Below are 66294 nucleotides of genomic sequence, written 5' to 3'. Positions count from 1 at the left end.
ATGCCTCGGAGAGCCCCTTCCTTCTTATAGAGGCAGTGAGGTGGGTCTCTGTGGAACGGTACATCTGTGTAGGATCCAGGCTGTGTTCTCACGCTAACAATGGGAAGTGGAAGAGACGCATCACTTCTTACGGGGCAGCCCGCGCTGGGGCTATCTGGCCATCTGACTGTCCATCACTCGGGTTGAGATTAATTCTGTCAAGTGTCCGGGCTCTGTAAATCCATCGGTTCCTCCAAAACCCTTCTCTGCATGGGAGCAAATCCAGATCAGGGGGACGAGTGTTTGTGTCTGTCACTCACACGCCCCCCCCTCACCCCACCCCACCCCCCTGCCCCTCTCCTAGCCAGCTCCTGGCTGAGTCCGGGAGGTTTCTTCCAACTCGTTTTCCCCAGAGGCCCCCAAAGCGACCATGACCTTAGAAGCAGGAGAGCTTGGAGTAAGGGGTTGACACTATCCCAAGGGAAATCCAAGTCCAGAGGTGAGGGGTGCCAGGGAGGGGGGCCAGAGCTAAGATCCCCCAGCAGGAGAAGGGGTCTCCAAGCTGGGTCCAGGTCCCCCTGCTGAGACTGGCTGGGGATCAGCCGTGCCATGGCCTGCTGATGGGCTCCTGCTGCTTCATGCTGCCCGTCTCTCCGGGACTGCTGCGCTCAGAGCAACGCTTGGGGCTCCAGTGGCCACATTTGGCTTCCGAATGCTCCTGAGGCTTCTGCGGCAGCTTCGTTCCCACTCTGATTTCGCTCCCCTCTTGGCTGCTCTTTGCCAGACGTCATCCTGCGTGTGTGCTTGGCTTGGCAGCATTTACTGTGTCCTTTCACCACATGGGGCTGGCGGTCGAGGCAGAAGCTCGGGGAGATAAAAACTGAGCAAGTCCCATCCCCGGCAACCAGATGTAGCAAATTAACGACACAGCAGCTAATGGGCTGGAGCTGGGGTTTTCCATCCCATCTTCCGAGACCTCCCCGAACGGGAGTTCCGGGCTGGAGAGAGAAGCATTGGGGGGTTTGCCTAAGGGGAAAAGAAATAAATCAAACTTTGGCATTGGGGACAATCCCTGTGGCCGGGCGTGGCCCTGCCTCAAACAGGAGGCCAGAGGGCACATGGGAACGGTGCCCACCGCTGGTAGCTAATGGAGAGCGGGGCCTGGAAGGGCCAGATAAAGCCAGGTGCAGCCAAAGGTTTTGTTCTTGGCCTGCACCCCTCTCCTGGAGAGCCGTCTCTCTCTGGCTGGCACTGTGCACCACCCGAACGCTCGCTCTCGCCCTGTGGCTCCACGTCACCCGCCGAGGATCAGACCCCGGCTGGAATAGTCTGGACCCTCCTCCATGTCTGGCGGTGCCCGTAGACGCAGGTCTCCGCCTGAAGGGCCATGGTCTCCCCTGTGTAAGTTGTAGGTGATACCTGTGCCGTGTGTGGACGCGCGCTCACCCTGGGACTGACGCCCAGCCGGGGCCACGCTCCTCCCAAGTGACTCTCTTGTCGTCCGCGGTGTTGAACCAGGGATGTGTTTGGTCTCAAATGAAGCTGGCCCCAGGGGGGTGAAGAGGAGGGGAGAGCAGAACCCCCACCCCTTAGACACCCCGGAGGGGCCGGCTGGGAGCAGGGCTACGATGAGCACACACACAGATGGGCACCCTATAGCACTGCCCCCCTGCCCCGAACCCAGAGCAAGCGGGACGTGTGCAAGCAGCCGGAGTCCCGTCAGCAATAGGGTTTGTACGTCATGAGCCTCACCCCTGCAGGGCAGGACACCTCCACCCCAGTGGGTTCCCCCAGAGGGCTAAGGGGTGTGGTGAGCGGGAGGGGCAGGCGCTGAGGAGAGGAGAGAAAACAGGGTGAGCCTGGGTGCCATTAGCCTTGTCCTGTGGTCGGGCTCCAGCTCGCAACCCCTGGCTCCTCTGCCCAGGTTTGTGGGTCTCAGCTAATCCAGTGTGGGCATTTGTCCCTGCTTCAGAATCAAGGTGCCTCACCACCCTCCCGCCCCTTCCTTGGCCTCAAGAGCAGCCGGATCGGGCCCTTTATGAGCGTAGTGACTGGTCTCCTCGGCACAGCTAGATTGGGGGGTCTCACGCACGGCTTTAAGGTTCAAAGAGAGGCTGGGGGTTTTGCAGACCTGGGGGGGCTACGTTCACGTTATTTGCCCTAACTGGGTGCCCCCCGCTGTCGGCGGGGAGCCGCTGGGCGCAGCGTGTAGGAGGCAATATTTCCAGCCTGCGGGCCGCCCACGAGGCCTCAGGCTGTCAGCGATCAGGGCCCCATGCGGGGCCTAACGCGGCTGCTGTCCTGGGCGCACAATCCCTGCCCCGTCTCACACGGGCACATGCCCAGCCCCACCCTGCCTCTGAGGCCCCCACAGAGTCCTGCGCGTTCCCAGTCCTGGTTGGACCCCCTTTCGGCCTCCCCGTGGGCCGGACACAGGCGAACCGCCGGGGGAACTGACCAGGCCGCCACGGGCAGCGCTGCCAGACAGAGAGAGAGAGAGACACACACACACACCCCTTTACACACACACACACCCCTTTACACACACACACACACCCCTTTTCGGGATCCCCTTGCCCCAGCCCGTGCCCTGGGCTAGCAGGGTGGTGTTCCAGGTCTGGCCAGCAGGGGCCGCTGCTGGCTTGGCTATAGCCATGGGGCGGGCAGGTGCCAGGCCGGCCGGCCCCAGCCAGCGATGGGGGGCTGTGGGGGGGAGGGGGCTGTCGGGGTGTGGATTCTCCACTGGGAAAAAGAAAGAGTCCCCCAGGTCCCGCCCCCCCATCCTCCCCCACGTGGTGAGCGCATGGGGGGCTGGGGAGCTGCTGGGCGAACCCCCAGCCACAGAGGGCAGGGGACGGGGCTGGGGATTTGTCAGAAGAGATGGGCCCTATGGGGAAGGGGAGAGCGAGAGAGATGATGGATGGATGAGGTGGGGAGGAGGGGGTGGGGAGGGGAGGGATGAGGGCAGTAGAGGTGTAGGGAGGAGGTAGGGGGATGGATGGATGAGGTAGGAAGTGGGTGGGGGGATGGATGAGTTTGGGAGGGAGTGGGGGAGGGGGGAGATAGAGGAGGTGGGGGATGGATGAGGTGGGTAGAGCGTGGGGATGCATGAGGTGGATGGGGGGTGGGGAGGAGGGAGGAGGTGGGGTGGGGGGATGGATGAGGTGGGTAGGGGGGTGGGAGGAGGTGGGTAGCGGGTGGGGGGGATTGGGGAGGGGGGAGATAGAGGACGTGGCGAGGGAGGTGAGGGGGATGGATGTGGAGGAGGGGGGAAATAGAGGGTGGGGGGGATTGGGGAGGGCGAGATAGAGGAGGAGGGGAGGGAGGTAGCGAGGATGGATGGGGAGGGGGGAGATAGAGGCGGGATGGATGAGGTGGGGGGAGGGGAGGGGAGGGAGGAGGTGAGTAGCGGGTGGGGGGGATTGGGGAGGGGGGAGATAGAGGAGGGTGGGGGGATAGATGAGATGGGGAGGGGGTAGGACAGTGGCTGACGGGTCTCTATGGCAGTGGATTGCTGGGTGGCGGAGTTTGTCCATGGCTGTTCCCCGCCCCCAGTGGACCAGGGGGGCACGGACACCCTTGTTAGCCCCCCCACAGGCCTGCAGCACATGCGGCTGCCCCCTGGCTGGGCTGGGCCCCGTCCCGTGCCCACGCTTGGCTCCAGGCAGTGCTGGGAGCTCCGGGCTGGGCGCTGAACCTGGGTTTAGTGGGCTGTGAAATGAGCCATGCTCAGGCCCCGCTGCTCGGCCACCTCCAGCCCCCCAGGCCTAATCCCCAGCCCCTGCGTTTCCCCGGGTCAGCCATGCGCGCGGGATGGATTAGCCCGGCTCAGTCCCTTTACTGCCTGGAAATGGCCCTTTCTTCTCACGCGCCCGGAGAGGGGCATTGATCCCTTCAGTTCAATGGCAGACAAAGCCCAGGGACCGAGCCTGCTGCTGCTGTGGGGGGAGCCCCCCACCCCTCCTACAGTGACCCTCACTTCCTCCCCATACAGGGAACTCTGCTGCCCAGGTCCTTCAGAGACATCCGCCCCCCGAGGGGCCCACTCTCTCCAGCCTCATGGACCCCCAGCCTCCTCCCACAGCGGCTGTCACCGCCTGCCCTGCTCCCCCCAGAGCACAGGGAGCCTCACTTGAGGTCCCCTTGCCCCAGGCAGGGATCAGGGCCCCAGCACATGACAGTCCGTCCCCCCTCGCTCCTGAGCCCCAACTCTGGGGGGCTCTGGGCTGAACCCTTCCAGCCATAACTTCCCTTTGGCAGCAGCAGCAGCCCCTCCCCCGGGTCCCTTTGTGCTGTGGCTCGTTATGGGAGTCGAGGGAGATGGTTTAACGGTGGGGCCAGATTCCTTCTACCGCAGTTTGCTGCATCTCCGCTAGGGGGAAGAAAGGCTGGCATGCAGACCCCCACCCCCAGGGTTACAGCAGCATACGGTCAGGTGGGACTTTACTCCCCTCGGGACACGGCCGGGGAGGACGCCCCAGGAGGGTGCTCCTATCCCAGCAGGAGGGGCCCTTTTGCTGGTTTAAGCGCACGTGGCTTTGGGAGAAGATTACAGGTATAACTTCCAGTGTAGCCTGACCCAGGTACTATGGAAGAACCAGGACTTGAACGCGGGTCTCCCACATGCCAGGTTAGCGTCTTACCCACTGGACTGTCCTGCCGCCCTACCTCAGTACCCCCCACCCCCTTCAAAAAAATATCCCCACAGCCTCCATGCTAGTCTCTGCTCCTTTTCCTCAGTGGCTGGACTGGCGGGTCTCTCTCCACGGGGAGGGAGAACCCAGCAGTGCTGGACAGGCAGGGCGGTGGGGCATGGAGAGACACCGCAGGGGCAGGGAAGGGACTTTCCGTGGCTGGGGTAACTGTTGCTAGGAGCTGGAGGCAGCGGGAGGGAAGACATGGGGGGTGTGGTGTGAGATTTAATGTTTTAAAAACTAAGGAAATTAAATGCTCAAAAATTTTGTCAATGCAGAGTTAAGGTTGCCCAATGTCGTCACCTGGGCACCTTCCAGAACGTGGAGCATGGCTAACTGCGAACCTCTGAAACCCAGGAGAGTTAAGGGCCACACTCCTCCTGCAACACCACCTTAACTCTGCCCTCTGAGTGCGGCAACTAGCCTGTTACTGGGCAGAGTTCCTCTGGACAGCGTCCGCTGGCTCCTTGGACAGCTCTGAGGAGCAATGGGCGCTGTCCGGGGTTCTCTGCTCAGTGTCCCCCTCTGGATGAACCTGTGACCTTCACTCCTGACCCTGTTGTTCATTAGTTGTCCCCCGCATTCATTTGGCTCCAGGATCTAGTGGTCCCTTCTGCAAGGCTGTGGGAGAGCCTCTAGATGGGCCCGCCCACCTCCCAGGATTTCCAATAAGGCCCCCTTGATGGGGAAATGGGGCCAGCTGCATCTGTGTGAAAATTACCTGCCTCCCAGCTGGAGAGGCAGAACTAATGGGGCCAGGTATTACCCTGAGGAGCACCTGGGCCTTATAAAAAGGGCTGGAGCCATTGAGTAGGGTAGGAACTAACTCCAGGAGGTAGGTTGGACTATGCTGTTGAGGGGGGGGCGGAAGCTGGGCCCAGCAACCTGAGCAAAGCAGAGCTCAGAGGGAGCCCTGAAGGAGGCCAGTGACCTTTGGGTGGTTTGGCTTTTTGTTGGACTCTTGGGCCCCTGGAAAGATAAGCTGGCTGAGGGCTTGGACACTGGTGCACCTTGGTCTCCTGTTCTTGGCCTGTGACACACAAGAGTCCAGCCTGCCTGGGCTGTGAGGCTTTGCTCTTGTTTTGGTTGTTAGGCAGTGGTTCCCCACCTATTTACCATTGTGGGCTGCAGTGTGTTATGTGGGCTGCATCCCATAATACCTCTCTGGCCCTGAGGATGTCACATGGGCCGCAGCTCTGGGCGGATCGGGCTGCACGTGGGCTGCAGGGTGAGAACCACTGGATTAGGGTGTGGGTGCTGGGAGGTCAGACTCTGTGGTCTGCTGAGACCTTCTGGCCTTCAGCTCTGACTGGGGATCCTCCGCTCCCAGAGGTCCCCACTATGCCGCATGGCAAGACCCCTTGCGCCTGTGGCCCTCAGCCCTGGAAAGGGGCGTCCATGCCCCCGCATGGCACTTGTGCACCTCTCCTCGTGTCACCGTCGCGGGTCCAATTAATTCTGCCCCACGTGACGGCTCCCGCAACGCAGGGCGGGTGGAGTGTGGGTGGCGAGAGGCTGCCACTCAGTGCTGTGAAACACCACGCTCCCTGCCACACTTAGTCCCTCCTCGCTGTGACTTGTTGCCAATTTAGACACTTTAGGGCCATAGGATTGTGGGGTCTGACCTCCTGTACATTGCAGGCCAGAGAGTTTCAGCTGCTTTCCCCTGTAGTGAGCTTAACTTGGGTTTGCCTAAAGTAGCTTCCCTTCCAGCCAAGCAGCGGGGCTGGACCGGACGACACCCAGAGCCAGGCCTGCAGAAAGGTATTTCACTCACTTTTTCCCCCCCTTGGATGCTGATCTCTGCCTGCCTGAAGGTTCTGGGGGAGCCCCCTCCTATGCCTATCGAGCACTACTAAAGCTTTGCCTGCGTGACACATACAGGAGCTGAGAGGATGTTGTGCCAGGCAGCGACACACAGCTGCTGGCCAGATTTGCTCTGGGCCAGTGCTGCTGTTTGCATTTATCCTTTTGTGTCTCGGGTATTGTGCTTTAGCTATTGAGTTGTCTGTTACGCGCATGTATGTCCCCTCTCCTGGGAACACCCCCTGTGCTGACCCAGTCCTGGGGCTCTGGCCAGCCCGAGGGGGCAGAGGGGTGGTGCTGCAGGGGTAGCATGTACCTTAACTCTTCGCCCAGAGGTTTAGGGTTAGCTGCTCTGTGGTCAGGGAAGGCACAGGACAACGCTGGGCAACCTTAACTCTGCTGTTAATAGATTGTAAGCCTGGTTTCCTTCTCTTGTACCCGGTGAGATGATCAAAACTGTAAAGAATCTTTAAACCCCCTCTGCTGCTGTCTGTGTCTCTTTGGCGTCTCACAAGTCCAGGGCTGCAATAGCCGAATGGCGGAAGCACCCCGTGCAGGGACACCAGTGCCAGGTGCCCCAAGCTCGGCAGGGCTGCACTTCGCACCCACTCTGCTCTTCTGTAAATCTCCGTGAGGCGAGATGGGAGGTAGGGCCAGGCTGCCCCCCTCCCAGCTGGGATAGCAACTTATCCGTTCCCCTGCTTTGCTCCCTCTCATTATCCTGCTCCCTGCAGCACCTCCTACAGGCTGGAGCAGGGCAATGACCTAGCCCCCAGCAGGATTCATTCCAGGGCCCCTGCCTGCTCTGGGTCATGGGCTCCGCCCCCCCCAGCAGATCTCTCCAGAGCTTCCCTCTTTCTGAACCGGTTAAACATTAACGGCTCCCACAGAGCCTAGGGGAATTTCACACTGTCCTAGCGAGTTCAGACAGATTCGCTCCAGTGCGGAGATGCCTGGAATTCAAGAGAACCGGAGGCTCGCGCCTGCCCGGGCATCTGTCCATGGAAGAGTTTGCACATGCGCTCGCACTTGTTGCTGTGTGTCGGGCCCGGGGTGGGGGAGACCCTCGGTGGGCGGGCAGAGCTGGGCTGCCAGGGGCATTTCTGGAGTGAGCCACGGATCAACAAGGCTTGACCTAGTGCCAGAGGCCGCATGGGAAAAGACACTCCAAGGCCGCAATCAGCCAAGGGCACCCCGGGTATAGCGCAGAGCCAGGGAGCCACCGCTCCCAACTCACCCAGGACACAGCCTGCCCTGAACCCAGGGCCCTCCATCCCCTGCCCAGCACACCACCCCTGGAACTGCAGCACAAGCTGGAAGCCTGTCAAACACTTAGTGGGGCCAATGGAGGTGCTAAGGGAGCACTCACGGAAGACAAGGCTGTTGTGGAGAATCTAAAAGCATTCTTTGCATCGGTCTTCACCGCAGAGGACGTGCGGGAGATTCCCACACCTGAGCCATTCTTATTTGGTGACAAACCCGAGGAACTGTCCCAGATTGAGGTGTCAGTAGAGGAGGTTTGGAACAAATTGTTACATTAAACAGTAATAAGTCACCTGGACCAGGTGGGATTCACCCAAGAGTTCTGATCGAACTCGGGTATGAAATTGCAGAACTACTAACTGTGGGATGCAACCTATCGCTTAAATCAGCCTCTGGCCTGGGGGGGGATAGCTAATGGGATGCAGATTATTAAAAAGGGCTCCAGAGGCAATGCTGGCGATTGCAAGCTGGGAAGCCTGACTTCAGTACCAGGTAAATGAGTAGAAACTACAGTAAAGAACAGAAGGATCAGACACTCGGATGAACACAGTATGTTGGGGAAGAGTCCGCACGGCTATTGTAAAGGGAAATCCTGCCTCATCAATCTATTCGAATTCTCTGAGGCTGTCAACAAACATGGACAAAGGGGATCCAGCTGCCTCCCTCCTTCTGGGGTTGGTCATTTGGCTCAAGTGTCTGAGGTCTGGGTGTGGATGAAACCTGCTGAGAACCCGTGGGCAAGATGGCATGTAGAGCATATGCAGGTTTAGGGGGGAGGGCTGCATGCAAGGGTACCGATGACTGGTACAGGTGCCTGTGTATTTGTTTGTATTCATGTCTTTCAGTTGCAGCAGCGGGTGCTAGCAGCTGGGACCTGCCGGGTCCCCATCAGTGTGTGCAGTGCAGCTTGCTCAGTGCATGTCCCTGAGCATAGCAGATGGGGGCTCGGCTCAGTTCAGCATCCTCAGGGGAGAGGGGGATGCAAGTGGTTCCCTCTGACATTCAGGGCAGGGGGCCTCCCATGGTCACATAGAACCTGACTCACACCAGCAGTGTGGGTATCCTGTCGTTCTCTAGAGGCTGGCCACATACAGGATAACAGCCTACTACTGCTGCCTGCTATTGGGGTTGCTCCTTTCAGAACATAAGAATGGCCAGACTGGGTCAGATCAATGGTCCATCCAGCCCAGTGTCCTGTCTTCCAACAGAGGCCAGTGCTAGGTGCCCCAGAGGGAATGAACAGAACAGGACAATTAGCAAGTGATCCCATTCCCTGTGTCTGGCAGTCAGAGGCTTAGGGACACCCAGGGCATGGGGCTGACCATCTTGGCTTATAGTCATTGACCTGTCCTCCAGAAACTGATCTAATTTTTTGAACCCAGTGATACTTCTGGCCTTCACAACATCCCCTGGCAAGGAGTTCCACAGGCTGACTGTGCCTTGCATGAAGAAACACTTCCTTCTGCTTGTGTTAAACCTACTGCCTGGTAATTTCATCAGGTGGCCCCTGGTTTTTGTTCTATGAAGGGGTAAATAACACCTGCTTAGTCCCTTTCTCCACATCATTCAAGATTGTATAGGCCTCTGTCATATCCTCCGCAGCCCTCTCCTTTCCGATCTGAACAGCCCCGGTCTCTTTCATCTCTCCTCAGACAGAAGCGGTTCCAGACCCTCTGAGCAGTTCTGCTCTATCTCCTCTGCCATGAGGTGACCAGGCCTGCAGGTGGTACTGCCAGTGTGGGCATCCCACGGGCTGACATCCAGGTATTTTTCCAGTGCATTGCCTATCCCTGTCCTCGTGGTTCCTAACAGTCTCTTTGCTCTTTTGCCTCTGGCTGCATGCTGAGCAGCTGTTTTCAGAGAACTCTCCATGTGCTGGGAAATGGGAGACCTGGGTTCTAATTCCATCTCTGCCACTGACCCACTGCATGACCCCGGGTGAGTCCCGTCTGCTCTTTGTGCCTTGATTTCCCCACCCACCTTGGGCCTGCTCCTTGGTGCCAGGGGTAGGAAAGAAGCCAGCTGCTGGGGCTGTGACCCATGGTGCAAAGCTGCGGGCATGGGGGAACATGAGCACGCACCCTGTCTCCCATGCATTGCTCTTCCCTCAGTCTTTCCCTTGCTATCCCCCTCCCCACGTCAGCTGCAGATTCCTACCTGCCACAGAGGCCTGTCCCATCCCCTGCTCTCTCCACACAGCCTGGGGTGAGTCCTGAGGTGCTGGGGCTGAGGGGGCTCCTAATGCAGCAGGCAGGTCTTGCCACGCATCACCCCGTGTCTGAGCAAGGACACTCCCATACGCATTCCAGCGCACCAGCCCCACGCCCTCTCCAGCCCTGGGGCGCAGCCTTATTAGGAAGCCAGGTGTTGGCTTGGGATGGGGGGGGGCAGGCTGGCCCCCCCCAGGGAGATGGAGCTGGGACCTGATGGCATGGGGCTGCATCTCAGCGGGCACTAGTGAGGGCAGGGGGGTTCACCCACCCGGGCACCTGTCCTTTGGGGACTCCAGTCCTGTGGCATTGCCAGCAGCAATGGGGGAGATGGGCTTAGATCTCCCTAGGCTGGGCACAGGGAGGCCACAAAGAGGCCCTCTCCCTGTCACGGGGGTCCCCGGGCGATGCCCTGGAACTGCTCCCTATGAGGCCAGGCAGGACTCTGGGGGAGTCTCCTCTCTGGGAGCAGCCTGTCTGCAGGACACACAGCTCACCCGGCTCCACCTTCCTGGGTCTGACCTCATTGCATTCAGCATCCTCTGCCCCTCCGTGCGCTTCCCCCAGCGAGTCCGCCCAGGCGGGGTCCTGGGGAAGCCAGAGGGTCCTGACCCCCAACTCCGCAGTCAGACGGGACTCTCAGCCAGCCAGTAAAACGGAAGGTTTATTAGACGACAGGAACATGGTCTAACACAGAGCTTGTAAGCGCAGAGAACGGGACCCCTCAGCTGGGTCCATTTTGGGGGGCCGTGAGCCAGACAACCACGTCTGCCCTTCACTCCACTCCACTCCACGTCCCCAGCCAGCCCCAAACTGACTCCCCCTCCAGCCCCTCCTCCTCTGGGCTTTGTCCCTTTCCTGGGCCAGGAGGTCACCTGATTCCTTTGTTCTCCAACCCTTTAGCTCTCACCTTGCAGTGGGGAAGGGCCCAGGCCATCAGGAAACAGGGTGTTGGCCATTCTCTGTGTCCAGACCCCTGCACACACCTGCCCTCTAGGGCTCTGCAACCATCATACACCCTTACCCCACCCCCCAGATACTTAACTGCATAGGGGAAACTGAGGCACCCCCACACTATTCAGAGGAAACACTAAGAACAGTCCCACTTCATCTCTCCCCCCTTCGAGATCAAACTGATCAGGCTCACTTTAGCTGGTGACCTGGGGAAGTTTGAAGCCACCAACGTTCCCATGGATGCCCCAGCATCTCTCCCATTCCTCGGTGGGAGTTACACCAGGCCCTTCAATTTCTCGCCCTCCCTTAGGTCGGGGGTGGTCAAAAGCACTTGCAGGCAGCATGTGGGAAGGTTTATGCGGCCTGTGCCCTTTTGCCACCCCAAAAACCCTGGGCGTCAAACTGGGATTGGGTCTTCTCCCAGCGCTCCAGTCTGGAGGGCTGCAATTCGGGCTCTCTTGGTTAAGAGCCCCCATCTTGACCTGGGCCACATACTGTTCACTTACAGAACTAGCATGGAGACATCCCTTTCTCCACAACCTTGTCTCCCCAACAAGCTGGCCCAACACAGCCACTTGGTTATAGGACTGTTTAACTTTCTTAACAGCTTTCACTCCATCTGAGACCTTCTCAAAGCTCTCCACACTGGATCTTTCAACAGGAAAGTCAGTGGATCCATTCACAACAGAAAATTTCTGGCCGTTAGGAACGGAAACTGTCTTCACACCCTTCAGTTGCAGTAAACTGCTTGCAAAGACTCCATGAGGATTCCTTTCCCTAGGGGCTTTTCTATGCAACAATTCACCCCTCACAGAAATTCTGCCCTTACCCTCTTTACATAAGGCTTGCTCTAGAGGAACACTTTCCTGAGCAACAACAGACTCGTTCTGGGCCTCACTTACATCCAGAATCACCTCTGGCCCATCCAGCGGATTCCTACACAATCCCCTTTCAGGCAAACTTACAGACTTCCTAGATAAAAGGTCAGAAGCATTCTCCTTCCCTTTGCCACCCACAAGTTCAGGAATCTTTTCCTTCTTGCTACAAGTTTCCACACCCTCAGTAGGTAACACAATCACATCACCTTCCTGCTCTCCTTGTGCCCTGGCTAGGATCTCACCCTGATTAGACAGAGTTCCTACACCCTTTCCCAGCCACACACTAGCAACAAGCAAAATACAAGCACCAGAATTGTTTGGTCTCTGGGATTTTACATAGACACTAACTGGATGCGACCTAGTTACAGGGCCATTCTCCCGAGCAGACACAAACTTAGGGCCCTTCCCTTCCTGGGCTTTAGTTGAATCCAGAACCAACTCTGAGACAACTGCATGATCCTCAGTCATCACAGGCTGAAAGGCCCCTTCTGTCTGCTCCCCAGACCAAGAAGAGCCGGACACACTTTCTCCTTTCCCAGACACCCAGCTTGGGATCTCTTTCCCCTGGTCCCAGCACACAAGGCTGGTCACAGACAACTGCTTGGAGATCAGGGTAGCTCCCTCCACAGGCAGGTCAATATCCCTGACAGACACAGGCATGTTTCCTTCACTGTCACAATTCTCCACCCAGCTAACAGGTAAGGTCCAGGGACACTCATCTTCCACTCTCCTCGCCTTCCCACCCTGCTGACTAGACACAGCCATCAGCTCACAAGGCTGCCTTGGCTCATCCAAACTTTCCTTACCAAGCACCTTGCCACTCCCAACAGATCCCCTGCCCTGCCTGTGTCTCCCCCCCACTCAGCTGGGGTCTTATCTCCCTCCTTGCTCAATGTTGCTCTTGTGTCCAAGTGGGGGTAGGCAGCGAGCTCGCTACTTTCCTCACTGCATCAGAGCTAGTGAGCCCCCTCCCTGGTGTGCAAGGGGGCAGGGAGCATCAATCTGTCCCACCCAGCCCCAGGGGTCTGGTGGCAGGCAGGCAGGTAGCCCAAGCCTAGCAGCTCCTCCCCACTGCTAGCCAGGTCATCTGCATTTTCACTGACCATTTCCCTCTCCGCTGATTGGTTCCCTGGATTCAAATTCAAACCCTTGGCCGTAACAGGAGCAGGGTCTGAATCCTGTCCCAAAGAGACACAGTCACCCCACAACAGGGTCTTGCAGTTGATATCCTGGAGAACCCCAATGACCAGCCAGCCCCACACCTCCTGGGTCTGCACAGGGATCTGGGCCATAGGCAGGATGAGGGGTTTCGTCCCTGGGACCCTCACACAGCCACTCAGCATCTGAGGCTGCACCACCCAGGGCCTGACAACCGTTCTCTCTGTCCCAGGATCTCGCCATCCCAGGAATGTCTCCCTATTGACCGTCACCTTTTGCTCCCACTGGGGGTCTGAGGGGCAGGCCCCAGGAAACTCCACACAGACATATAGATTGGGGTCAGGAGTGGGAGCCTGTCCACCTCCCCACCCATCTGGCTGAAGGAGTCTACAGCCTTGGGACCCAGCAAGGGAGCTAGACACCGGGGCTTTTCCGCAGGGTCCCCTTGGTTCAAATCACCAGCCTGCTCAAAGGCAGTGAGGTGGCATCCACATCTTCCTCCCGCCCCCCCCTTAACCAGGGGCAGCAATTGAGTCTTGAGGTTCCCTGCAGAACTGGCCCCCTAGGGTCTATCCCCACTCACCCCTGGGGGGTCCCCTAGGCCTCTCCGCTCCCCCACCGCCAGTTCATGCTGCTGCTGCTTCTGCAGCTCTTTCTCGGGCTCTCGCTGTCTCTCACAGTCCTCTTGCTCTCTCGGACTCAGCTCCAATCCCGTCCGTCTCCGATCCCCGGATGGGGAACCCGATCGTGAAGACCCTCGTCTGGTCGGGGACAGGAGTCTTGGGGGTGCCTGGCTCCCACTCCAGCTGCTCCCAGATCCTGCTCTAGCCCCAGTTGGGGTCAGGAATCTGTCCCTGAGAGCGGTCATCCTCCTCCAGCCGCACGATGAACTGTGCTTTGGTGAACTTTCCAACGCTCAACCCTCTCTTTCTGCACAGGGTTACAGTGTCCTTCTTAAGGAGACGGTGACAGACCATCACTCCGCTCTTCCCAAGTTGTTGTGGACTCACAGGCCTGTGTGTTCTCAGCTCCCCACGGTCTCCAGGGAGAACCCCTAGTGTGCCAGCCCTTCTCGAGGTCACCACCTCTTTGCCAGGGTCGGCCGTAGACTCCTCTGCCCCTTGGACTGCTCGCTGCAATCCCCAGGGGAACCCTGTTACTGCAAAAGTCCTTCTCTCTCTCCCAGGGCCAAGCCGCAGGCTCCTCTGCCCTGAGACTGCTCACTGCAGTCCCCAGGGGGACCCCATTACTGCACAGTCCTTCTCGCTGGTCACACACTCCCGGGGTTAACCGCCCCCTGAAACCGCTCCTCTCTGAGCCTTCAGCACGCCTGGTCCTCGTCAATCCCCCTTCGTTTTACTGCTCCCCCTTCGCTTACTGCAGGAAGCGCCATCCACGGGGTGCAGTACATCCCACCGCTCCCACCAGCTGTCACGGAGTCCCCCGGCGATGCTCTTGAACTGCTCCCTACAAACCCAGTCAGGACTCTGGGGAAGTCTCTCTGGGAGCAGCCTGTCTTCAGGACACACAGCTTCCACCTTCCTGGGTCTGACCTCGGAGCATTCAGCATCCTCTGCCCCTCCGTGCGCTTCCCATAGCGAGTCTACCCAGGCGGGGTTCAGGGTCTTGCTCCCCAACTCTGCAGTCAGACGTGACTCTCAGCCAGCCAGTAAAACAGAAGGTTTATTAGACGATAGGAACATGGTCTAACACAGAGCTTGTGGGTGCAGAGAACAGGACCCCTTAGATGGGTCCATTTTGGGGGGCAGTGAGCCAGACAACCCCGTCTGCACTTCACTCCATGTCCCAGCCAGACCCAACCTGCCTCCCCCTCCAGCCCCTCCTCCTCTGGGCTTTGTCCCTTTCCGGGCCAGGAGGTCACCTGATTCCTTTGTTTTCCAACCCTTTGGCTCTCACCTTGCAGGGGGGAAGGGCCTAGGCCATTAGTGGCCAGGAAACAGGGTGTTGGCCATTCTCTGTGTCCAGACCCCTGCACACACCTGCCCTCTAGGGCTCTGCAATGATCGAACAGCCTTATCCCACCCCCTAGATACTTAAGAACTGCCTAGGGGAAACTGAGGCACCCCCACACAGGGAAGCCAAAAAGAGACCCTGTCCCCCCACCCCCCAGGCTGGCCAGGGAGCCAGCAGACCCCAGCACAGGGTTCATCCTCCAGCCCAACATGCCTCCCTCTCCCCCAGCAGAGAGCAGCCTCGCTGGCCTAGTGTGGGGAGGGGGAAGAGAGCCGCTGCTGTGGGACATCACCCCCTGTTCCACCCCATAGCTCCCATTTACCCTCCAGGCCATTCATAACCAGGGGACAAACTACCAGGGCGCGGGGGTGTCTCTGGCACGGACTGTTTTTCAATCAAGCCTGGATGTTTTTCTGCCTGGGAATCACGCTGGGGCAGGTCTTGGGCCTGTGTCCTACCAACCAGCCTGGATGGGCTCAGGGCTCCCTTCTGGCCTCTTGGATCTCAACTCATGAGATCTGCACTGGGTAGCCGGGGCCTTTCCCGGGCTGGATAGAACCTGCCAGCCTCCACACACCCCCACGCCCTGCCAATCTAACCGCTAGACCCCCCTCCCCTCTCAGAGCCAGGGGTACAACCCAGGAGTCCTGGCTCCCAGTCCTGATATAGAACCAGAAGATCATCCTTTGCAGAGTTTAGGGCCAGGGCCAGGGCCATGAACCCACCAGAGCCCAGGTTGTGGGGGAGCCCCCCAGGGCTGGGAAATGCCCCCCTCCACCGCTTTGCCACTCTTGTCTCTGGGTCGGCCCCTGAGTCACCATCATCTCCGGCAGTCACAGCAGAGACTGCACCTGTGGGGGGAGCCTGCGCTCTAGGGGGGCAGCGAGGGAGTGTCACAGAGTCCCTGGGCGATGCTCTGGAACTGCTCCCCATGAAGCCAGTCAGGACTCTGGGGCAGTCGCCTTTCTGTGAGCAGCCTGTCTGCAGGACACGAAGCTTACCCGGCTTCCACCTTCCTGGGTCTGACCTCGGAGCCTTCAGCATCCTCTGCCCCTCCATGCGCTTCCCCCCAGCGAGTCCACTCAGGTGGGGCTCCTGGGGAAGCCAGAGGGTCCTGCCCCCCAACTCCGCAGTCAGACGGGACTCTCAGCCAGCCAGTAAAACAGAGGTTTATTAGATGACAGGAACATGGTCTAACACAGAGCTTGTAGGTGCAGAGAACAGGACCCCTCAGCTGGGTCCATTTTGGGGGCAGTGAGCCAGACAACCCCGTCTGCCCTTCACTCCATGTCCCAGCCAGCCCTAAACTGAAACTCCCTCCAGCCCCTCCTCCTCTGGGCTTTGTTCCTTTCCCGGGCCAGGAGGTCACCGGATTCCTTTGTTCTCCAACCCTTTAGCTTTCACCTTGCAGGGGGGAAGGGCCCAGGGCATCAGTGGCCAGGAAACAGTGTCGGCCATTCTCTGTGTCCAGACCCCTGCACACACCTGCCCTCTAGGGCTCTGCAAGGATCATACACCCTTATCCCACCCCCTAGATAATTAAGAACGGCATAGGGGAAACTGAGGCACCCCCACACTATTCAGAGGAAACATTAAGAACAGTCCCACTTCGTCACAGGGGGTTAAAGGGAGGGGACAGGGGGCTGCGCTCTGGGGGGTGGGGCAAGGGTAGGAGGGAGGCTGCACTCTGGGCTGGGGGAGTCCCGGGCGGGGGTCTGTGGTCCGGGAGGGGGGGCTCGCAGGGCGGCTGCGTTTTGGGCTTGGGGGGATTGCACGGGGAATTGTGCTCCAGCCGGGAGGGCGGGTCGCAGGGGGGCTGCGCGCTGGGCTGGGGGGGTCGCAGATGTAGCTTTGCTCTACGCAGTGGATTTGGCCAAAGGCACGTGCGTCTCTTGCCTCTCCTCCCCCTCCCTCCCCCGCCCCCCCCGCGGAGCCCAGAAGGGCGGCGGCGGCGGGGGCGCTGCGGGCCCCGTCCCCGGCTCCAGGGAAGCGGGGGCCGTGGCGCGCACGGGCCCTGCCCACCAACCATGGAGATGAAACGCGCATCCCCGCCCTGGAAAGTCCCCGGCGCGGGGCTGGCCGCGCTCCAGCTGGCAGGACCCGGGAGCCGCTCCCGGGGCCTCTTGCCCGGTGCCAGGGGCCGGGGCAGCAGCGTCCTCGGCGGGCAGCCGGGCCGGACAGCTGGCGCTGGCTGGGCACGGCCGGGGGCGGATAGGCTCGTAGCCGCCGGCCCGGCACAGCAGCTGTGCCCCTGACAGGGGCCCTGGCCCCCAGCTCTGGGGGTTTTGACGCCCCTGTGCGGGGCGGGGCAGCCGCCTCTGGGGTGGAGCCGCGGCCGCCTCTGGGGTGTGGGAGCAGCACGCGGCACCAGCTACACGAGGCTTGGGGGCAGGAAGTGTCCAAGGGAGGGGGCAGAATGGACTGTCCCAGGGCGGGGCTTGGCCAGGACACCGGGGTTTGCCTCCTGACACCACACGGCACCCCTGATTTCTAGGAAGCATAAACATGGGGGACCTTGTCTTCATTAGCACAGCATCCCCCCCACCCGCATTGAGTCACCGCTACCAGCTCCTACAGCCCCTGGGGGGAGGGGGGAGGGGGACAGATGGGGGTTCATGGGGAGGGAGAGATGGGGCGCACGGGGAGGGAGGGGCAGCTAGAGGGGTGTATGGGGAGGGAGGGAGAGATGGGGCGCACGGGGAGGGAGGGGCGGCTAGAGGGGTGCACGGGGAGGGAGGGAGAGATGGGGCGCACGGGGAGGGAGGGGCGGCTAGAGGGGTGCACGGGGAGGGAGGGAGAGATGGGGCGCACGGGGAGGGAGGGGCGGCTAGAGGGGCGCACGGGGAGGGAGGGAGAGATGGGGCGCACGGGGAGGGAGGGGCAGCTGATGGGGCGCACGGGGAGGGAGGGGCAGCTAGAGGGGTGCACGGGGAGGGAGGGAGAGATGGGGCGCACGGGGAGGGAGGGGCAGCTAGAGGGGTGTATGGGGAGGGAGGGAGAGATGGGGCGCACGGGGAGGGAGGGGCAGCTAGAGGGGTGCACGGGGAGGGAGGGAGAGATGGGGCGCACGGGGAGGGAGGGGCGGCTAGAGGGGCGCACGGGGAGGGAGGGAGAGATGGGGCGCACGGGGAGGGAGGGGCAGCTAGAGGGGTGCACGGGGAGGGAGGGAGAGATGGGGCGCACGGGGAGGGAGGGGCAGCTAGAGGGGTGTATGGGGAGGGAGGGAGAGATGGGGCGCACGGGGAGGGAGGGGCGGCTAGAGGGGCGCACGGGGAGGGAGGGAGAGATGGGGCGCACGGGGAGGGAGGGGCAGCTGATGGGGGCAGCTAGAGGGGTGTATGGGGAGGGAGGGAGAGATGGGGCGCACGGGGAGGGAGGGGCGGCTAGAGGGGCGCACGGGGAGGGAGGGAGAGATGGGGCGCACGGGGAGGGAGGGGCGGCTGGCCGGGGCGCACGGGGCTGGGTAGGGGCCGCTCAGCCGATGGGGGCGGCAGGCTGCCGGCTCGGGGTGTGGCTGAGTCTCCCCAGATCCAAGAAAAACTTGAGTCCGTCTGCAGCGCAGCGCGATCCTCGGATCGTAGCAGGAGCCGGGGGAGGGGGCTGGAGGTGGGGGTGCGGAGAACCAGCTCGCCCCGCGGGGGAGCGGGCTGAAGCCCGGCAGGGGGAGCGGGCAGGAGCTGCAGAGCCCGGCAGAGGGAGCGGAGGGGCTGAGCGGCGGGAGAAGGCAAGAGCGGGGTTTGGGCTGGGCCGGGCGGGGAGTGAGCAGCGGGGCGTTGGGTGGCGAGCGAAGGGAGGAAGGGGTGAGTGTGGCAGGGAGCAGGGGAGGAGGGTGTCTCTGTGCCGCAGGTCCCAGCTGGGAGCGGGACCCTGCCACTGGATGGAGCGTATGGGGATAGATCGACAGACAGAGGGGGTGCATGGGGACAGATAGATAGATAGATAGATAGATAGATAGATAGATAGATAGATAGATAGATAGATAGATAGATAGATAGATGGTGTAGGGGATAGACAGACAGAGGGGATGTGTGGGGGGTGGATGGGAATGGATAGATAGGGGGTGTAGGGGCTAGACAGACAGAGGGGGTGTATGGGGATGGATGGATGGATAGATAGGGAGTGTAGGGGACAGACAGACAGAGGGGGTATGTGGGGATGGATGGATAGATAGGGAGTGTGGGGGACAGACAGACAGAGGGGGTGTATGGGGATGGATGGATAGGGGGTGTAGGGGACAGACAGACATAGGGGATGGATGGATAGATAGGGGGTGTAGGGGCTAGACAGACAGAGGGGGTGTATAGGGATGGATGGATGGATGGATAGATGAGGGTGTAGGGGATAGACAGACAGAGGGGGTGTATGGGGATGGATGGATAGATAGGGAGTGTAGGGGACAGACAGACAGAGGGGGTGTGTGGGGATGGATGGATGGATAGATAGATAGGGAGTGTAGGGGACAGACAGACAGAGAGGATGTGTGGGGATGGATGGATAGATAGGGGGTATAGGGGACAGACAGACAGAGGGGGTATGTGGGGATGGATGGATAGATAGGGAGTGTGGGGGACAGACAGACAGAGGGGGTGTATGGGGATGGATGGATGGATAGGGAGTGTAGGGGACAGACAGACAGAGGGGGTGTGTGGGGATGGATGGATGGATAGATAGGGAGTGTAGGGGACAGACAGACAGAGGGGATGTGTGGGGATGGGTGGATAGATAGGGGGTATAGGGGACAGACAGACAGTGGGGGTATGTGGGGATGGATGGATGGATAGGGAGTGTAGGGGACAGACAGACAGAGGGGATGGATGGATAGATAGGGGGTGTAGGGGCTAGACAGACAGAGGGGGTGTATGGGGATGGATGGATGGATAGATAGGGAGTGTAGGGGACAGACAGACAGAGGGGGTATGTGGGGATGGATGGATAGATAGGGAGTGTGGGGGACAGACAGAGGGGGTATGTGGGGATGGATGGATAGATAGGGAGTGTGGGGGACAGACAGACAGAGGGGGTGTATGGGGATGGATGGATGGATGGATGGATAGGGGGTGTAGGGGACAGACAGACATAGGGGGTGTGTGGGGATGGATGGATAGATAGGGGGTATAGGGGATAGACAGACAGAGGGGGTGTATGGGGATGGATGGATGGATGGATGGATGGATAGGGAGTGTAGGGGACAGACAGACATAGGGGATGGATGGATAGATAGGGGGTGTAGGGGCTAGACAGACAGAGGGGGTGTATGGGGATGGATGGATGGATGGATAGATGAGGGTGTAGGGGATAGACAGACAGAGGGGGTGTATGGGGATGGATGGATGGATGGATAGGGTGTGTAAGGGACAGACAGACATAGTGGGTATGTGGGGATGGATGGATAGATCGGGGTAGAGGGGATAGACAGACAGAGGGGGTGTATGGGGATGGATGGATGGATGGATGGATAGGGGGTGTAGGGGACAGACAGACATAGGGGGTGTGTGGGGATGGATGGATAGATAGGGGGTATAGGGGATAGACAGACAGAGGGGGTGTATGGGGATGGATGGATGGATGGATGGATGGATGGATAGGGAGTGTAGGGGACAGACAGACATAGGGGATGGATGGATAGATAGGGGGTGTAGGGGCTAGACAGACAGAGGGGGTGTATGGGGATGGATGGATGGATAGATGAGGGTGTAGGGGATAGACAGACAGAGGGGGTGTATGGGGATGGATGGATGGATGGATGGATGGATAGGGTGTGTAAGGGACAAACAGACATAGTGGGTATGTGGGGATGGATGGATAGATGGGGGTAGAGGAGATAGACAGACAGAGGGGGTGTATGGGGATGGATGGATGGATGGATAGGGTGTGTAAGGGACAGACAGACATAGTGGGTATGTGGGGATGGATGGATAGATGGGGGTAGAGGGGATAGACAGACAGAGGGGGTGTATGGGGATGGATGGATGGATGGATAGAGAGAGGGGGTGTATGGAAATTGACAGATTAGGTAAATTAGGTAGCATGTGAGCCAGGAGGTGAGTGCAGCGGTGAAGGAGTGAATGGGGAAAAGGAAAGAGCAAACCACTGAGGGAAGCCTTGGAGTTCTGGTGAACAAAAGCGAGTGTCAGGAAAGCAGAAGAGGAGAGAGCTGGGATCAGAGGGAGGCATGAAGAGGACTGTGTGCAGTGTGTGGGATGTGTGGTGCAGGAGGTGTGCAGTGCAGGGTGTGCAGTGTGTGTACAATGTGGGCTTAGTGAGTGCAGTGGTGGGCTGTGTGTGTACAGTGTGGGTGCAGTGCGGTGGAGTGCAGGACTGTGTGTGTGCAGTGTGTTTACAAATGCACTGGGGAGGTGTGGTACAATGAGGGGGGTGCAGTGGGTGTAGTGCAATGTTTGTACAGTGTGGTGCAGTCCCAGACTGTGTCTATGCAGTGTGTATGCAATACGAACTGGGGAGGAGTGGTGCAGTGAGGGGATGCAGTGTGTGTACAGTGTGGGTGCAGTGCGGTGGAGTGCTGGACTGTGTCTGTGCGTGTGTATGCAATACGAACTGGGGAGGAGTGGTGCAGTGAGGGGATGCAGTGTGTGTACAGTGTGGGTGCAGTGCGGTGGAGTGCTGGACTGTGTCTGTGCGTGTGTATGCAATACGAACTGGGGAGGAGTGGTGCAGTGACGGGATGCAGTGTGTGTACAGTGTGGGTGCAGTGCGGTGGAGTGCTGGACTGTGTCTGTGCGTGTGTATGCAATACGAACTGGGGAGGAGTGGTGCAGTGACGGGATGCAGTGTGTGTACAGTGTGGGTACAGTGCAGTGTACAATGTGGGCTGACTGGGTGCAGTGACAGGCTGTGTGTGCGCAGTGTGAGGAGTACAGTGTGCAGTGTGTACAATGTGGGTGCAGTGAAGTGGAATGCTGGACTGCGTGTGTGCAGTGTGTTTACAATACACACTGGGGAGGTGTGGGGCAGTGAGGGGGTGCAGTGTGTGTATACTGTGGGTGCAAGGGGTGGACAATATGGCTGTGGGGGGTGTTTCCAGTGGCCCGTGTTTCCAGGAGGGATTTTCCCATGCATAGAAGGGTGGGGGCAGGGTTGAGGCAGTCTGATCAGTGCACTTGCCAGGGAGGTGCCCAATGGCTCATGCGTGGCCCAGTCAGGATGGGTCCCTTCAGCAGACCCCAGGGCTCGGCCAGCTCCAGGAGTGGGACCCCCCCGCCTCATCCCCCAGTGCAGCAAGTCCATCTCAGGCTCTCCGGATCCCCCTCAGACCTAGCATCAGCCCTTCCTTTCCTGCCAGTGACCCAGCTGTCCCTCTCACCTCCCTCTTGGGGCTTATGCCCTCATATATACCATTAGAGCAGGGGCTGGGAGCCAGGACTCCTGGGTTCTATCCCTGGCTCTGGGAGGGGAGTGGGGTCTAGTGGTCAGAGCAGGGGGGGCTGGGAGCCAGGACTCCTGGGATCTTTCCCTGGCTCTGGGAGGGGAGTGAAGTCTAGTGGTCAGACCAGGGGCCTGGGCGCCAGGACTCCTGGGTTCTCTCCCTGGCTCTGGGAGGGAAGTGAGATCTAGTGGGTTAGAGCAGGGGGACTAGGCACCAGGACTCCTGCCCATGCCTGTGTGCTGGGGTGATGCCCAGGTGCCCCCGCGGCTGGAGAGACCCAGGGACCAGGGGGGTTTTCACTGCAGTTTCACGAAGGACGCTTGGGGGAGGGGGCCGGGTCCGATGGGCTTAGCCCAGTCTGGGTCTGACCAGGGTCGTTGTAAGCGTCTTTCCTCAGATGGGGGGGGGGCGCTGCCCCTGCAGCGGGTTGCCTGCTCTGGCCCTTGGGATCCCCGCCCGGGTGGGGGCCCTGCAGCCTGGCCCCAGGGGCAGGGTGGGAGTGAGGAGGATGCAGGGACCCGCCCAGCTCGGCAGATGCGGTCCAGGCTCCCGCTGCCCAGGGAGAGGGAGGGGACCAGCGCATTCCCAGCCCCGCCCGGTGCAGCGCGGGGCCTCCCCCGCCCTCCCCCCGCCCAGAGCAGGGCACCTCAGGGTGCGCGACCGACCGCCTGGTGGGCTGGGGGGGGGTCGTCCATCTGGGCTCCCCCAGGCATTGCTCGGTCTGGGGGCCGGGGCTGCGGGGACAGACGGACAGACTGACCGGTGTGTGAACGAGGAAGGAGGGAGGGGGCTGAGGGAACCAGGGGCTCTCTGTGCTGCGGGGGGCCGCGCTGGGTTTGCCCCAGGGCTTTCCGGGGGATCCCCTGTCCCTGTAGGGAGGCTGGGCCGGGGCAATCCCCAGGGGGCTCTTTGGGGAGGGCGGGGCCGGGGCTCCCCATGTCCTGCCTCAGTTTCACTACCTTTAAGGGGTTGAGACTCCGGGGATGAAGGATGTTGCGGGGAACGGGGGGGGGGCTGGGACATCTTCCCCACACTAACGACCCCTGGCCCCTTCCAGTCCCCAGCCCGCAGCTGTCTGGAGCAGGAGACGACCCCCCCGCCCCTCCCTGGGCCGGGACATGAGGGAGGAGGCGCCGCCCGGCCCGACAGAGCAGCATGGGGCTCGCCCCCCTCCTCGCCCTCTTCCTCTGGAGCCGGTAAGTGGGGCCGGGCGTGGGGGCAGCAGGGTCCCTGGCTGGGAGGCTGGGTCCGGCGTGCCGGCCCCCGCCGCGTCTCAGCCAGTCACCCTCTCCACACCCCGCACCCTCTGCCCGCGGGGCCACCTGTGCCAGGGGCGGGCGCCCGGACTCCTGGGTTCTACCCTTGGTCCCGGCGGGGAGCGGGGTCTAGTGGATAGAGTTGGGGGTGGGCTGGGAGCCAGGACTCCTGGGTTCTACCCTGGTTCTGGGCAGGAAGTGGGGGCTAGTGGGTAGAGCAGGGGGCTGGGAGCCAGGACTCCTGGGTTCTCGCTGGGGCTGGGCGGGCAGTGGGGTCTAGTGGATAGAATGGGGGCTGGGCTGGGAGCCAGGACTCCTGGGTTCTACCCTGGTTCTGGGCAGGGATTGGGGGCTAGTGGGTAGAGCAGGGGTCTGGGAGCCAGGATCCTGGGTTCTCACTCAGCTCTGGGTGGGCAGTGGGGTCTAGTGGATAGAGTGGGGGCTGGGCTGGGAGCCAGGGTCTCCTGGGTTCTACCCTGGTTCTGGGCAGGGAATGGGGGCTAGTGGGTAGAGCAGGGGGCTGGGAGCTAGGACTCCTGGGTTCTCACTCAGCTCTGGGCAGACAGTGGGGTCTAGTGGTTAGAAGAAGGGGGTGGGGCTGGGAGCCAGGAGGCCACTGACTGGATCTTGTGCAGGGTTATGGGGGGCTGGGTCTCATGGGGAGTTCAGGCGGTTTGTGGGGGTGGATCGCCTGAGGGTTACGGGGTCTCTTGGGGGGTCACGGGGGGGGGTTATGTTCCCTCCCCATAGTAGGAAGCTTCGCTATTTCCCCTTCAGCATCCAGATATTTGTCTCCACGGCCACCCAGGTTATACGGGCCCCTCCCTCCATTGCCATGGAAACCCCTGTTCTAGACCTGGGGGGCAGGGGGCTCTCGCATCATCACGGGAACACCCGCCCTCCCCCCAGAGTGGGTGCCGAGCCGGAGGGTGACGCACCTAATCCTCAAACCCCTTTAATCTGGTTCCAGGGCGGGGTGTGTATGTGAGGGGGGAATTTCCCCTGCCAACGGGGCCAGGTGCAGAGCTCCTGCGGGGGTGGGGGGAGGGTCCTGGGTTTACACGCCTTGCACACACGTGTGACGCAGGCTGCCCATGGGTCCAGCTGAGTGTGCATGGCACATTGGACTCCTGGGTTCTCTCCCTGGCTCTGGGAGGGGAGAGGGGTCCAGAGGGTTAGAGCAAGGGGGGCTGGGAGCCAGGACTCCTGGGTTCTCTCCCTGGCTCTGGGAGGGGAGTGGGGTCTAGTGGTCAGAGCGGGGGGGGCTGGGAGCCAGGACTCCTGGGATCTTTCCCTGGCTCTGGGAGGGGAGTGGGGTCTAGTGGTCAGAGCAGGGGCCTGGGAGCCAGGACTCCTGGGTTCTCTCCCTGGCTCTGGGAGGGGAGTGGGGTCTAGTGGTCAGAGTGGGGGGGGCTGGGAGCCAGGACTCCTGGGATCTTTCCCTGGCTCTGGGAGGGGAGTGGGGTCTAGTGGTCAGAGCAGGGGCCTGGGAGCCAGGACTCCTGGGTTCTCTCCCTGGCTCTGGGAGGGGAGTGGGGTCTAGTGGTCAGAGTGGGGGGGGCTGGGAGCCAGGACTCCTGGGATCTTTCCCTGGCTCTGGGAGGGGAGTGGGGTCTAGTGGTCAGAGCAGGGGCCTGGGAGCCAGGACTCCTGGGTTCTCTCCCTGGCTCTGGGAGGGGAGTGGGGTCTAGTGGTCAGAGTGGGGGGGGCTGGGAGCCAGGACTCCTGGGTTCTCTCCCCTCCACTCTTCTCATGCGCTTTGCTTCCCTTCCAGGGCCCTGGGTAACGACATTCTGGGGCTGAAGCTGCCGAGCGGCCCTGACCTGACCCCCAACACGGTGTGCCTGACCCTGCCGGGGCTCAGCAAGCGCCAGATGGGGCTGTGCGTGCGCAGCCCCGACGCGGCCGCCTCGGCCCTGCAGGGCATCCAGGTCGCCATCCAGGAGTGTCAGCATCAGCTGCGGGACCAGCGCTGGAACTGTTCCAGCCTGGAGCGGGCGGGCCAGGTGCTGCAGGACAGCGCCATCCTCAAGAGAGGTGAGGGCCGGAGCAGGGGGAGCCCCGCCCCAGTGCAGCTTGCAGGGCGCGTTGGGGCCACCCCCTCCCTGCTCCCCGCAGCCTGGAGCGGCCTCCGAGGTTGCCTTGGCCCCTGCATCGAGGGGGAGGAGCGAAGAACGAACCCAGGATCAAAGCGAGGGAGCCGGAGCCCGCCGCGGCCTGCCCGATCCTGCCGGGGCAGCCAGCTCCCAGGGCGCGGGGAGTTCTGTGGGGCTCAGCCCAAGGCCCCGCTGGCGCCAAGGGGGCCGCTCCGGCAGAGACGCCCCAAGGTCCCAGACTGGGGGGACGGGGCGGGATTGGGGTGCATGGCTGCGGGGCTGGGCACAGACAGCGCTTCCAGGGCCCCACGGGGGAGGGGGTAACCCGGCCCCTCAGGCCCGTTCATGCGCATGGAGCAGGGCAGTGTGGCTGGGTGGGAAGCTCTGAGGCGCACGAGTGGAGGCAATGAGGTGGTGGGCTCTGGAGACCTGCCTTCAAACACCCACTTCGGTCACAAGTGAAGCGAATGCAGCTGGTCTCAGCCCAGTTCAACCAGGGGAGTGGTTTCTGTGAATCAGAAGAGGGAGTGCAGGGAGCTGTGGGTCGGGGCTGAGGGGGGCAGGGCTGGGTTAGCCGGAGCTGCGGGTCAGGAGTGAGGGGCACCGGCGGAGCTGGGGGGAGCTGAGCTGATTGCAGGGGGCAGCAAGGATCCTGGGTGTGTTCGGAAAGAACCCAGGAGTTCTGGCGGAAATCTGACCCCAGTGACCCTGTTCCCCCTCCCCTCGCCCGGCCAGTTTCAGCTGGATACTCTGTTCCTCCTCGCCGACCGGGCTGCCTCATGCTCCACCCCAGAGCCAGCTGCACTTCTGCAGGGGGGAGGGTGCCCGGGTTCCTCCTCGTCTCCTGGGAGGGGCCCAGCATGGTCCCCAGCTCACCCCCTCCCCCTGTGCTCCTCAGGCTTCCGGGAAAGCGCCTTCGCCTTCTCCCTGCTGGCGGCCGGCGTGATGCACTCGGTGGCCACGGCCTGTAGCCTGGGCAAGCTGCAGGGCTGCGGCTGCTCCTGGCGGGAGCGCGGCGGCCCGGAGAAGCGCCAGCTGAAGCTGAGCCAGCTGCAGGCGCTGTCCCGGGGCAAGGGCCTCCCCCCTCAGCTGGCCTCGCTCCTGGGCGAGCCCAGCCCGCAGGACACCTGGCAGTGGGGCGGCTGCGGACCCGACATCGGCTTCGGGGAGCGCTTCTCCCGGGAATTCCTGGACCCTCGGGAGGCGCCACGTGACATCCAGGCCCGGATGAGGGTCCACAACAACTGGGTGGGCAGACAGGTATGGGGGGAGGGGCATGGTGCGGGAGGGGCACAGTACCTGCGGGGCATGGGGGAGGGGCACAGAGGGGGCAGGGGCACTGGGGGAGGGGGACAGCGGGCAAGGGGTGTTAGGGGGCAGGGTGGGGAGATAAGTAGGGTGCCAACGGGGGCCAGGGTGGGGATAGGGGCTGGGGGGCCCTAGGGGGCAGGGTCGCCGCTGCTCACTGGGAGGCCCAGGGCTGATGCCTCAGGCCAGGCGTGAGCAGGAAGGGTGCCGGTCTCGGCGGGGGGCTTCGTCCCGAGCCCCCAGCAGCCGCCGGTGATGAGCAGCGGCAGGCCCCACGGCTGCGGCCGCTGCGCGGCTGCCGCCCGGTCCTGCGGCAGGGAGTTCCGCCGGCTCACCCGGCTCCCCCGTCTCCCCCCGGCGCAGGTGGTGGCGGAGAACATGAAGCGCAAGTGCAAGTGCCACGGCCCGTCGGGCAGCTGCCAGTTCCGCACCTGCTGGCCGGCGGCGCCCGAGTTCCGGCTGGTGGGCGCGGTGCTGCGGGAGCGGCTGCAGCGGGCCGCCTTCATCAGCGCCCGCAACCGCAACAGCGGCGCCTTCGGCCCGCGCCGCCTGGCCCGCCAGCTGGTCTACTTCGAGCCCTCGCCCGACTTCTGCGAGCGCGACCCGGCCCTCGGCTCGCCCGGCACCCACGGCCGCGCCTGCAACCGCAGCAGCCCCCGCGCCGACGGCTGCGCCAGCCTCTGCTGCGGGCGGGGCCACAACCTCCTGCGCCAGACCCGCGGCGAACGCTGCCGCTGCCGCTTCCAGTGGTGCTGCGCCGTGCGCTGCGAGGAGTGCCGGCTCGGCGCCTGGCTCAGCGTCTGCAAGTGAGGGGGGCCGGCCCCCCGCGCGCCCCGAAGGGGCTCCCCCGGGAGCGGCTCCGCGGCCGGAGAGAGGCGGTGGAAAGCCTGAGCCCCTGGGGCTCTGTGGGACGGGAACAGGCGGGGGGGGCGAGCTAAGCAAATTTTGCGAATGCTTTAAAGGCTGCAGGGGAGCAGCGGCGGGGAGTCGGGGGTGTGTGTTATGGGGATGCCAGGGGGCAGCGCAGGGGGTGGGGGGAGCGGGTCAGCGGATCAGCGGGGAGGTTGGGGGATGCTGCGGGCAGTGGGGGTCGGGGGGTGGAGCAGTAGGGGTCAGGGAGGACGCAGTAGGAGTATGGGGTCGGGGAGGAGCAGTGGGAGTCAGGGGGATGGAGTGGGAGTATGGGGGGAGCACGGGGGGCTGGGGGATGCTCCGGGGGCAGTGGGGGGTCGGGGCAGAGCAGTGGGGGGTCGGGGCAGAGCAGTGAGAATCGGGGCAGAGCAGTGGGGGGTCGGGGGTCGCAGTGGGATATCAGGTTCGGGGCATTGGGATGCTCCGGGCAGCGGGGGCATTGGGGGCTGGAGGTGGGTATCAGCAGGGGGCCGGTGTGGGGGACTCCGCAGGGTTAATTTATTGCTCTAGGGCACAGACCTCAGGGGTTCAGGAGCCCAGTTAGCGCTCAGCGTTACCCGGACTGTGCGCTCCGGGTGTCACTGGCTGTTTTCACACCTGTACCTGACTCCCACGGCAAGCGGCTGCCCCGCTTGGCTAGTTTAGCAGCTACAGCCGGTTCCTGTCAGTAAAAGCACCTGCCTGGAGAGTGACTGTGGTGAATTCACTGGCACCGGGGTCCAGTGTCCGGCGCTGCACAGAGCCACCGGAAACCCCTTCCTGTGCTGGAGGCTTGCCGGGCGGGGCCTGCTCAGGCCTCGGGGTCCCCTCTGCTGCTGTGCCCCTCACGGCTGCAGGGGCTGGCATGGGTGCAGGGCTCCTCGCACGGACCCTTTCCCTGGGGTGGGGCAGGAAGCCCTGGGGCAGCAAATAGGATGGTTAAACATTTGTTAAATGGAAACTGGGAGGAAGAGGGATTAGAGGGGCCGGGGGCTGGGACTCCTGGGTTCTATCCCTGGTTCTGGATGGGGAGTGGGGTCCAGTGCGGGGGTGGGGGAGCTGGGAGCCAAGACTCCTAGGTTCTATCCCTGGTTCTGGATGGGGAGTGGGGTCCAGTGCGGGGGTGGGGGAGCTGGGAGCCAGGACTCCTGGGTTCTATCCCTGGTTCTGGATGGGGAGCGGGGTCCAGTGCGGGGGTGGGGGAGCTGGGAGCCAGGACTCCTGGGTTCTATCCCCGGTTCTGGGAGGGGAGTGGGGTCTAGTCGCTCATGTGGAGGACAGGACAATTCTTCATCCCACGAGGCCTGCGTTTAAGGCTGAGGAGCGAGTGTCCCATCGCAGGGGAGTGGGAGAGGCAGGCAGTGGGTGCAGTTGGGCTCGGTGTGATGTGTGTGTGTGTTATTTGCACCTCTGCCTGTCTCTCTCCATGGCCCAAGCTGCTTGCTCTGGAAATCCCTCCTGGGTTGTGCCAGCAGGCGGCCCTGGCTCCAGGGCCCCAGGGAATGACTTTGCTGCCATGTGGGGGTGGCCATTGCACACAGGGTGGCACTGCGAGACCTAGCAGCTCATGGGACACACACTCCTCTCTGCCCCAGTGGATTTTGTGTGCCAGGACCCCACTAGAGCAGAGACACCCTCCCCTACAACCCTGGGGTGAGGGTGAACTTTCCCAGGGAGCGCTTGCAGCTGCAGGCCCAAAATCAGCCAGAGGCTGCGTAGATACTAGCCGGGGAGAGTGCATCACTCTGCCCCCTGACCTGCCACACACCACCCCGCCCCCCACATTTCAAACTGCATGGGGTCCCCTGCCCCGTACTGCGCCACCCCCAAGACCAGAGTGGGGCATTGCTTCTGAAGGGGAAACCCTGCACACCCTCCTGTCCCCCCCGGGGGCCTTTGGCAGGACTGAAGGGCAGCAGTGTAAACCCGACTCAGCTGAATGCCCTTTGAATAGCAGGCGGTTGGCCTGTGGGACTCTCAGCCACAGGGCATCAGAGGGGAGGAGAGCTGGGCGGGGTCAGGCGCCCTCCCTCCTGGGGAATGAAGCAGCCCCAACCTGACGGGGCAGGGGCCTCCCCCCTGGGCCGCTCATTCCAGGGCTGGCCACCATGGGGTTCGTGCATTTCCTCTGCAGCCGTGGGTGATGGGGACCAGGCTAGATGGGTCATCCTGGGATCCAGGACACCGAGCCAGGGGCCCTCAATGAGACCCCAGTAGAAAGTGTGCTGGGATTCCGGGGGCAGGTAAGTCGGGCAGGAGGGTGTGGGAGACAGCGTTGGCTATGGGACCAGCGGATCACTGAATGTGGAAGCCCAGAGAGGCTGGGAACAGCCTCCCCGCACCCACGCCCCAACATGGGGCTGGATCCCCACGTGCAGTGAGGTTCGGGGGGCTCGGCCCATGCTGCCAGGGCGTCTTCCCATGCTCCCCTCCCTGCTACCCCCCCAGGGCAGGGCTGAAGGGCTTCAATGTGGCGGGTGGGGCTGCGCCTACCCTGGGGAGGCCCCGCTTGCCAGCATCCTGCTCTGCTAACAGCTGAGGTGGGAGGCTCCCTGAGAGCCGCAGGCTCTGACTCACGCTGCAAACACACAGGCCCTGCCCTGCCCTCAGCCTGCCCCGCAGCCAGCCCAGCCTCCAGCCACAGCGGGCGGGGGATTGTACAGAGTGCGGGGCTGCTGTGTCTCTCGGTGTGCGTACCATGAGCAGTGAGGGGGCGCGGGGGGGCTCTGTGTGCAGGGGGGGCTCTGTGTGCAGTGAGGGGGCACAGGGGGGCTCTGTGTGCAGTGGGGGGGAGCTGGGGGGGCTCTGTGTGCAGTGGGGGGGCACAGGGGGGCTCTGTGTGCAGTGAGTGAGGCGCTGGGGGGGCTCTGTGTGCAGGGGGGGCTCTGTGTGCAGGGGGGAGCTGGGGGGGCTCTGTGTGCAGTGAGGCGGCACGGCGGGGCTCTGTGTGCAGTGGGGGGGAGCTGGGGGGGCTCTGTGTGCAGGGGGGGGCACAGGGGGGCTCTGTGTGCAGTGCCCTCGTGCCTTGGGGAGGAGGGAACCCGGGAGCCCCGACTCCCGGGCTGCGGTTAAAGTGTACCCACCTGCACTGAAAGAATCCTGGCGCCCGGCCGGGGGGTGCTCAGCCCGGCTGCCCACGGGGCAGGTGTGGACAGGCCCAGCTCCCAGGGCTAAGTTCATGTTCAACTCCCTCCTACCACGTGGGTCCTCACTGCAAGGCGCAGTGCGCCACCTGCTGGAGAAGAGCGGCACAGGCAGCTCCCCACCACCCAAATCCCAGCGGGGCGCAGGGCCAGGCCGCCGAACAGGGGAGATTTACCCAGCTCCCACTGAGATGCAGTAGATCCGCCCATGGCAGAGCCAGGATAGAACCCAGGAGTCCTGGCTCCCAGCCCCACCCTCAGGGGGGTGGAGGGGGAAGCTGGCTGGGGGAAGCCCGGTAATGCACCACGGCCCCCCCGTGCACGCCCCCGCCCCCCCGTGCACGTCACCCCCGCTAATGCACCACGGCCCCCCCCGTGCACGTCTCCCCTGCTAATGCACCACGGCCCCCCCGTGCACATCACCCCCGCTAATGCACCACGGCCCCCCGTGCACATCACCCCCGCTAATGCACCACGGGCCCCCCGTCCACGTCACCCCCGCTAGTGCACCACGGCCCCCCGTGCACATCACCCCCGCTAATGCACCACGGGCCCCCCCGTGCACGCCCCTGCGAATGCACCACGGCCCCCCGTGCACATCTCCCCTGCTAATGCACCACGGGCCCCCCCGTGCACGTCACCCCCGCTAGTGCACCACGGGCCCCCGTGCACATCACCCCCGCTAATGCACCACGGGCCCCCCCGTGCACGTCACCCCCGCTAGTGCACCACGGCCCCCCGTGCACATCACCCCCGCTAATGCACCACGGGCCCCCCCGTGCACGCCCCTGCGAATGCACCACGGCCCCCCGTGCACATCTCCCCTGCGAATGCACCACGGGCCCCCCCGTGCACGTCACCCCCGCTAGTGCACCACGGGCCCCCGTGCACATCACCCCCGCTAATGCACCGCGGCCCCCCCCCGTGCACGTCACCCCGCTAATGCACCACGGCCCCCCCGCGCACACGCCCGGTGGCACCTGGCCGTCATGAATCTCAGCCTCCCTATTCACGCTCCAGCCCCCCCGCGCCCCACTCCCACGCTGCTGTGACCCCCCCGCTCCACCCCCCGGGGCGCAGCCCCACCCAGCGCCCCCAGGCACGCACAAGGCCCACAATGCTCGGCCCCCCCATGCACTTCCCCTCCCCCACTCGTGCAGCACCCCCCTGCGCTGCTGCAGCGGTTGCCATGGGGATGGGTGGCTGATCTCGCGAGGTTTGCTGCCCCCCCTCTCCCCAGGGCTAGGCGACAGCTCTCGCGAGATCGCGGGGTGCGTGCACAGGGCCTGCTGCTTCCGGCCGGGGGGGAGGGGGTCGGTGCAGAGTCAGCTGGGGAGGGGGCGGGAGGAAGAGCGCGAGCCGGAGCCGGAGCAGGTAGGTGCGGGGGCCTGGGGGGGGGCAGCAAGCCTGCCCTTTGGGGGGGAGTGGGGCATGCAATGGGGCCCGTCCCCAAGGGGGGGCACGCTCAGTGGGGTGCATGGGGGGCAGCAAGCCTGCCCTTTGGGGGGGGGAGTGGGGCATGCAATGGGGCCCGTCCCCAAGGGGGGGCACGCTCAGTGGGGTGCATGGGGGGCAGCAAGCCTGCCCTTTGGGTGGGGAGTGGGGCATGCAATGGGGCCCGTCCCCAAGGGGGGGCACGCTCAGTGGGGTGCATGGGGGGCAGCAAGCCTGCCCTTTGGGTGGGGAGTGGGGCATGCAATGGGGCCCGTACCCGGAGGGGGTATGGGGGGAGCAAGCCTGCCCCCTAGCAGGGTGGGGGGTTGGGTGCAGGCCATCTGGGGGTGCACATGCTGCAGTGGGGCCTGTTACCTGGGGGGGCAGGCAGCTGACCCGCCCGTGTCACTGAGTGTGGGGAGCCCTGGGAGCGGGGGTGTCTCAGACCCAGCAGAGGGGCTGGACCCAGGCATCCCTTCCCCCCGGGACCCCCTCCAGAATGGAGTGTCGGGGGGGGCCGTGCCCCTCGGGGAGAGCAGGGAGACTAGCTGGGGCCTGCCAGCATCCTGACGGGGGCAGCTGGCTTTGCCCCCCCTGCTGCTGTGGGAGGCTGCTTTTGGGGTCCTATTTGCAGACCCCAATAGTGGAAGGGGCTGAGAGCCCCATGTGGGGGGCTGGGCCCTTCCAAATTGTGGGCACGGCCCTGTTCTCTGAGCACTGTCCCCCCTGAGCTTGGGGGCTACCTTTCCCCCAGGGGCCCTTCTTTCCCGGGAGGGCGTGCAGCTGGACCGGGGGGGGCAAGGGGCCTGGGGTCTTGCCCCCATGCTGACCAGCGAGTGAACCCCCTGTGGGTTTCCTGGGCGGGGTCCTCCCCCCATTATCACTTGTGACGTGTCGGGGTGGAAGGCAGGGAACCGTGTCATGCTTCATTATTACTCATTTTGGGTGGGTGGGTCTCAGCCCTGGGGGGCCCGGGGCCTGCCTTAATGTGGGGCTCCTGGGCTTGTGGGTCTGAGGGGGGCCCTGGCGGTGCCGCGTGCTGGCTGGAGACGCTGTAGAGGGGCAGGATCAGGCCCTGGCAAAGAGGCGCTGGGATTCGAGGGAGCCAGAGGGAGGCACGGTGGGCAGGGGCTGCTGATACCCCAAGGGCAGGGAATGGCCTAAAACACCAACAAGAGGGACATGGAAGGGTGAGAGGTGCCGGTGCCCCGTTCCCTTGCACAGGTACCTTGTGGGGGGGGGGGCTGCGGGGGCTGGGAGCCAGGACTCCTGGGTTCTATTCCCAGCTTTGGCAGGGAGTGTTAGCTGGAGGCTGGGAATTCTTCTGTTCACTCCGTGGCCTTGGGCAAGTCCCTGGCTCAGTGCCTCAGTTTCCCCATCTGTGTTACATCTGTGTTAAGGCTGGTCTGGACCCACCTCCTAGGGGCTGCGGTTGGCAGGTGCTAGGGGAAGGCCTGTTTTGATTGGCTAGCATGCAGTGTTAGGAGCGGGGGCTGCCCCTGCACCCCCTGTGCGATGGACCCCCCCACAGTGAACCCCCCCCCGCCCTGCATGTGCCACTCCTGGCCCTCACTGGCAGCACTGCCGTGACCCTGCTGTCAGTGCCTTGGGGGCCGACACTCCATGGCCGGGGAGCGAGGGCCACCGAGTCAGCTGGCCCTGGTGGGTGCTGGGCACGGCCTGGCACGGCTGCCCCCCGGCTCTGCCTTTCAGTATTGTGACGCAGGGAGAAAGGTCCCTTGTGGGGCACACAAAGCCAGCCTGTGGCGCTGTCCTCCTCACTGATTGCCTGTGAGTCTCCCCTGTCCCCCCGGCTGTGGGGCTGGGCTGGGGTAGCCTGAAGCCAGTGGGCCAGCAGGGCCTCTCACAGTCACTGCGGGCTGTGGCTGCTGAGCACCTGGGGATCAGGACTGGGCTGGCCGGGCATCGAGCCGGGACTCGGGGCATGAGTCACCGAACGCCCTGCCCGACCCATCCCCGCCATGGAGCAGAGCTCCTGGGGTGTACGCCCCCCTGCATCCGGGCCCGCTGGGAGCTGCCGTCTCCGCAGGCACCTGATGCCGGCCGGCTTTGCCCTTCCCGCCGCCCAGGAACCGGCCTCGACGCCAGGAACGCACCGCGAGCGAGCCGGCCCTGGGAGCCCCTGCACCGCGCCCCCACCACCACCATGGGCAACATCTTCGGCAACCTGCTGAAGAGCCTGATCGGCAAGAAGGAGATGCGCATCCTGATGGTGGGGCTGGACGCGGCCGGGAAGACCACCATCCTCTACAAGCTGAAGCTGGGCGAGATCGTCACCACTATCCCCACCATAGGTAGGGCCGGGAGCCAGGCCACGGCTCCCAGGGGCTCCCATCAGCCGGCCCTGCCATGGGGACAGGGACTCCCGTGTGACGGGTGTGGTCCGGTGAGCACACAGCCCCATATACTGGCCTGGGGAGGCAGGAGGAAAGGACCAGCTGACCCATAACGGGCCTGGGCCCTGGCAGGTTGCTAGGGTTGTTTGGCTCCTGGGTCCTGTCTGCAGCTCTGGGAGGGGAGTGGGGTCTAGTGGTTAGAGCGGGGGGGGGGCTGGGAGCCAGGATGCCTGGTTTCTTTGCCCAGCTTTGCTGCTGTCTGAATTTGGAGGCAAGTTACTGACCTCTGTGCCTCAATTTCCCCGTCTAAACCTGCCCTGCCCCCCTCCATGCCTCAGTTTCTTTTTTGCCCGTTGAGAGGCTTCTGTGTGAGACGAGTTTGCTGGGTCTCACTCCAGTGCCTGGAGACCCTGCGGTGGCTGTCACTGAGCAGTGCCCCTCGCTGGCAAACGTGCCCGAGGCAAAGAGGGCGGAGCCCCCACTGGGGGCAGGGCTGGCTTCCCCTCACATCTGTGGCTAACCTCCTCTTCCCCCCCCCCCCCGCAGGGTTCAACGTGGAGACTGTCGAGTACAAGAACATCAGCTTCACCGTGTGGGACGTGGGCGGCCAGGACAAGATCCGGCCGCTCTGGCGGCACTACTTCCAGAACACCCAGGGTACGGGGCCCCCCGCCCTCCTCCGTCCCCTCCCCTGCCCCCTGGGTCCTGAGCCCGGCCTGTTCTGTGCCCTTCCCTCCCCTGTCCAGCGATAGTCTAGGGCTGTCTGAGTATATGTGTGTGTGTGTGGGGGGGTTTAGAGGGTTTCTGTTTCTCTTCTGCCCCCACAGCCCCCGCCATGGGTTTGAGTGGGTGGGGGGAAGAGAATTGTTCAACCCCCCATTAGAGGGGTGGGGTGGTGAGGAGGGGTCTGGGGATGCATGGTCACCCCCCAAGGTGGGGTGGTGAGGTGGGGTTTGGGGGTGCACCCTGTCATCCCCTCCAAGATGGGGTGGTGAGGAGGAGTCTGGGGGTGCACTGTCACCCCCCCAGGCAGAGATTTGGGGGCGCACTCTGTCATGCACAGCCCCGGAACGGAGTGGGGCTTCCTAACTGTGGGTCTGTGAGTTGCAAAACCCGCCCCCCAGTGCCTGGTGTCAGCGCCCTCCCTCCGCCCCCCAGGGCTGATCTTTGTGGTGGACAGCAACGACCGGGAGCGGGTGAACGAGGCACGTGAGGAGCTGATGCGGATGCTGGCCGAGGACGAGCTGCGGGACGCCGTGCTCCTCGTCTTCGCCAACAAGCAGGTGGGTGCTGTCCGCCCCCAGGGCCCCTCCAGCCACGGCCGCCCTGGCACGGAGTTCTCTGCGGGCGACGTGCCTGTCGCCGTGGTGTCTGGTCAGGCAGGCTGGTAACCCCCCCGCCCCCCTCTGCCCCCCAGGACCTGCCCAACGCCATGAACGCGGCGGAGATCACGGACAAGCTGGGCTTGCACTCCCTGCGTCATCGCAACTGGTACATCCAGGCCACGTGCGCCACCAGCGGGGACGGGCTCTACGAGGGCCTGGACTGGCTGGCCAACCAGCTGAAGAACAAGAAGTGAGCGAGAGCCGCCCCTCTCCCCACCCCCTCGCAGGCTGGCAGGACCCGTCGGCTGCCCGCGCGGGGCTGCGTGGGTCTCTTCCCCCCCTCCCCAGCTCCTTGGGTTTTGCTTTCGTTCCGGCACCGGTTGCTGTGGGTTTGATCTGGGGTCTCGGTTCTGGTCCCCCCCGCCCCCGAGGTTTGCACGGATCTCTGTGTGTGTGCGTGTGTGATGAATATATAGATATATAAATATATAGGGGGGCGGGGGGCATCTGCTTCCGTGCTGGGGCAGGCCCCCTGCTGCCCAGGGCTGGGGGGGGGTGGGGAGGCACACGGACGGACCTGCGTGTGGCAGTGGCCTTTCTTTTGTGTTGTTTTTATATTGTTCTTGGTGCCCTGTGACGTGAGTCTAAACACGGAGGTGAATTCCTCAAGGCAGCTTTAAGCTTCTGTGTGGGGGGGCTGCCTGGTCTGTGCTGGGGGGGGGGCACTGCAGGGGGAGGGGGGCAGCTGGGGGAGTCGGTTCTGGGTCTCATCACTTTCCATCTTTCATGGGGGGGGGGTTTGGAATCACTTGCTAGGGCAGCGCCCCCTGCTGGCAACGTGGCCCTTCCCCCAGCCTCCCTGCCGCATGTGCCCTGAAAACCCCCTGCCCTCCCCCCGCACCACACTGTACAGACACAAGGGGGGCTGGCAGAGCTGGTGGGGGACTGGCCAGTGTAGTCTCTGTGCAAGGGTGGTGAACGTTCCCAAGGGGGGGCCGGGCCAGGGGCGGGGGTGTGTGGATTCAGTGGCAGAATCGGAACCAGGGTGGAAATTGCCACTCAGCCTCGCGCCCCACCCCCCTCCCCCAGGGTTTCAGAAGCTGCCGGCCCCTTATCCGGCCCCAGCTTCCCTGCGTCTCCACTGGGGCAGTGCACAAAGGCACCCACAGCTGCTAAATGACCACCCACCCCCCCCGCCGAGGTCACCCCGGAGCAAAACGAAGCTCAGCAGGGCCCTGCCACCAAATCATGTCACTTCAAGAGGCAGGATTCCTCCCCCTGCAGCAGCCCCCCCTGCCTCTGCAGCAGGGGGGGGTCACTCCCATTATCACGACTGCTTGCTGTGGGGACACCCCGAGAGGCGCCTGCTGGGCTGAGCAGGAGTTTAGGGGAGACACATCAGGGACCGCTGCCCCCCAGGACTTGCCCATAGCAGAAGGATGGTAGCCCTGGGGATCCTGTCCCCCAGGGGCGAGTGGTGGGAGCCCGTTAGCTCAGTTTGGGCTGGGTAATTAGTTGCTGTTCCTCGGTGGGCTGGTTGGCAAGGGGTATATTAATTTTTTCTTTGCACACCCCCCCCCCCCGCAGTCATGCATGTGCCCCCCCCATCCCTCTTCCCCAAGATGGAGGGAAATTGGGCCTCACCCACTCCCCCCAGCTTGGGGAGCCACCTAACCAGCCAGCAGGGGGGAGCGATTAGCAAGTAACGCCAGCGCCTTGAGTGTCCCCCGTTTCCCCCCCCCGGGCAGCACAGTGATTGTAACGAGAACATCCCCCCCCCCCCCGCCCCGGGCGGGCGGACATACTGTCAGCTCCTCCCCAGCACATGTATTTATATCCCCCACCCCCCGGTCTGTGCTTGGTGTGACATGTTGCCCGTGGTTCTGCCCTGGGACGTGGCCCGTGTGTATAGCACCACCTGCCCCCCCCGGCTCTCGAGTGTTGGATACACGCGGACTCCTGTACCCCCATTGAATATGAAACATGTTTTATGTAACGCTGGCCCTGCCTCGCTTCTTTCCCCTCCTGGGGCTGCCAGCGGAACTGGGATTCCCAACTGCTCTTTCAGACAGGGGGGAGCCAGGACTCCTGGGTTCTGTCCCGTGCTCTGGGAGGGGAGTGGGGTCTAGTGGGTTAGAGCGGGGGGGCTGGGAGCCAGGACTCCTGGGTTCTGTCCCGTGCTCTGGGAGGGGAGTAGGGTCTAGTGGGTTAGAGCGGGGGGGCTGGGAGCCAGGACTCCTGGGTTCTGTCCCGTGCTCTGGGAGGGGAGTAGGGTCTAGTGGGTTAGAGCGGGGGGGGGGGGGGCTGGGACTTCCAAGGACTAGCTGTGATAGGATTAGCTATATGTGGCCTGGATCTGGTGCGAGCTGTGCCCTTGCCCCCCGCCACCATCCGTGCCAGTGAAGCCTGGTCTCCTGGGCGGGCTGGGGAAGGGGTGATGGACAGGCTAGGGCTGACTTTAATTAGAAACAGCTTAGGGGAGCCATGGTGCTTCTGGGGCAGGGAGATCTGGAGCCAGAGAGAAGCTCTCCACCCCGCCCCGGCCCTGTATTTAAGGGGATATTGGCTGAAATGGTAAATCCCATTAGCTCTAATCCTGGCCGGGGGAGGCGGACTGTGCCCGTTCCACACGCTGATTTGAAACAAGTGGGGGCAGGTACTGAATCCTCGTCCCCGCCCTGGGCCGGTGCGGGGATGGGGAGCCACCTGCCTCCGGAGCATAGGACCTGGCAGCTGGCCCCGTGACTCTGGAAGGGAGAGGGGCCCCTGGTGCAGGACTCCTGGGTTCTGCCCCCAGCTCAGCTGCATGTTGACTGTGTGATCCTGAGCCCCGGGGATGGGGCTACAGATTCTGCCATTCACACTGCTCTAGCCCAGTCACCCCCCTTGCTGGATTCACCCCATTGCATCCTCCAGCTTGGCCTTCAGCCACGCAGCCTCGGCCCCCCCGCCTGCTGGGCCCCCATACGAGCCGGAGCATCGTGGTGGGACAGGATGGATGTTTTGTAGCGGCACGAAGTTTGGATGGCACCTGGGGGCAAGGCTGTGCTCTCGGGGGGCAGCAGTGGGTAGAGCGGGTGCCAGGTGGTGGTGGGTAAATGGAAACTCCACCCATGCGTCCCGAGAACAGACGGGCACGGGGAGAAACGGGCCCTGCCCGGGGCACGGGGTGCTGACAGGCTCGTGAGCTGCGCTGGACAGATGGGTCCCCTGTGCCCCGGTGCTGTTGAGGTCTGGTCCCTGCTCCGTTTCCTGGGTAAAGCAGTGGTGGTGTGGGCTGTGGGGTTTCCCTGCCGTGGGAATGTGGGTGCCAGCCCTGGGTTCGGGCAGTCTGCTCGAACCAGCGAACCCCTCGGCGGGGGCCGGCTAGAACCACGGGTGTGTCCACGTAGCTCGGGCAGGTTCCCCAGCTGCTCTCAGCCCTGCTGCTGCAGGCCCAGCTCTGGTGACTGAACTGCGTCTACACTAGGGCTCGTGCCGGCCTTGCTGGGGCAGTGAAAAACCCACCCCACTCGCTGGCAAACGGTCAGAGCAGCCCTGGGGCAAAGGGGCCCTGCCTCGCTTCACCGGCTCCTGGGGCAGGTGCATCCACAGTGGGGGCTTGCTGCGCCAGGGCAGGTAAATGGCACAACTTTTACGTGCAGATGAGACCAAAGTGCCTTGGCCAAGCTCCAACTGGGAGCTGGCTCCAGTCTCCTGGGGCCCAGCCCACTGCCTCGGCCGGCCAGCATGTGGGACCAGCAGGTCCAATCGTGGGAAGCTCCCGCCCCATCCGGAGCACCGGGTGGGTTCTGCTGGGGGCGGGCGGGGGTGCTGCCAGCCGCAGGGGGTGGGGGAGAGGCCAGGCCAGGCTCAAGCCCCTGGGTTTAAATGCCCCTGCCAGAGCCTAGGTGGAGCGCTTCCCCTGCCGTGGGTCCTGTGGTGTCACCTTGAGCCAGATCCGAGCTGCTGCTGCTGCCCTGAGCTCATGTGCGGCAGGCCAGCACTGGGGGAGCAAAGTGGGGGGTGGGGGGCATGGGAGGGCAGAGATAGAACCCCCCCCTTTCCCCCACAAGCCAGGGCAGTTGGATTCCAGCAGCTGCCCTGGGTCCCTCCATCCTGCAGGAACATGCACTTGGGGCGGTGGCTGTCACGGAGTGTGGGGGAGTCCGGGGCCTGCACCCCTCTTCCTGGGATTCACCGTGACTCTCAGCCAGCCAGTAAAGCGGGAGGTTTATTGGACGATAGGAACACAGTCTAAACCAGAGCTTGTGGGTACAACCAGGACCCCTCAGTCCAGTCCTTCTGGAGGGGGGGCAGGGAGCTCAGACCCCAGCCCTGGGGTTCCCTGCATTCCCCCACCCAGCACCAAACTGAAACTAAACCCCCCAGCCGGCTCCCTCTTGCAGCCTGTCTTCACGTTCCTGGGCAGAGGTGTCACCTCCCTCTCCCGGCTCAGGTGACAGGCTCTCAGGTCTCCCATGCCCAGTGAAACCCCCCGCCACATTCCCAGGTCAACACTCCCCCCTCCCTGCTGCATCACATCTCTCCCCCCTTCGAGACTGAACTGAGCGGGGTCACTGTGACCAGTGTCCTGGGGAAGTTCGGGGCCCCCTCTCCGGGACAGCGCGTCCGCTATCAGGTTGGCCCTTCCCTTCACGTGGACCACGTCCATGTCGTAATCCTGCAGGAGCAGGCTCCATCTCAGGAGTTTGGCGTTGGCTCCTTTCATCTGGAGCAGCCAGGTCAGGGGAGAGTGGTCAGTGTACACGGTGAAGTGTCGCCCGAAGAGATAGGGCTCTAGTTTCTTGAGGGCCCACACCATGGCCAGGCACTCCTTCTCGATGGCCGCGTAGTGTTGCTCCCGGGGTAGCAGCTTCTTGCTCAGGTACACGATGGGGTGTCTCTCCCCCTTTTCATCCTCCTGCATTAACACCGCCCCCAGTCCCGTGTCGGAGGCGTCGGTGAACACCACAAAGGTCTTGTCAAAGTCTGGGTTTGCCAGAACTAGGCCACGGACCAGAGCCTCCTTCAGCGCCCGGCGAGCCTCCTGGCGCTGCTCGGTCCAGACCACCTTGTCTGGCTTCCCCTTCTTGCATAGCTCAGTGATGGGGGCGGCTATGGCACTAAAGTGGGGCACAAATCTTCGGTAGTATCCTGCCATCCCAATAAAGGCTTGGACCTGCTTTTTGGTGTGGGGAGCGGGCCAGTCTCTGATCACCTCCACCTTGGCTGGTTCCGGCTTTAGGCGGCCGCTTCCCACCCGATGGCCCAGGTAAGATACTTCCGCCATCCCCACCTTGCACTTCTCCGCTTTCACAGTCAGCCCAGCCCCCTGGAGTCGGTCCAGCACTTGTCTAACCTGGGACACGTGGTCCTCCCAGGTCTGGCTAAAGACACAGATGTCATCAATATACGCCACGGCAAAACTCTCCATCCCCCTCAGGAGCTGGTCCACCAGGCGCTGGAAGGTGGCCGGTGCTCCCTTGAGGCCGAAAGGCAGGGTCAGGAACTCGCAGAGCCCCAGAGGGGTGATAAAGGCCGATTTCAGCCAGGCATCTGCATCCAGCAGCACTTGCCAATAGCCCTTTGTAAGGTCCATGGTGGTAAGGTACCGGGCTCCTCCCAGCTTGTCTAGGAGCTCGTCCAGCCTGGGCATGGGGTAGGCATCAGATACAGTGATGGCATTGAGCTTCCGATAGTCCACACAGAACCGGACCGACCCGTCCTTTTTGGGGACCAGCATCACTGGCAAGGCCCAAGGGCTGGCCGATGGCTGGATCACCCCCAAAACCAGCATGTCCCGGACCTCTCTTTCCAGGTCCTGAGCAGTTTTCCCTGTGACTCGGAACAGGGAGCATCTTATCGGCGGGTGCGACCCTCTCTGCACCCGGTGGACAGTCAGATTAGTGCGTCCAGGCTGGTTGGAAAACAGCTGTCGGTACGGATGCAGCACCCCCCTGACCTCAGCTTGCTGGGCAGGGGTTAGCTGATCCGAGAGGGGAATTGTGTCCAGGGGGGAACCAGCTCCGGTCCCAGGGAATAGATCTACTAAAGGGTCATCTCCCTGCTCCTCCCACTGTCCACACACGGCCAACACCACATTCCCCCTGGCATAATATGGCTTCATCATATTCACATGGTACACCCGGCGGAGGTGTGCCCGGTTCGACAGCTCCACCACATAGTTTACCTCATTGAGCTGCTTGACAACCTTGAAAGGGCCCTCCCAGGCGGCCTGTAGTTTGTTCTTTCTCACAGAGATGAGAACCATCACCGGATCCCCGGTGGCGTAGGCACGGGCCCGCGCCGTGCGGTCATACCAGACCTTCTGCTTCCTCTGGGCTCTGGCCAGATTCTCCCTGGCCAGGCCCATGAGTTCAGCCAGTCTCTCTCGGAAGATCAGGACATACTCCACCACTGTCTCTCCATCGGGAGTGGCCTTCCCCTCCCACTCGTCTCTCATCAGGTCCAGGGGGCCCCTCACCCTCCTTCCATATAACAGTTCGAAAGGCGAAAATCTGGTCGACTCCTGGGGCACCTCCCTGTACGCGAACAGCAGGTGCGGTAAGTACTTGTCCCAGTCCTGCGGGTGCTGGTCCATAAAGGTTTTCAGCATCATCTTTAGCGTCCCGTTAAACCTCTCCACCAGCCCGTTGGACTGGGGGTGATAAGCTGAGGCCCAGTCGTGCCGGACCCCACATTTCTCCCACAAGCACCGGAGCAGGGCCGACATGAAGTTGGAGCCTTGGTCTGTCAAGACTTCCTTGGGGAACCCCACTCGGCTGAAAATGGTCAGGAGCGCATCGGCGACGGTGTCTGCTTCAATGGAAGCTAAGGGCACTGCCTCGGGGTAGCGGGTGGCAAAATCTACCACCCCCAGAATGTATTTCTTCCCTGACCGGGTCGTCTTGGTGAGAGGCCCCACGATGTCCATGGCCACCTTCTGGAAAGGCTCCTCTATGATGGGCAAAGGTCTCAAAGCCACTTTCCCTTGTCCCGGGCCTTCCCCACCCTCTGACAGGGGTCGCAGGATCGGCAATACTGCCGGACCGTGGTAAAGACCCCAGGCCAGTAAAAGTTCTGTAGCAACCTCTGCCGGGTGCGCCGGATTGCCTGGTGCCCTGCGAGGGGGATGTCATGGGCCAGGTACAGTGGCTTGCGGCGATACTTCTGGGGGACCCCCAGCTGCCTCCTGATCCCACAGGACTCTACTTCCCCTGGGGGAGCCCATTCTCGGTACAGGAACCCCTTCTCCCACAGGAACCTCTCCTGGCAGCCTCTCCTCATGGTCCGTACCACCCTGAGGTTGGCCAGGTCCCTGAGCTTCCGCAAGGAGGGATCTTTCCTCAACTCGGCCTGGAACTCAGCGGCTGGGGAAGGGATGGGGCCCAGTTCCCCCTCTGAGCCGTGCCCCTCGGCGCTCCCTCCCCACCAGGGTAGGGTCCTGCGCCTCCGGTGTGGTACCCTCCCCAAGATCGGGGTGCAGTGCCCCTCACCGGCTCTGGCTACGGGTCACAACCAGGGTGGTCTGGGGCTTGCTTGGCCAGTCCTATAGATCCCCCCCATCAAAACTTCAGTGGGCAAATGGTGGTGTACCCCCACATCCTTGGGGCCCTCCTTGGCCCCCCATTTCAGGTGTACCCTTGCCCGGGCACCTTAAATGGGGTCCCGCCCACCCCCATCAGGGTCAGGTAGGTGTTGGGCACCACCCGATCTGGGGCCACCACCTCGGGCCGGGCCAGCGTCACCTCCGCGCCCGTATCCCAGTATCCATTGACCTTCATCCCATCCACCTCCAGGGGAACAGGGCACTCTCTCTGGAGGGACAGCCCCATGCACACTCTGTAAACTGAGCACCTTGAGTCCAGAGCCTCCAGCCCTCTGGCGGAGCTGGCCTGGGGTACTCTTCCCTCCTGAGCAGGTGGTAAGCTGGCAGCCCCCCTTGCCTGGGCCGTCTGCCCCTCGTCCAGCTGGGTCCCTACCCAGTTAACCCTGGGTAGGTTGGGTCTGCTCAGTCTGTCCCTGAGCCCGGGGCACTGGGACCGTACGTGGCCTCTCTGGCCACAGTGATAGCAGCTCAGGTCACGTTGGTCCCCTCGAGCGGGTCGGAGGGGCCCGACGCCAGGCGTTCCCCTTTGGAGGGGGTTCTTCCTATTTCCCCGCTGGGAGGCCCCCTGGTGACTCTCTCTCTGCATCGGGGGGGGGGGAGGGGGCTGTTCTTTTGGGACTCCTCCCAGCTACCCCCTGACCGACTGTTCACAAACTCGTCGGCCAGCTGCCCTGCGTGCTGGGGGTTCTCGAGCTTTTTGTCCACCAGCCACAGCCTCAGGTCGGACGGGCACTGATCATACAGTTGCTCCAGTACGATTAGGTCCAGCAGGTCCTCTTTAGCTCGGGCCCCAGCTGTCCACTTGCGGGCATACCCCTGCATCCGGTTGACCAGTTGTAGGTAGGTGACCTCAGGCGTTTTACGCTGACTCCGGAACCTTCTCCGGTACATCTCGGGGGTCAGCCCAAACTCACGGGGCAGGGCCTGTTTGAACAGTTCATAGTCCCCTGCCTCCGCCCCTGTCATCCGGCTGTACACCTCCACGGCTTTGGGGTCCAGTAAGGGGGTGAGGAACTGGAGCCTGTCCGCAGGGTCAACCCTGTGCAGCTCACAGGCATTCTCAAAGGCCGTCAGGAAGCTATCCATGTCCTCCCCCTCCTTCCGCTGGGCCAGGAAGCACTTATCAAAGCTCCTTGCAGTCTTGGGTCCCCCCGCACTCACCGCAGCCGCAGCCGGGGCCCCACTGCTCCTCAGCCTGGCCAGCTCCAGTTCATGCTGTCTCTGTTTCTCCTTCTCCTCCTGCTCATGCCTACGTTGCCTCTCCTTCTCCTGACATTCCCTCTGCTTCTCCTGATGTTCCCTCTCCTTCTCCTCCTGCTCATGCTTATGTTGTTTTTCATGATCCTCCAGCTCCCTCATTGTCATCTCCCTCTCCCATTCCAGCCGCCTCCGCTCCAGGGATGGGGAGCTCCGCCGGGAGGATCCCCTGCTGGCTGCCGGGGTCAGGGTGCCCTCGGTATTCGCTGGGCTTCCCCCAACCCCTCCCCCAGGCCTAGGTAGGACTGGTCTCGGGATGTCCTCGGCAGCAGTCTGACCCCTCCCAGCCCGGTCAGGCCCCAGGGCCCACGCTGCGTCCCCCAGGCGGCTTCCCTCAGGGACAGGGATCGGGTCATCCAAGCGATCCCTCTCCTCCAGCTGGGCAATCAGCTGTTCCTTGGTGAACCTCCCAATGCGCAGCCCCCTCTGCCTGCACAGCTCCACCAGGTCGCTCTTCAGGCGTTTAGCGTACATCTCCCTGCTGGCCACTCGCAGGCCGGGCAGCTTCCCACGGTTTCCAGGAAAAGCCCTTAGTGTGCCAGTCCTTCTTGAGGTCACCACCTCTTTGCCAGGGTCGAGCTGCAGACTCCTCCGCCCCTGGGACCGCTCGCTGCAATCCCCTGGGGGACCCTGTTACTGCAAAAGTCCTTCTCTCTGGTCACACACTCCCAGGGGTTAACCACCCCCCGAAACCGTCTCTCTCTGAATCTTCAGCACGCCCGGTCCCCGTCAATCCCCCTTCGTTTTACTGTTCCCCAGTCACTTACTGCAGGAAGCGCCATTCACAGGGTGCAGTAAATCCCTCGGCTGCCACCAGTTGTCACGGAGTGTGGGGGAGTCCAGGCCCTGCACCCCTCTTCCTGGGATTCACTGAGACTCTCAGCCAGCCAGTAAAATGGGGAGGTTTATTGGACAACAGGAACACAGTCTAAAACAGAGCTTATGGGTACAACCAGGACCCCTCAGTCAAGTCCTTCTGGGGGGCAGGGAGCTTAGACCCCAGCCCTGGGGTTCCCTGCGTTCCCCCACCCAGCCCCAAACTGAAACTAAACCCACCCAGCAGGCTCCCTCCTGCAGCCTCTGCCCACATTCCTGGGCAGAGGTGTTACCTCCCCCTCCCCCTCCTGGCTCAGGTTACAGGCTCTCAGGTCTCCCCTCCCCAGTGAAACTCCCCTGCCACATTCCCAGGTCACCACTCCCCCCTCCCTGCTGCCTCACAGTGGCCACGAGCACCAGGCCTGAGCCCTGAGAGTCTGACTCAAGGAGCATTGTGCCCCATGGGGTAAGTGATGGGGGAATGGGGGTGGGTGGGGCTGGCTCTTCACTCAGGGGCTGGGGTTTCAGCCCAGGGTGCTGGGGAGGGAAAGCTGGGTGGGGGGTTCAGGGGGGTCACATGCCTGGGGCCTGGGCGGGGGAACACATCTGTAGGGTCTGCCAATCAGTCCCCCCCACTCAATGCTCCCCAGATCTATTGCTGCCCTTCAAAATCCCCAGTGCCCTAAGCAGAGCAGGGGGCCAGGAGCCAGGACTCCTGGGTTCCATCCCCGGCTCTGGGAGGGGAGTGGGGTCTAGGGGGCCAGGAGCCAGGACTCCTGGGTTCTATCCCTGGCTCTGGGAGGGGAGTGGGGTCTAGGGGGCCAGGAGCCAGGACTCCTGGGTTCTATCCCTGGCTCTGGGAGGGGAGTGGGGTCTAGGGGGCCAGGAGCCAGGACTCCTGGGTTCTATCCCCGGCTCTGGGAGGGCAGTGGGGTCGTGGGGGCTGGGACCTGGGAGCCAGGACTCCTGGGTTCCATCCCCGGCTCTGGGAGGGGAGGGGGGTTGTGGGGGCTGGGAGCCGGGACGCCTCCTTTGCTGCTGGCACTTTAGAATAAGCCATGGCTGCAGCAGCTGTGAGGTGACAGGGCCCAATCCTGTGTCCCACGCGGGAGCAGCCTTTGCTCAGGCGTCTGCTGGGCCCCTGCAGCCGGAGCCTCCCCCTCCCCGCTCCCAGGCTGGAGGCTGGTGCCGGTTTCCCACCAGCCCATCCATCTCACATTGTCTCTGGGCAGGGGAGAGGCCCCAGCCCCGAGCCCCCCAGCCCCCGCAATCCCATTGCAGCCTCACGGCCCGAGCCGCCAGCCCGTCTTCGCCACAGCACGGCAACGGGGCCTGGTATGTGGGTGCAGGTGACGGGGCCGCGGCCGGGGAATGACAGGCGTGGCCCAGACAATGGGAGCAGTGTCCAGGCGGGGGAATAGCTGGCGTGCCGATCCCGTCGCCCTGGGAGCCAGCCCCACAGCCCAGCCCAGGCTCTGTCCCCCCGCGGCGCCTAGTGCTGCTGGGTGGCCCCACACCCCCATGCCGCGGGGAGACCGGCAGGCTCCCAGCCAGCCCCTGACCCAGCCGGTCTCTGCTCGGCCCGGCAAAGGCCACGTCCACAGGCCGGAGCACGAGCCCTCAGCCGAGCCGGCTCCTCAGCCCAGCCCATTGTCACGGACTCACATGGTGCCCACTCGGCCCCGTGCGGACCACGGGGGGGCCCCTTTCAGTGCGACAGCCCTTCTCCCCGGGCGGCCACACGCTCTCGGGGTTAAGCCCCTCCGCCTCCTGGAGCCGCACCTCTCGGAGCCTTAGCACACCTGTTTCTCGCCGTGGGCCCCCTCAGGGAGTCCCCTCGCTGTGCACCCCAGGGGCCTCCACCCCTGTTCTCTAGACCGGAGCGACTCTCAGCTGGCATAAAACAGGAGGGTTTACTGAGCGTTGAACCCAGCCCAGGAAACTCCCCGGGCCTCCTCCCCCAGCACCACACATCCCAGTCTCCCCTGCACCCAGGGGGACTCTGCCTGCTCCCCCCCTCCAGCCCAGAGCCCCCCTGCTTCCCAGCTGGGCATCTGATGGCATCGGCCCCAAGCTCACCTCTGTCCACTGTCTTCTCTCCAGGTAAACAGGGCCGCCTGGGCCCCCTCTCCTCTCTTTACAGCCCATTGTCCTCCCACTGGCCAGACCCGGCAGGGACTCCTGAGCTGGGCCTCCGGTCACCAGTCCCTGGGGTCTCTGTTCTCCACGCCAATGGCTGGGGTCCCAAGTTCCCTCCCTGGTCCTCTGTGACAACAAACTCCCTCTCTCCTCACCTCGTTAAACCCGTAGCACCTAGGGAAACTGAGTCCCACCCCCTCTGCATGCAAACCATAGGAAAACCAAGAAAATCCCGCATAGGAAACAAGGAAAAACAAAAAACTCCCCCACTGCGTCACACAGCCCCACGCTCCAGGCAGTGCCCAGCGCTGGAGCCTGGCACTGCTGAGCGGGACGACTGGGTGCTGCAGCTCGCTGGGGCTGCGGGGCTGTTCCTGGTGAGAGGGGCAGCTGGAAACGCTTGTACAGCTCCTGGTGCCCCCCTGAGTAGGGCCCTGGGCGCTGCCCCTGCACAGAGTTAATGCAGCCTGCACGGCCCCATCTGAGCACACGCTGGGCCCGACACGCTGGCCACGCCAGGGTCCCTCAGACCCGGCAGCTCATGGTGGCTGGGGGTGACTGTTACCGAGTGTGTGAGCCCATCCCACCCCTTGTGTGGCCACAGTCCAAGCGGGGCAGAGGGTCCTTCTCCAGACAGGAACAGCCAGCGTGACCATATCCACGCCGAGCTGCGTCCACACTGGGCAGCTTGGCCCCCTTTAGCTAGTCCAGTGTTCTTCAAGCTGGCCCACGGCTGTGTGGCATCAGGCCTTGGCTCAGCGAGGCCCCATCTCTCAAGGGCACCGTTAAGTCACCAAATGGGCGGATGTGCACTCTGGTGGGGCTGGACCCCTGACCCAGGCGTGGGCCCTGCTGGGCCAGACCCACACGCTGCAACATCTCACACACTCTAGGGCCTGTTCTGCACACCAGAGAGCACAGGAGACTGAGACCCCACCCCGGCCCTGGCCCCGGCCCCAGCCCCGCAGGTGACGGGACCCGCCTCTTGCCAGCCCTGCCAGCTGGGGCTGTGTGCGCAGTGGAAATGGACTGACCACTGGGCCCCAGCTCAGCCACACCAGCACCAGGCCTTCCTTTCTGGTGGGGGATTCTCCCGTCAGACTCCGAGCTCTTCCAGTAGCATCTGGGGGGCCCGGGTGAGCTCAGGGGCCCCGTCGCGCCATGAGTTGCCCGGACATGGTGTGAGATGCCGTCCCTGCCTCCAACCAGCCCTGGGACGCAGGAGGGAGCGTTAGCCCCATCACGGAGGAGGAGCTGAGTCCCATGGGACAGCAGCATGGCCAAGGACTTACCCCGGTGTTCTGGGCACCAAGCACTAGCTCGTGCCCCCCTTCTGCAGCCGCTGGGTGCTCAGGGCAGGGAGCCGGGCGCCTGAAACACAGTTAGGGTCAGGGGCCTTAAACATGCAGTTAGGTTGACTTTGTCTCTGGCAAGTCAAATCCTCAGCAAGCTTTCAATGCCCTGTTTGCAGCAGTGCCCTCTCCAGGCCGGCGGAGATGCTGACGCTGCGAGCATCCCCCCAGCGGTGCCCTAGGAATGCCAGCTGTAGGGGGCGGATGGAAAGGGAGGAATTTCTGATGATTTGCTGCCACCTACTGGTGCTGGGAGCTTGGTGCCCTTAACACTCAGCCTGCCCCAGACCCTCTGCTCCAGCTCACTTCTGCCCTCCAAGGCTGGGAGGTGCTTGGGGGTGGGGGGAGAGCCAGCATGTAACCCTCAGTTCTAATAATTTGAAAGCTGTTTCTGTGAGAAATATAAGACACACAGAGTGTCACTCACAGAGAACCCAGGAGTCCTGGTGCCCAAGCCCCCCTCCCCCCCCGGCTCTAACCACTAGACCTCACTCCCCTCCCAGAGCAGGGCACAGAACCCAGGAGTCCTGGCACTCAGCCCGCTGGCCCCCCCCACTCTAACCACTAGACCCCACTCCTCTCTCAGAGCAGGGCTCAGAACCCAGGAGTCCTGGCACTCAGCCCCCCCTGCTCTAACCACTAGACCCCACTCCTCTCTCAGAGCAGGGCTCAGAACCCAGGAGTCCTGGCACTCAGCCCCCCCTGCTCTAACCACTAGACCCCACTCCTCTCTCAGAGCAGGGCACAGAACCCAGGAGTCCTGGCACTCAGCCCCCCCTGCTCTAACCACTAGACCCCACTCCTCTCTCAGAGCAGGGCACAGAACCCAGGAGTCCTGGCACTCAGCCCCCCCTGCTCTAACCACTAGACCCCACTCCTCTCTCAGAGCAGGGCTCAGAACCCAGGAGTCCTGGCACTCAGCCCCCCCTGCTCTAACCACTAGACCCCACTCCTCTCTCAGAGCAGGGCACAGAACCCAGGAGTCCTGGCACTCAGCCCCCCCTGCTCTAACCACTAGACCCCACTCCTCTCTCAGAGCAGGGCACAGAACCCAGGAGTCCTGGCACTCAGCCCCCCCTGCTCTAACCACTAGACCCCACTCCTCTCTCAGAGCAGGGCACAGAACCCAGGAGTCCTGGCACTCAGCCCCCCCTGCTCTAACCACTAGACCCCACTCCTCTCTCAGAGCAGGGCACAGAACCCAGCAGGCTGGTCTCACTAAGGGAGGTCTGGGTCCAGCCCTCCTGTTACTCTCTCCTGAGGGCCTACTTGGGGGTAACTGACTCCCCAGGTGGCCACTTCCTGGTTAATTGGCAAATGAGCCCCTGGAGCTGGGTGACCAGAGGATCGTTAGGGGGCCTGCTGCCAGGGCAAAGCTGTTTCTAGACACATGGCTCTCCTAGGCCTAGTCTATGCTCAAAGATTAGGTCGGTAGAGGCCCCTGGTGTAGCTCCAGCCAGGCCGGTGGAAGAATTTCTATCGCTGCTCAGAGCGGTGGGCTACCTACGCGGATGGAAACACCCCTTTTGCCGCTCCAGGAATCAGCGGTGCTGCAGCAGTCGTGCCCACAGCTTAGCTGTGGCCGCGGGAAGAAGGTGCTGTGCCCTGCGGAGCAGGGGCCCTGAACGGTGCACACCTAGATTCCTGCAGGGAGAACACCAGGGAGGCCTGTTCCCAGCAAAGGGCGCTTGCTTGGAAACAGTGTCAGGACGCCCAGGCTGGCAGGGGCTATGGGCTGTCTTGGAGAACAGCTGCAGCTGGCAGGTCTGTGCAGACAGCTGGCGCGGGAGCAGGATTCTGACCAGCTGGTGGCAAGAGATTGGAGTCCGGGGAAGGGAGCTGAGCTGAGCAGACCCTGCTGGTGAAGGGCCAGGGACTGACTCTGTCTCCCTGCGAGGATGAAGGTCTTTTGTTTGTTCTTCGCTGGCCATTTCCAGTTTGTGAAGGAGACCCCACCAAAGGGGATGCACTTCGATACCTGAAAACCTGCTTGGAGTTGTTTATTTTATTTTTTTTTTCTGGTTTGAACCCTTTACTGGGACATGCGAGCCATTCACACCACCTTGGTAGCCTGGGTTCCCTTCTTCTTCTCTTCACCACCACTGGCTTCTGGCTCCGCAGGATGGTGCTGTGCGGGCAGAGCAGCCATGCACAGCTCCTTGCGGTAGTTGTTCTTGCGGACGATACCCTGGGTGGAGGGCAGTCAAGATAGGGCTTCTGGGTGCCCTGCCTGGCCACAAGGGGGTGCTCTGGCACAGCCTGCCTGCACCCGGGCTGCTGCCCTGTGCTGTACTGCCAGGATTCGGCCCCGAAGCACGCGTGAGATTTAACGCGCAATAAACGCGGGGTCTCTGTCCTCACGGCCCGCTCGCTGGGCCCGCAGGGTTCACGTAGCCCAGCTCTGTTCAGCTGACCATCAACTTTGACAAAACCAAAGGTGGCAGAGGCCGGGAACTGGGGCTTTCAGAGAAACGGCAGCTGCCGGGAGCCTGGTGATCCCATGGCCGGGGTCAGCAACGCCGTCGCTCCGACTACCAGCCCCGCTCCCGCCGTGACGGAGACGCTGCTTCTCGTACGGCAAAGGGGGCTCGTGCGTCTTCTCCCCTCGGAAACCAAACCCCTGCTTTCTGCCCCCTGCCCCTGCCCGTCGCCGAGCCCAGGGGCCAAAGCCGTGGAGTTAGCGCAGCTGGGCAACTCAACGGGAACCCTCCCTACCACCCCTCCCCGCCCGGCTGTAAGGCCCAGGCTACCCAAAGCCTGACGCTGGCAGCTGGGTCTGCGCCAGGGATGCAGGGCGTGGCTGGGGCAGTAACACCCCGTTGCTCTCAGCGGAGGGGGGTTCCCTGCTGGTTTGGTGGCAGCGGTGGGGTGCTGAGCACTCTGGAAGCGGCTTTGCACCTTGTGTAGCTGTTTGTACCTGGGTAAAGTGTATGTTGGGTTGGGGGGGGGGGGAGCTGCCCTGGGGGAGGAGGAAGGGGGACGAGGTCGCACCTGCACCCCGTCCCAGCCTCCTCCTGAGCCGTCAGCAGCCCGCTCCCCGGCTCTGTGCCAGCTAATGCTGTGGGGGGGGAGCCCCCAGAGAACCGCCTTCGCCGGAGAGCCCGCGGCATGCCGGAGCGTGGCTGAGTTACACCTGCTGGGGATCTGGTCCCACTGGCACCAAAGGAGCGAGGGTGATTTACACCCGCCCTGCAGTTTTGGCCCCAAATGCAGGTTTTGCAGACAACCCGGGAATCCCCCACCCCTGCGAAGAGAGTCTATAAGGTGGGCACTGCCGCCCCCCCCGCCTGACTCCCCCCCAGGCGAGCGCTGGGCCGAGGGGCTTTGCTGAGGGGTGGTCTGTGACCCCCGCCCCCTCAGGCACTGCTCCTGGTAGGCAGGGCCCGGCCTAGCCAGCTCCAGGCAGGTCTGAAAGGGCTGAAGCCCCAGGCTGCCGCCTGGAACTAGGGCCCCGCCAGGGGAAACCTGGGGTTTTCTCCCCGGGAGTTTGCTCTGGAACCTGGGGCTGAGCCCCCTCACCCCCAGGGCTCACTCACAAATAGGGGGGTGCAGCCTCCTTCTAGAAACACGTGCGTGTGTTAGGTGTGTGTGTTAGGTGAGCCAAGTGTTCGTGTGCCAGGTGTGCGTGTGTGTGTTAAGTGTGCCAGACGTGTGTGTCAGGTGAGCCAGGTGTGTGTGTGTGTTAGGTGTGCCAGGCGTGCGTGTGCCAGGTGTGCGTGTGTGCGTTAGGTGTGCCAGGCGTGCATGTGTTAGGTGAGCCAGCTGTGTGTGCGTTAGGTGTGTGCGTTAGGTGTGCCAGGCGTGTGTGTGTTAGGTGAGCCAGGTGTTCGTGTGCCAGGTGTGCGTGTGTGTGTTAAGTGTGCCAGACGTGTGTGTCAGGTGAGCCAGGTGTGCGTGTGTGCGTTAGGTGTGCCAGGCGTGTGTGCCAGGTCTGCGTGTGTTAGGTGAGCCAGGTGTTCGTGTGCCAGGTGAACGTGTGTGTGTTAAGTGTGCCAGACGTGTGTGTCAGGTGAGCCAGGTGTGCGTGTGTGCATTAGGTGTGCCAGGCGTGCGTGTGTCAGGTGTGTGTCTGGCTCCCCATCCTCACAACTCCCCCCACACACAGTGACCCCGAGTTTGGAGCCAGACCCCCGCAAGGTGTCTTGCTGCCTGGCCTAGCCCCAGGGCTCCTGTGTGGCCCTGACTCCGGGCCCGACGCCAGGGTGAGGGCCGGGACTGGCGGGTGTGTTGACATTCCACGTCAGTGTTAGTGCGCGGGGGGCGGGGGGGGGGCGGCCTCAACTCGCACGTGTCCCTGGGCTGGGCCGGGGGCGGAGCTGCCGGGGGGGCCATGAAGTCCCCGGCCTGGGAGGGCACCAGGCGGCGCTAGCGGCCCCCCCACACACACTGCGCGGCCCGGCGGCTCCCGGGCAGGCTCCACGCTGACCATGCTGCCGCGCCCCCTGGCCGCCCTCCTGCTGGTGCTGCTGGGGCGCGGGGCGCGGGGGGAGAGCGGCGGGGACACCCCGCCCCGCGCGCCGCAGCTGGAGACCCTGGTGAGGGAGCGGAGCGGGGCGCTGGGCTCGTGTCTGAGCCCGCGGGGGGCGGGGAGAGACGGGGGGGACCCCGGGGCCGGAGCTGTGACCCCCCCACTTTGCTCTCGCCCCGCAGGTGGCGCCCCCCGAGGACTGCGCGGCGCGCTCGGCGCTGGGGGACACGGTGCAGATCCACTACACGGTAAGGGGGGGTGCGGGGGGAGCCGCAGGACACGTCAGCACGGGGGGGGCGGCTCCTCCCTCCCGGGGCGGGGCCGGCCACGGGAGGGCGCCGCCGAGCTCCACACGTGGCCGTGGCCGTGCCCGGGGTCCCGGGGGGGGGGCGGGATGTGACTGAGCCCCCCCCCCTCCCCCCGGCTGGGGCAGGGGAAGTGAACCACCCCCGTCTCCAGGACATGGCGGAGGGGGTTGGCGGGAGTGCCCCTGTGTCTTGGCGGGGGGGGGTAGGTGGGTGGGAACGGGACCGTGCACAGTCTCTTGTGGGGGGGAGGACATTGCCCCCGTGTCTTTGGGGCGTGGGGATGGCAGGGGGACAGTGCCCCTGGGTCTTGGAGGGGGAAACGGGACAGTGCCCCTGTGTCTGGGGGGGGACGGACGGGACAGTGCCCCTGTATTGGTGGGGGGGGGTTCTGCAAGTTGTGCCCCCTTCCCAGGAGCGGCAGAAGGCAGAACTCCAGCCCTTCTGCCACCTTTGCCACGTCTGCATCCCGCCCTGCGGTGCCCGCTCATCCCTGCTGCCCCCCGGGGAGGCCTAGGGATGGTGCCGGTGTCTCCGGGGCAGGGCCCTTTGTGTGCGTCAGGGGTTCAGCAGCCTCCCCGCCACAGGGCCCTGTGCCTGGGTGCCCGGGCTGGGGGCTACCCGCGTGTGTCAATGTCCCCCCGCAGGGCAGCCTGGAGGATGGGCGGATCATCGACACCTCGCTCTCGCGGGACCCCCTGCAGGTGGAGCTGGGTAAAAGACAAGTGATCCCTGGTACGTTCGCCTGGGCCCTGAAGGGCCTCCAGAGATCTGGGCTCTGTTCCTGCCTTTGCCATCGACTCCGTGCGTGCCCTTGGCCGAGTCACTTAAACTCTTTGGGCCTTTTCCCCCACCTGCGAGAAGCCATGCCCGGCTCCCGCCCTTTGCCATGTCTGCACAGAGCCGGAGCTCCTCGGGCCGGGACTTTGTCTCCATTTGTGCCAATGCAGCACCTGACGTGACAGGCCCCCTCCCCCTCTCAGTCAGGGCCTGTGCAGCGGTGGGGGCCCCCTGATCTTGGTTCGGTCCTGTGCAGTGATTTCCCGCCCCCCGATCTTGGTGGGGCCTGTGCAGTGCCCAGCAAGATGGGGGCCCCTGCTCTCAGTCAGGGCATGTACAGCACCCAGCGCGCCAGGGGCCTCTAGGCACTACTGGCATACTAATTGCAGTGGAAGGTGCAGGAGTCTCTTCTGGCTGGTTTCTGTTGGCGGCTGCTGGAAGGATCCGGTGCCCCACGGGCCCCCTGCACTGATCCGATCCAGCTGCCCCCTGGAACGCACTGACATGTTCCCCTGCCTGGCCACTCTGCAGCCATGCAGTGAGTCTGTGAAGGGGCCACTGGCCCTTGCTCTGGTGTTTGCATGACAGAATCTCTCTCCCCCCACCCAAGTCCAGCCCTTGTCGACGTTCAGCAGGGTCTGGGGGTGGCTGGGGGGGAGTATTGGGAATTCCCCAACTTGGCCCGGGCTCCGATTGGGAGGCTTCTCTTGTTACCCGGCGGAATGATCAGAACCTTCCAGACCCTTGGCTCCCACTTCCCTGGCACTCCGGCCTGCACTGTCACTGGCTCATTGTTGCAGCTTTCGGTGGCTTAACCCCTGGTGCCGTGAGCCTGCCGGAGCTCAGCGGGGTCGGGGGCTCGGAAGGGAGGCCTCCTGGGATAGGGGGTGGGAAGATGAGCGATCCCAAAGTGGCCCTGTCATCCAGGAGGGTGGGAAGCCTTTCAGAGAATCCCCCTGATCTGTCTGTTCTTCTGTGGTTTTTCCCTCCTCCCAGGCTTGGAGCAAAGCTTGCTAGACATGTGCGTTGGGTAAGTGAGGCCCTGGCTTGCTAGCAAGAGTGGTGTGGCTGGGGAGAGGCATCCTGGGTCAGTGCTCTCCGCCAAAGCAATAGACAAGATGGGGATCCTCGGCACTCCCCTTCTGCTCCCGGTATGGGCTTCCCATGGGGCTGGATCAGCAGAGTGGGCAGGGGGCTGGAGACACAAACATGGTAAAAATCAGGTCAGAGCCTAGGCGGGGGGCCCAGCTCTTTGCTGCATCTGCATTTTCTCTCCAGGAAGCTGGGCCTGGGGCCTGGCTGTTGGTGTGTGCTCATCTCCTGGAGCAGGAAAGGGCTCTCTGCCTGCCCTCTGGGCTGGGCTGCCCGCTGGGGGCAGGGGCAAGGAGCTCCCTTCATGCGGACTGGGTTTCTGCAGCCAGGTGCACCTGGCTGGGATTTAGCCACAGGCCTGCAAGCACTTGGAGATGAGCATTCGGCTCTGACACTAGACCACCCAGGGCTGGACCGGGTCAGGGGCTGGATGTGAAACCTTGCAGGAAGCTGCTCTCAGTCACTGAGCCAGTGCCCCCCAACCACCTGCTGCTGGACGTGCTGCCTTGGAGAGGAGGCCCAAACGCGTTCTGTTTATTCAAACACCTCCAGGCCCATCTCCTCAGACATGGGCTGGTACCCTCAGCATCCTGCCCACCGCTCAGCTCTGTCGGTTACGTTCTACCCATGCCCAATTTCCGTTTGATGCGGCATTAGGCACTTCTGGTCCTGTGCTGTGGTCGCACTTCCCTGCTGGATGGGATGCTTTGGGCAGGGGATGCTGCGTGCAAACGGCAGGGCTGTGGCTATGCTGCCAAAGGGCAGAAGGTTGGGCCCTCGCTCTGATGTGCCTCTCCCTCTGCCTGGCAGGGAGAAGCGGAGGGTGATCATCCCGCCTCAGCTGGCTTATGGCAAGCGAGGATCCCCGCCTACTGTCCCAGGTAACTGCCGCCTCCTTGTCTACCCAGCCTCGCTGGACATGGGAACTTCCTTCATCGGCCTGAGTCTCAGAGCCATGCCCTGGTGTCGTGTCCCCCCACCCCCCCTCCAGGGCAGAGAGCACTAGGCTGCTGTTAGGTCCCCCCAGCCCTCTGGTTACCCAGCAACACCTGCTACAGATTCTGCTCCCTGGTGAATTCAGTGCCAGGCTGATGGACAGCCCCGGAGCTGGACCTTGTGCCCCACACGACCCGCCAAGGAGCGAGGGAGCTTCGCCCTGTAGCCCCTTCAGTCCTTGGCCTGCCTGGAGAGGCTGCCGGAGCTGACGTGGCAGGGCTGGGACTCCCCAGAGCTGCAGCTGCCTCTGGTTTGCTCTGGGTGGGGCAGCGTGTGGGTGCCCTGCTCCGGGGGAGCAGCGCTGTCTGGTGCCCTCCCAGAAGCTTGGGCACTGACCACATGCCCTGTGCCAGGACCACTCCCACCTCTGCCATGTGTGTGGGAGAGCCCAGCTCAGCTGTGCCCCCTCTCTCCCCAGCCGACGCCGTGCTGCAGTTCGACGTGGAGCTGGTTGGCCTCTCCCAGGCCAGCTACTGGCAGAAGCTGGCGAATGACGTGCTGCCCCTGCTCTGCATCGGGCTGATCCCGGCTCTGCTGGGCCTGATTGGCTACCACCTCTACCACAAGGCCAGCAGCTCCCGGGGGGCCAAGAAGAGGCTCAAGGAGGAGAAGAGAAACAAGGCCAAAAAGAAATAAACCTCCCCTCCCCACAGTGTCAGCACCTGCTCTGTGGCTGCTTTTGTCAGGGTCCCTGGGGAAGAGGGTGTGGGGGAAGCCCTTTGGTCCCCTCCTGAAGGGGGGCTGGAGCAGCAGGACCAGCTTGAACCCTGCAGGGCCAAGCCAGCTCCCAGGACTTAGACAGGGCAGGAGAGTGAAGGCATCCTGCTCACAGTGGCCACCTGCCTGCCCTTTCCCAGGATCAGGCAATCCCAGGGCTGTGCTTCCCTGGGGCAGGGCCTGGCCTGGAGGCTGCAGAGCTGCACCAGGGTTACCAGCCTGGCTTGGCAACGCTGGGGTAGAGCCATGTGCCTGGATGGCCCTCGGCTCCCCTACACTTTCCTGTCAGGCGTCACCACTACGATCAGTTCAACCCTTTAATGGCAGCTTCCTATGGGCATGGAGTTTCCCCAGCAAGTGGGACAGCACCGCTGGGGAAGCGCTCGCCGCTCCTCACGGCCGACTCTCCCAGCTGCACGCACCAGGCACGCCCACCGCTCGCAGAGCGCAGTTCCCAGCATGGCCTGGGCTAGGCAGGTGGGCGGCTCACAGGATGTGTGGCACCTCGTGGGCAGCCTCGATGACATTGTGAAGGGGCCGTTTGCAGTGGGCTTTGCCAGCGGGCCCAGGCGCACGGGGCTTGGGGCTGAGGATGAGCAGTGGATTGAGCTGGCTGAGCACCTCATCGCTCACCGAGATCCCGTCCAGGTATTGCTTGAGGAGCAGGCGCAGCTTCTGGTTCTCCTGGCGCAGTGCTGCCTTCTCCCGCTCCAGAGACAGCTGCTCCAGCTTCACCTTGTTGTACCTTTGCCAGAAGTGCTCCAGGCCCAGGTAGTCCTGCATCAGCTGCAGTTGGAAAGGGCAGAGGGGAGTTGGGGGGGGGGGCAGTGCTGGTTTGGGGGAAGCTCCCACAATGCACCCCATCTAGTTCTGCTTGTCCCCTCAATTAAAGAGTGCACGGTTCTCAGCAACCTTCTCCCCAGCCACCCGGTGTGGCACACGCTCTCCACCAGCTATGCCAGCCTGCCCTTGGTGCCCCCAGCATCTGGGCCCCCGCCCTCCTTTCAGCACCCTGATGGGGAGGGAGGGCTCCAGGACCAGGCCAAATACTTTCACCCCTTACCCGGGCCAGCTGCTCCCCAGGCTTCTCCAGGGAGATTTGCTCCACCTCCTCCTGCTCCTCCCTGCTCAGCGAGGAGGCGTAGAATGGCAGCACCTTCTCCTCCTCGGTCTCCAGCTTCCGACACATCTCAGCCAGCCTCAGGGTGAGCTCTGCCTGTGGGGCAAGCGATGCCTTAGCGGGCCGGTTGGGGACAGCTCGGCGAGCAGTGGAGAATGGCTGCGTGCTCTGGACACCAGGAAGGGACGCTTTTCCTGGAGGATGCTGGACTGTGTTGACAACCCAAAGGGATGGCAGGAGAAGTGTTTCCCTGGGGCCAGGAAGGGACAATGGGTTTGGGGGAAGCGAGTCTCCCATGAGCCGGGCCGCAGGGCTGGGACTTGTCTGCTGTCTGTCCTGGACAGGGGCAGCTGTGAGCTGCATTTGGCCAGTGCTACTCCAGGTATGCATGGGAGGGCAGGACAGAGGCCCCTCCTGCAGGGTTAAGGGAACTCCGGCCTTTACCTTTTCTATGATGCCCCTTAGCTTCTTCAGGGCAGTGCTGCTCTCCAGAGTGAGCTTGGCCAGGTTGCTCCTGGCCTTGGCCCTGGTCTGGTTCATCTGGCTCTTGAGCTTCTGCAGCTGCTTGAGCACGACCTCCTTCTCCTCTCGCACGTGCCGGTTCTGCTCCTCGGCCTCCCGCATGTGTGCCGTGATCTTGCCCTTCAGGATGCCAATGGAGTCCTGGCAGGGAAATGGTGCCCAGAGCAGTCAGTGAGGAGCTCAGCACACAGGGAATCCCATGACCCTCCAAGAAGGCCTGTTCCCTACAGCCAGGGCTTGGGGTGGGGCAGCCTCACTGACCTGAATTTTCAGCAGCTTCTTCATCTGCATCTCAATCTCCTTGGAGCTCTTCTCATCCTTCAGCTTGAGGGCCTCAAATGCAATCTTCCGGTCCTCTGTTGCCTCGGTGTAGTTCTTCAGCGCTTGCTGGAACCGCTTCCACAGCTCCTCCACTGTGCCCTCCAGCTGCACACGCAGATAGTGCTTCTCCTCTAGGTTCTGTGGGGAGACATATGTTAGCTCTTCAGCCACCCTGAGCCACCTGACTCCGCAGGCCAGCCATGCCTGCAGAGCCCACCCCAAGGGCAGGAACCCAAACCTCAGGAGGGGAGCTCCCTGCCTTTGGTCCCACTGAGACTGGGCAGCAGCCCCTAAGCTGGCAGTGGGAAGGACCTTGTGGTAGAGATGGACTCTTGCCCATACCCTGTGCCTTAGCAAGGCCTGCACACATAAGAGTGTGAAGAGGAGGGGCTCCTCACCAGAGTCAACCACGAGCTGCTGGCTAAAGAACCAGAGGAAGGCTGGTGTCACCAAACCCCTCCCCTGCCCCAGGCTGGCATGGAGCAGCCTCAGCCCAGACCTTGTTCTTGACGTCGTCCCTGGTGCTCTGGAAGTCCAGCTTGGCCTCGTACTCGCTCTCACTGAAGTTCTGCTCCAGGGCCAGCAGCACGTCCTGCAGGTAGCGGCTCTCCTTGTCATGGTGCTCGATGATCATCCTCCTGGGGAAGCCGCAGGTGAGCCGCCAGGGCTGAGCCAGCATGGCACGCGGAGGGGAAGGGAGAGCAGCTGATAGTCCTTGGAGCTGATGGCTACGCAGAGAGCTTTGGGGAGCTGCTCTACAGTGGGGCTGCAGTTGGGGCTCAGCACAAGAGCCTCGTGGCCAGGGATGAGGGCTCATGGCTCTGGGGCACCATCAAGCTGCCTCCCCATCTCTGTGTTTATCACCTGCCTGCCTGTGTCCTCCCCCAAAGCAGGCAATCCTTCCCCCTGCCCCAGTACCTTTCTGTCTCAAACTCCTTCTTCAGGGCCTCCAGCTCAGTGTTGTAATCTTCATCCAGGTACCCGAGGCGGCACCGCTGGAGCTGCAGCAACTGGTCGATGTTGTGCAGGTGGCTGCACAGGGCATGAGTGTACTGCGCCTCTGCCTCAGACAGGTCCCTGGCCAGTGACTGTACGGACGACAGAGAACGCTTGGGCACTGCAGCGCCGGCCTCAGAGCCTCTGAGTGCAGCAGTGCAGAGCCTCTGAGTGCAGCTTCCCTGGCCCCAGCAAGCTCAGTGGTAGCAAGGGCTGCAGGGTGCATGGAACCCTGGTTTGAGGGTGTTTGCCCTCCTGCAGCACTTCCTCCCCTGGGGGGGCATTGCTAGCCACTCTTCCAGCCCCGTTCATGGGCCCACAGAGCTACACCCCCCTCCCAGCTCATCCAGCTGGGACCCCCGCTGCTTACTCGGATGACGCTGTCCTTGCAGTCCACCACCCGCTCAAAGGTCTGGCTCAGGATCTCGATGTCCTTGCGCAGTTCTCTGGCCTTGACTTCCCGCAGCACTGTGCGCCATTGCAGGTTGATTTTATTCATGTTGAGGGTGCTGTTATGCTCCTCCTTTGCCAGCTTGTCCTGCGGGGTGGGTCACAAGGTTACAGGGGCTGGGTGGGAGCACAGGCCAACCACCTACAGGAGTGCTTCTCTAACTTTTCTACTGGTGACCCCTTTCACAGAGCAGTCCTCCGCGTGTAACTCCCCCTTATAAATAAAAAACCTTTTCTATAGATTTAACACCAGTATAAATGCTGGAGGCAAAGGGGGGTTTGGGGTAGAGGCTGACAGCTCACGACCCCCCATGTAATAATCTCGTGACCCCCTGAGGGGTCCCGACCTCCAGTTTGAGAACCCCTGACCTACAGGTATATAACTAGCTCAAGCGGAACCTGCAGGCCAAAGCGCTGGGCAAGCTCCAGAGACTTCGCCATCTCCCAGTAGCGTGCGACAGAAGGACTGACGGGGACACCCATCACGTACCACACTGGGTCTGTGTTACGAGGGGAGAGCCCGGCTCACGCGGGAGAACGAGGCACCAGAGCGACAGCTCCCTTGAGCACTGGGGTCGGGGGGGGGGGGAGTGTTTCAGAAGCAAAATTGTAGGATTTTGATTTTTGGCCTCAAAGTCGACATTTTCTGTCAAAGGCTCCCCCCCTCCCTCCGCCCCGGCCACTTTCCTGCCCAGCTCCAGGATCCAGCTCGGCGCCCAGGGGGCAATTGGCAGCTGGCATGAAGCCGGGATGAACGGCCGGGCCCTGGAGCGGGGTGCCCCGCCTGCGCCCCGGGCCTCGCCTTCAGGAACTGGGTGAGCATGTCCTCCTTCTTCTTGCTCAGCTCCTCCTCCGCCAGCATCTTCTGCTGCATCAGCAGCAACTGCTCCTCCTCGCTCAGGGGGGCCGCCTTGCGCCCCTTCTTCGGCATGGCTGCTGGGCTGGGGGGGAGCCCGGTGAGATGCTGCCAAGGGGGGTGCCCCCCACACAGCACAGGACCCTCCCTCCCCCTGCAGATGGCCCCCTCCCCCCAGGGGCCCCCTCTCCCCTTGGTGCCCCCCATGGCTCCCTGCTCCCAGGGGGCCCCTCCCCCCATGGCCCCCTCCCCCCCTTGGTGCCCCCCACGGCTCCCTGCTCCCAGGGGCCCCCTCCCCCCATGGCCCCGTCCCCCCCTTGGTGCCCCCCATGGCCCCCTCCCCCCATAGCCCCCTTTCCCCTTGGTGCCCCCCACGGCCCCCTCCCCCCATAGCCCCCTCCCCCCATGGCCCCCTTTCCCCTTGGTGCCCCCCACGGCTCCCTGCCCCCATAGCCCCCTCCCCCCTTGGTGCCCCCCAGGGCCCCCCTCCCCCCACAACCCCCTGCCCCCAGGGGCCCCCTCCCCCCTTGGTGCCCCCCATGGCTCCCTGCTCCCAGGGGCCCCCTCCCCCCATGGCCCCCTCCCCCCATAGCCCCCTTTCCCCTTGGTGCCCCCCACGGCTCCCTGCCCCCATAGCCCCCTCCCCCCTTGGTGCCCCCCAGGGGCCCCTCCCCGCGGTACCTCTTGCTCCTCCCACCCTGCAGCAAGTCGCGTCCCCCGTCTCCTAGCAACAGCCGCTTCCGTTGGACGGGGCGGCCCCTGAGGCACCGGCGCTGACGAGCGGCCGCTCTGGGGAAGAGGGAGGCCCCGGGCGGGAGAGAGCGACCCCTGCGCCTGGAGGACCCGGCGGGCGCGGCGACTGCGGGGAGCGCGGGGGAGGGGTTAGTGGGGGGGGAGGGTTAGTGGGGGGAGGGGGTTGGGGAAGGGGGTAGTGGGGGAAGGGTATAGTGGGGGGAGGGGGTTGGGGAAGGGGATAGTGGGGGAAGGGGATAGTGGGGGGAGGGGGTTGGGGAAGGGGATAGTGGGGGAAGGGTTAGTGGGGGGAGGGGGTTGGGGAAGGGGATAGTGGGGGAAGGGTATAGTGGGGGGAGGGGGTTGGGGAAGGGGATAGTGGGGGAAGGGTTAGTGGGGGGAGGGGGTTGGGGAAGGGGATAGTGGGGGGAGGGTTAGTGGGGGGTGGCGGGTGGGGAAGGGGATAGTGGGGGAAGAGTTAGTGGGGGGTGGCGGGTGGGGAAGGGGATAGTGGGGGAAGGGTTAGTGGGGGGAGGGGGTTGGGGAAGGGGATAGTGGGGGAAGGGTTAGTGGGGGGAGGGGGTTGGGGAAGGGGATAGTGGGGGAAGGGTATAGTGGGGGGAGGGGGTTGGGGAAGGGGATAGTGGGGGAAGGGTTAGTGGGGGGAGGGGGTTGGGGAAGGGGATAGTGGGGGGAGGGTTAGTGGGGGGTGGCGGGTGGGGAAGGGGATAGTGGGGGAAGAGTTAGTGGGGGGTGGCGGGTGGGGAAGGGGATTTCAGGGGAGCGGGGGGAGGGGGCTGGGGAAGGGGATTGCAGGGGAGAGGGAGAGGGAGGAGGAAACACTTCCCTGACCCCTTGCACATGCAGCCTGGCCCCCCTGGCTCCAGGCCCCTTTCCCACCTGTGGGCGTCCCTGCACTTGCAAGCCCGCCCTCCCCCTGGACACACACTGTCCTGTCCAGCCCCCCTGGACATCCCTCCCCCACCTGCCACTCCCCTCGCATGCTGCCAGCCTCTTCCTGTTTTTGGGTGGAGCCTGTTCCCATGGTGGCGCTGGGAGCCCTGGTACCCAGCTCTGGGGTGTCAGCATCAGCTGCTGCTGGAACCAGCCCAGTGCCAAGCCTTGCAGAGCACAGCTCCACATCCCGGGCACTGCCCGCTCCACCATGGGCACAGAGGGCTCCCGGCCAGGGCAGACGCCAGCAGGGGCCAAGGATCCAAAAATATCAGTAATGTCCAGTTCCAGAGCTCCCTAGTGGGAAGGAGCCTGGGCTAGCGAGTCAGAGCAGGGAGCCAGGACTCCTGGGTTCTCTTCCCATGCTTTGGTAGGGGAATGCTGCCCAGTGGTTAGAGCAGAGGATTCTGTACCCTGCTCTGGGAAGGGAGCTGTGTCTAGTGGTTAGAACAGGGGCAGGAACCAGGACTCCTGGGTTCTACTCAAGGCTCGGCCATTGACTCACGATGTAACCTTGGCGGAGGCTCATCTCCTCTCTCAAGGGGGGATCAGCGTCTCTCGCGCCCTACAGAGATGTCTGTAAGGGCCCCCCAGCTAGGGTGACCAGACAGCAAATGTGGAAAATTGGGATGGGGGTGGGGGGTAATAGGAGCCTATATAAGAAAAAGACCCCAAAGTCAGGACTGTCCCTGTAAAATCGGGAGATCCGGTCACCCTACCCCTGGCCATATGCGCCTCTCCACCCCACTGCCCTGTCCCAAGCAAGTGGATGCTTTGGCATTGCAGGTGCTTGACAAAGGACAGGCAGTAGAAAGCACAGTGCCCATGCAGAATGGGGCGGGGGGTGTCTCATAGTGTGTGTGTGTGTGGGGGATTCAGGGCCCCAGGCTGTCCTGCAGCTGAGAGCCATGAAGCCCAGAGAGGGAGGCAGGTGGGTTTGAGGCCGAACAATACTGGTGGCTGTCGCTGGCTGGCCCTGCAAAGCACTAGGAACCCACTCAGCCCCCTTCTGCGCTGAGCCCCCGGCAGGCAGGGCTGGAGCTGGCAAACCAGGTGTCAGGCTGTGACGATGTGACGCAGCAGGGAGGGGGAAGTGTTGACCTGGGAATGTGCCCTGGGGATGGGAGACCTGAGAGCCTGTCACCTGAGCCAGGAGGGGGAGGGGGAGGTGGTAGATACGCTGGAGGGGAGGGATAGGATACAGAAGGACCTAGACAAATTGGAGGATTGGGCCAAAAGAAATCTGATGAGGTTCAATAAGGATAAGTGCAGGGTCCTGCACTTAGGATGGAAGAATCCAATGCACCGCTACAGACTAGGGACCGAATGGCTAGGCAGCAGTTCTGCGGAAAAGGACCTAGGGGTGACAGTGGATGAGAAGCTGGATATGAGTCAGCAGTGTGCCCTTGTTGCCAAGAAGGCCAATGGCATTTTGGGATGTATAAGTAGGGGCATAGCGAGCAGATCGAGGGACGTGATCGTTCCCCTCTATTCGACATTGGTGAGGCCTCATCTGGAGTACTGTATCCAGTTTTGGGCCCCACACTACAAGAAGGATGTGGATAAATTGGAGAGAGTCCAGGGAAGGGCAACAAAAATGATTAGGGGCCTGGAACACATGGCTTATGAGGAGAGGCTGAGGGAGCTGGGATTGTTTAGCCTGCAGAAGAGAAGAATGAGGGGGGATTTGATAGCTGCTTTCAACTACCTGAAAGGGGGTTCCAAAGAGGATGGCTCTAGACTGTTCTCAGGGGTGGCAGATGACAGAACGAGGAGTAATGGTCTCAAGTTGCAGTGGGGGAGGTTTAGATTGGATATTAGGAAAAACTTTTTCACTAAGAGGGTGGTGAAACACTGGAATGCGTTACCTAGGGAGGTGGTGGAATCTCCTTCCTTAGAAGTTTTTAAGGTTAGGCTTGACAAAGCCCTGGCTGGGATGATTTAACTGGGAATTGGTCCTGCTTCGAGCAGGGGGTTGGACTAGATGACCTTCAGGGGTCCCTTCCAACCCTGATATTCTATGATTCTATGATTCTATGATTCTACACCTCTGCCCAGAAAGAAAAGGAGGACTTGTGGCATCTTAGAGACTAACCAATTTATTTGAGCATAAGCTTTCGTGAGCTACAGCTCACTTCATCGGATGCATACTGTGGAAACCGATGAAGTGAGCTAGCTCACGAAAGCTCATGCTCAAATAAATTGGTTAGTCTCTAAGGTGCCACAAGTCCTCCTTTTCTTTTTGTGAATACAGACTAACACGGCTGTTACTCTGAAACCTCTGCCCAGGAATGTGAAGAGAGGCCGCAGAAGGGAACCTGCTGGGTGGGTTTAGTTTCAGTTTGGGGCTGGCTGGGACGTGGAGTGAAGGGCAGACGGGGTTGTCTGTCTCACTGCCCCCCAAAATGGTCCTGGCTGAGGGGTCCTGTTCTCTGCACCTACAAGCTCTGTGTTAGACCATGTTCCTGTCATCTAATAAACCTCTGTTTTACTGGCTGGCTGAGAGTCCCGTCTGACTGCAGAGTTGGGGGGCAGGACCCTCTGGCTGCCCCAGGACCCCGCCTGGGCGGACTCGCTGTGGGAAGCGCACAGAGGGTCAGAGGATGCTGAATGCTCCGAGGTCAGACCCAGGAAGGTGGAAGCTGTGTGAGCTTCGTGTCCTGAAGACAGGCTGCTCACAGAAAGGAGACTTCCCCAGAGTCCTGACTGGCTTCATGGGG

General features: G+C 62.9%; 5 protein-coding genes across 5 annotated transcripts in view; 3 read left to right on the top strand and 2 right to left on the bottom strand.

Moving 5' to 3' along the window:
* WNT1 (Wnt family member 1) overlaps positions 1-285 on the bottom strand; it is an 8404-nt gene extending 8119 nt beyond the window's left edge. Inside the window, exon 1 of the mRNA XM_084610850.1 lies at positions 1-285. This exon is cut by the window's left edge and continues 571 nt beyond it. The gene's annotated coding sequence lies outside the window, so the exon portion shown is untranslated.
* Positions 286-6392: 6107 nt separating this feature from the next.
* Positions 6393-27869, top strand: WNT10B (Wnt family member 10B). Its single transcript, XM_084610840.1, has 6 exons — positions 6393-6437; positions 9395-9506; positions 23358-23496; positions 25331-25593; positions 26551-26912; positions 27324-27869. The coding sequence occupies exons 3-6, from the start codon at positions 23456-23458 to the stop codon at positions 27768-27770; spliced, it is 1113 nt and encodes a 370-aa protein (XP_084466966.1). The 5' UTR covers positions 6393-6437; positions 9395-9506; positions 23358-23455; the 3' UTR covers positions 27771-27869.
* Positions 27870-32280: 4411 nt separating this feature from the next.
* On the top strand, positions 32281-38111 carry ARF3 (ARF GTPase 3). The gene is made up of 5 exons (XM_084609928.1): positions 32281-32368; positions 34519-34743; positions 35332-35442; positions 35944-36068; positions 36203-38111. Exons 2-5 carry the CDS (start codon positions 34596-34598, stop codon positions 36362-36364), a joined length of 546 nt encoding a protein of 181 aa, XP_084466054.1. The 5' UTR covers positions 32281-32368; positions 34519-34595; the 3' UTR covers positions 36365-38111.
* A 15485-nt stretch (positions 38112-53596) lies between these two features.
* Positions 53597-57564, top strand: FKBP11 (FKBP prolyl isomerase 11). The gene is made up of 6 exons (XM_084609778.1): positions 53597-53800; positions 53916-53981; positions 54686-54773; positions 55815-55848; positions 56721-56791; positions 57325-57564. Exons 1-6 carry the CDS (start codon positions 53693-53695, stop codon positions 57540-57542), a joined length of 585 nt encoding a protein of 194 aa, XP_084465904.1. The 5' UTR covers positions 53597-53692; the 3' UTR covers positions 57543-57564.
* Positions 57565-57926: 362 nt separating this feature from the next.
* Positions 57927-62668, bottom strand: DRC2 (dynein regulatory complex subunit 2). The gene is made up of 9 exons (XM_084609777.1): positions 62570-62668; positions 61835-61973; positions 60953-61120; positions 60505-60674; positions 60086-60224; positions 59527-59724; positions 59188-59406; positions 58687-58839; positions 57927-58409 (listed from the first exon to the last, which is right to left on the bottom strand). Exons 2-9 carry the CDS (start codon positions 61961-61963, stop codon positions 58110-58112), a joined length of 1476 nt encoding a protein of 491 aa, XP_084465903.1. The 5' UTR covers positions 61964-61973; positions 62570-62668; the 3' UTR covers positions 57927-58109.
* Between the last annotated feature and the right edge of the window lie 3626 nt (positions 62669-66294).

The sequence above is a fragment of the Lepidochelys olivacea genome, assembly GCF_965140295.1.
Source record: "Lepidochelys olivacea isolate rLepOli2 genome assembly, chromosome: 20".
Classification (NCBI taxonomy): Eukaryota; Metazoa; Chordata; order Testudines; family Cheloniidae; genus Lepidochelys; species Lepidochelys olivacea.
This window is presented reverse-complemented; position numbering and strand designations above follow the sequence as displayed.

What these genes read in the sequence shown, in the direction of transcription:
- ARF3 (XM_084609928.1), top strand. Translation starts at nt 34,596, where the DNA reads ATGGGCAACATCTTCGGCAACCTGCTGAAGAGCCTGATCGGCAAGAAG. An exon ending in CACCACTATCCCCACCATAG is followed by an intron (nt 34,744 to 35,331) that starts GTAGGGCCGGGA and finishes CCCCCCCCGCAG; the next exon opens with GGTTCAACGTGGAGACTGTC. An exon ending in CTACTTCCAGAACACCCAGG is followed by an intron (nt 35,443 to 35,943) that starts GTACGGGGCCCC and finishes TCCGCCCCCCAG; the next exon opens with GGCTGATCTTTGTGGTGGAC.
- WNT10B (XM_084610840.1), top strand. Translation starts at nt 23,456, where the DNA reads ATGGGGCTCGCCCCCCTCCTCGCCCTCTTCCTCTGGAGCCG. An exon ending in GCCCTCTTCCTCTGGAGCCG is followed by an intron (nt 23,497 to 25,330) that starts GTAAGTGGGGCC and finishes CTTCCCTTCCAG; the next exon opens with GGCCCTGGGTAACGACATTC. An exon ending in ACAACTGGGTGGGCAGACAG is followed by an intron (nt 26,913 to 27,323) that starts GTATGGGGGGAG and finishes CCCCCGGCGCAG; the next exon opens with GTGGTGGCGGAGAACATGAA.
- DRC2 (XM_084609777.1), bottom strand. Translation starts at nt 61,963, where the DNA reads ATGCCGAAGAAGGGGCGCAAGGCGGCCCCCCTGAGCGAGGAGGAGCAG. An exon ending in AAGGAGTTTGAGACAGAAAG is followed by an intron (nt 60,225 to 60,504) that starts GTACTGGGGCAG and finishes CGGCTTCCCCAG; the next exon opens with GAGGATGATCATCGAGCACC. An exon ending in CTGGGGAGCAGCTGGCCCGG is followed by an intron (nt 58,410 to 58,686) that starts GTAAGGGGTGAA and finishes TTCCAACTGCAG; the next exon opens with CTGATGCAGGACTACCTGGG.
- FKBP11 (XM_084609778.1), top strand. Translation starts at nt 53,693, where the DNA reads ATGCTGCCGCGCCCCCTGGCCGCCCTCCTGCTGGTGCTGCTGGGGCGC. An exon ending in CGGTGCAGATCCACTACACG is followed by an intron (nt 53,982 to 54,685) that starts GTAAGGGGGGGT and finishes GTCCCCCCGCAG; the next exon opens with GGCAGCCTGGAGGATGGGCG. An exon ending in TTGCTAGACATGTGCGTTGG is followed by an intron (nt 55,849 to 56,720) that starts GTAAGTGAGGCC and finishes TCTGCCTGGCAG; the next exon opens with GGAGAAGCGGAGGGTGATCA.